The sequence below is a fragment of the Hyposmocoma kahamanoa genome, unplaced genomic scaffold (assembly GCF_003589595.1).
Source record: "Hyposmocoma kahamanoa isolate Upper Pololo Valley unplaced genomic scaffold, ASM358959v1 78, whole genome shotgun sequence".
Lineage (NCBI taxonomy): Eukaryota > Metazoa > Arthropoda > Insecta > Lepidoptera > Cosmopterigidae > Hyposmocoma > Hyposmocoma kahamanoa.
This window is the reverse complement of record NW_020653945.1, coordinates 14,233,346-14,305,434: the sequence shown is the minus strand read 5'-3', so window position 1 is coordinate 14,305,434 and position 72,089 is coordinate 14,233,346. Positions and strand designations below refer to the sequence as shown.

General features: G+C 35.7%; 6 protein-coding genes across 9 annotated transcripts in view; 5 read left to right on the top strand and 1 right to left on the bottom strand.

Moving 5' to 3' along the window:
- Positions 1 to 985, top strand: part of LOC113233378 — a 52,551-nt gene extending 51,566 nt beyond the window's left edge. The window contains exon 19 of the mRNA XM_026468501.1: positions 894 to 985. Within this exon, the coding sequence (XP_026324286.1) occupies positions 894 to 985 (92 nt within the window). The remainder of the gene's footprint in view (positions 1 to 893) is intronic.
- Positions 986 to 1,970: 985 nt separating this feature from the next.
- On the top strand, positions 1,971 to 9,102 carry LOC113232804 (methionine-R-sulfoxide reductase B1). Of its 2 annotated transcripts, none has more exons than XM_026467609.1 (4): positions 1,971 to 2,128; positions 2,284 to 2,388; positions 5,813 to 5,974; positions 8,863 to 9,102. In XM_026467609.1, the coding sequence occupies exons 1-4, from the start codon at positions 2,041 to 2,043 to the stop codon at positions 9,006 to 9,008; spliced, it is 501 nt and encodes a 166-aa protein (XP_026323394.1). In that variant the 5' UTR covers positions 1,971 to 2,040; the 3' UTR covers positions 9,009 to 9,102. The 2 variants fall into 2 exon arrangements, with proteins under 2 accessions (XP_026323394.1, XP_026323393.1); XM_026467608.1 differs by having other exon boundaries at positions 8,827 to 9,102.
- Positions 9,103 to 13,874: 4,772 nt separating this feature from the next.
- On the bottom strand, positions 13,875 to 25,349 carry LOC113233122 (serine/threonine-protein kinase PAK 3). 2 transcript variants are annotated; one of them, XM_026468117.1, is made up of 13 exons: positions 25,331 to 25,349; positions 24,844 to 24,976; positions 24,205 to 24,365; positions 22,079 to 22,250; positions 20,214 to 20,329; positions 18,937 to 19,035; positions 18,575 to 18,723; positions 16,926 to 17,054; positions 16,149 to 16,326; positions 15,717 to 15,918; positions 15,350 to 15,465; positions 14,858 to 15,076; positions 13,875 to 14,590 (listed from the first exon to the last, which is right to left on the bottom strand). In XM_026468117.1, the coding sequence occupies exons 2-13, from the start codon at positions 24,953 to 24,955 to the stop codon at positions 14,507 to 14,509; spliced, it is 1,737 nt and encodes a 578-aa protein (XP_026323902.1). In that variant the 5' UTR covers positions 24,956 to 24,976; positions 25,331 to 25,349; the 3' UTR covers positions 13,875 to 14,506. The 2 variants fall into 2 exon arrangements, with proteins under 2 accessions (XP_026323902.1, XP_026323903.1); XM_026468118.1 differs by lacking the exons at positions 24,205 to 24,365; positions 24,844 to 24,976; positions 25,331 to 25,349 and adding an exon at positions 23,096 to 23,100.
- Positions 25,350 to 28,348: 2,999 nt separating this feature from the next.
- Positions 28,349 to 40,869, top strand: LOC113232986 (GRIP and coiled-coil domain-containing protein 2-like). The gene is made up of 15 exons (XM_026467913.1): positions 28,349 to 28,577; positions 28,770 to 28,884; positions 28,957 to 29,400; positions 29,812 to 31,494; positions 31,588 to 31,678; positions 32,664 to 32,944; positions 33,099 to 33,289; positions 33,390 to 33,806; positions 33,885 to 34,012; positions 36,231 to 36,396; positions 37,030 to 37,272; positions 37,462 to 37,661; positions 37,791 to 37,944; positions 38,775 to 38,883; positions 40,281 to 40,869. Exons 1-15 carry the CDS (start codon positions 28,554 to 28,556, stop codon positions 40,340 to 40,342), a joined length of 4,308 nt encoding a protein of 1,435 aa, XP_026323698.1. The 5' UTR covers positions 28,349 to 28,553; the 3' UTR covers positions 40,343 to 40,869.
- Positions 40,870 to 42,540: 1,671 nt separating this feature from the next.
- LOC113233330 (elongation factor 1-alpha-like) lies at positions 42,541 to 54,430 on the top strand. 2 transcript variants are annotated; one of them, XM_026468425.1, is made up of 11 exons: positions 42,541 to 42,590; positions 44,316 to 44,535; positions 44,763 to 44,912; positions 45,423 to 45,642; positions 45,849 to 45,994; positions 46,745 to 46,877; positions 49,551 to 49,666; positions 50,416 to 50,505; positions 51,448 to 51,568; positions 52,472 to 52,638; positions 54,154 to 54,430. In XM_026468425.1, exons 2-11 carry the CDS (start codon positions 44,362 to 44,364, stop codon positions 54,223 to 54,225), a joined length of 1,389 nt encoding a protein of 462 aa, XP_026324210.1. In that variant the 5' UTR covers positions 42,541 to 42,590; positions 44,316 to 44,361; the 3' UTR covers positions 54,226 to 54,430. The 2 variants fall into 2 exon arrangements, with proteins under 2 accessions (XP_026324210.1, XP_026324211.1); XM_026468426.1 differs by lacking the exon at positions 42,541 to 42,590 and adding an exon at positions 43,254 to 43,427.
- A 1,323-nt stretch (positions 54,431 to 55,753) lies between these two features.
- On the top strand, positions 55,754 to 59,879 carry LOC113232891 (glutamine--fructose-6-phosphate aminotransferase [isomerizing] 1-like). Its single transcript, XM_026467776.1, has one exon. The coding sequence runs from the start codon at positions 55,946 to 55,948 to the stop codon at positions 57,968 to 57,970; it is 2,025 nt and encodes a 674-aa protein (XP_026323561.1). The 5' UTR covers positions 55,754 to 55,945; the 3' UTR covers positions 57,971 to 59,879.
- Positions 59,880 to 72,089: the final 12,210 nt, after the last annotated feature.

Sequence of the window (72,089 nt, the reverse complement as noted above, 5' to 3'; positions counted from 1 at the left end):
ACTAAAGCGGAGTGTCGCGCTCTGTATACGATTTTAGCGCCTTACAAGTGCGGACACTTTTTAGCGCGGACCCGACGTCCATATAATTGTAAGTCAATGTCATTAAACGTCAGATTCGCTCTGGACCTTTTGGAGGGAAAAGAGTCGTTTTTATTTTGACTTTCAATTATTTTCTGAAATCTAGTTTAAAGTGGAATAGGATAGTGCTATTGTGCCTTAATCGAAGATTAAATTATACGAATCTCGAACTAAAATACCCGTATCGGCCCGTTCTAAGGAATCCCGAGTCAATCCAAGCACGCCGCCTCAAATTACCTATCCTCTTTGTGGCGGCCATATTTACAAAAACATAATTAAACTTCATGTTTAGGCTTTGCCAAAGCCTTAATAAATTGAAAAAACTCATTAAACGTCATAATGACATTTTTAGATGTGTTGCCGCTACAAAAATCACTGGATTCAGCTTTCAGTGGCCAAACTTCTACACACACATACGTTTATTTCCATTCTGAATATTAAGGCGCTACGCAGTTGGAGCAACTTTGATCATCGAGTTCCGGCAACTGGCAATCCGCAACTAGCTGTTTGAGGGTCGTGTTCCAGAACTCTACTCAATACTCAAGGCAGGACTTGAGTATTGCAGTGAGCACTGAAAATCATACTCAAGTCCTTGCCATTAGGGTAGTATTTCCAGTGCTTGAAATCTTACTCAAGTCTGCTCAAATCCTGACTTGAGCATTGAGTAAGTTCTGGAATACGACCCTATGACGTTTTTCATACAATTTCAGGAAACTGCGCAGACGTAGCAACTTAAGTTGAGAGTTTCGGCAATCGACTACAGTTTTCGATTGCCCAAATCCGTGATTAAACATATTCTTAATTGCCGCAACTAGAAACTTGCAAGTGCCGGTTGTCTCCAGTTGCCAGTTTTCGCAACCGGCAACCGCAACTCGTGAAGCAACTTCACTCCCTCCTCACCCGGTAACTAGGCCTTCTGGTTGCTACAACCGGCAACCGCAAAAGGAAACTTGTAAAAAGTTGCCAGTTGCGTCAACTAAAGTTGCTCCATCTACGGAGCGCCTAAAACTCATCTGAGAGACGTGACGCATTGAGTCCAGAATATGTTCTCGCAGCGAAAATACGTACGGAATTTACGACTGCGTGTTGTGGCCCTACAAAATCTATGGAGGACTTGCATTCGTTACGGCTTCTTCCGTGCGAAATTCCAAATGCACAATCCACCATTCGGAATTTCGAATCGAAAAAAATTTCGAACGGAATAATCTCAGATTACAAAACAATAGGAATAATGATATCTTGATAACGTGAAGTGTGTGATAATGATAACTTAATAAGTTCTTAAGTCCGTGATTTATATGGTTTTGCTGCCTTCCAAATTCCGAAACGGAATTTTGAAATCGGATTCTGACCGTATGTGGCCAGTTTAAATGATTTCACCCGTTTAGGTTTTGTTGTAGGAAAAAACCTAAATGGTTCCATCCTCAGATTACAATTTGTAATTTGAGATTCCCACGGATTTATATATTTTCCGTGGAGACTCCATCGTCAACGTTCAGTAATTTAAATTTTTTACAGATGTTGTCAACGTCAAATGTGGAAAATTCTTATAGTGAGAAAATTAAATGAAAATTATTGAAAAATATCCGGGAAAATATTTTTCCATGGCCGAACACTACTATTGGGCAATTTTCTAAAGAAATCCCTAAAATTTGAAAAATATAATTTCGAATTATTTTTCAGAAAAACATGTCCATACATTTTTCCATGACCTACCACTACGGTCTGACTCACTGACTGAATTTTGAAACATTCGATGCATGCGTATATATCGTATTGACAATAGTTAAAAGTTCCCAGAGCCGTAAAAAAAAACGAATAAAAATATAATTGTCAAACAGCTGCGATTAGAATACGTCGCTTGTTTCGATTTCACTTCTCTTCGTACCTTATCGGCGTTATTATTAATAGAAAACCCTGGAGTTGCGTAACCTTGTGTTTACAAAACAGGAGATGTAAGTTATGCGTGTCCTACTCCGACCACTCGTCGCTCTTAGGACGGTACTGCATTCGAAGAAGACTGTTCAGTTGAGGCATCCCTTTACAACAGGTATGACGTTTTGACGCTTGTCTCATATCATTAATTTTTTTACGAACTTAACGTAAATAAGGAAGGACCTCGCTATAAGTTTATCTTGGGACGTTGCCAGGTTTACGTAGCTTTGTATGTGATATTAAATTAGTTTTTTTCTTTGGCCGTTGTAGCATTGATTTGGAGAGCAATGGAAGATAAGGAATCTTTGAAAAACCGCTTGACGCCTTTGCAGTACCATGTCACCCAGGAAGCTGGTACTGAGAGACCATTCACAGGTGATTATTCAAAATACTCAGCTCATTTTGTACCTATATCTACCTGGTCACACACTTACTTATTTTATTATTTACAATTTATGTAAAAGTAATTAACGTTACTGAAAGTAATCACACTAGTAATCAATAAAGATATGATATTGAGCTCCTATTATTTGTATAGATTTAATTATTTATTAATTATATAGATTCAGTGTTTTTTTTAATTGGGATAGTATGGGGAAATCAGAAACCATAGAAGATACAACGAAATTGATTTTGGAACTATTAAGTCTTTTATGTGAAAACAATTTTGGCAGATTTTGTGCAGAAAGATTTTGTGATCAAGTGTGAGTTGTCCATAAAAATGAATAAAATTGATCAAAATTTTTTAGTGTTGGTCGACTCAGTTTCACAAAAGAATCATTTCATTGTATGTGACAAAAAAATTGGGACAGTGAAAGTTGGTCAAATTTCATAAAATATTTTTTCACATAAAATGAAGAAATATTGACAATTCTTTTTTATGCTAATAAAAAATGTTTATTCAAAATACAGTCGACATAAACTAGAAACTGAGGTTGGGACCAACCTATCAATTAAGTCTTTAAATACTTGTGTCAGGTGGTCCCGCTTTTCTTTAATGCAGACATACCTATAATAGAGCTGAATTTAAACAGAGACAAAAAATAAAATTTTATTGTAACAAAAATAATTAGCATAGACTCAGTTTCTTATAAGGACGACTTATGCGATTAGAAACATATTTGTGTATTTTGTCCTTTATACAATAAATAAATTAAAAAAAAAAATGTGTTGGAAGAAAAAAATTGAGACAGCAGAAAAAAATTTTTACTAAATGAATAACATTTTCTTAAATTTGACCTACTGCTGTCCTGATTTTTTCTTCCAATAAAATAAAAACATTCTTATAATAATAATCTGAGCCTATCATATAAAAAAATTTTGTTAATTTTATTTATTTTGTATGAAAAATAATTTCATTAAATTTGACAATCTTCTGCTGTCCCGATTTTTTCGTCCCATACAAAGAAATGAAGTCGTGAAGGGTCACGAAACCGAGTCAATCATCACTAAAAATATAATTTTGGTCAATTTTATTCATATTTCTGGACAACTCACGCTTGCCCAAAAAATTGACTGCCAAAATTGTTTTCACAAGGCTTAATGGTTCCTAAGACAGTTTCCTTGTATCTTTTATGGTTTTGAATTTTCCCATATTCTCCCATTAAAAAAACAATGTATATTGATTCTTTTTTTCTTTTAATCTTTCCAAGATACATAATACCTCGCACATGAACCCAAATGGTGTTGTAACTCAAAATTGTGGAATTGAGAAGACACAATTTTGAAGTTTAAAAAATGACTAAATTCTCGTTCACAAATGAATAACTAAAAATATGTGTTTCTATATATAATTATGTATAAATAGAAATAATCATGTACTCAACGAAATTTTCAAATTGTGTTTTCTGATTTTTACAATTTTGAGTTATGACCAGGGATCGTAATAGGTAGAGTTTTTTTTACCTAAACTTCGAGGAACATAGACAGAAAATGGAGACTACCTTACTTACAATATTTTTTAGGTCCTGAATCTTTTCGGGATTCGGGAAATCACTTAAGAACATTAAAAACTGACGTAATTGGGGACACTATATTTATTTTAACTTTGCGACGCACAGTGGATCGGATCTGCGATATTGCGGACATTGCATTTTTCACCTTTAGTGCCCCATTGTTACAAAGTCTTAGGGTCGTATTCTAGAACTCTACTCAATGCTCAAGTCAGGATTGCACTGGAAACATAAGCACTGGAAATACGACCCTAATGGCAGGGACTTGAGTATGATTTCGAGTGCTTTAAATCATACTCCAATCCTGACTTGAGCATTGAGTAGAGTTCTAGAATACGACCCTTAGTCGATCCAGTCTTGGAATCACTACAGACGTCTTATTAGACCTATCTTCTATAGATTTGCGCACTAAACGCGCGCCTAAACCTGCCTATTCACTACTTATACGCGTCAAAAAATGTCTGTAGTGATTCCAAGACTGGATTGACTGAGAGTTTGTAACGATGGGGCAATAAAGGTAAGGTCCCATACAAAAAATACACATTTTATTTGTTTCCTACAAAACTATTCGATTTATGGCACTATGTGATATGACAATATTTCATTAGGAATAGGATCTCTCGATTGGCATTTTGATTAAGGAGGTATTGTGAAAAAAATCCAATGTCCGCAATATCGCTGATCCTGATATAGTGTACCTGGCTGTTTCATGTGCGATATACAGGGTTACAGGAAAAGTCGTGCTAGATCCGTTAAGGGCGTGGAGTACTCATCATTTCTGACTTATTTTACTATGAAACACCCTACCCTAAACTTAACCCTTTTAGAGATATTTGACTTTTATTTTTTTTATTCAAAATTGCCGATTTTTAGGCTACTAAATTTAATTTTGTTTATTTTGTGTGTCTTATTATTATAATTATTGCATTTTTACATGTGTGATAAGATGCTTTAGGACCTCAATCATTAAAATAGTGAATAAGTTAATTCAATACGCCCCAAAGTAGAAAAGAGAAAGTTAAGAAATTAAAAAAAAAATTACAAAGTTTATTTTTCTCTAAGGGATATCTAAAAAAATATTATGGCAGTTGATCGGCAGATAAATTAATTTTCTCCTCCACTATCGCCTATGAAACTAAGTTTTTTTAATGCATTTAAAGGTGTGTCCAAACACGGCGTGCAAGGTGCGCGGCAGCTACGCGCGGCATTCGCGGGACACAAGTTTGCCGGCAGGTAGCTCGCGGCTGCCGCGCGCGGCAGTCGTCCAATCATAGCGCGGCAAGACGCGCGCGGCAGCCGCGCTCGAATGCCGCTTTATGTTTGGACACACCTTTAATAAAACCCTAGATTGTTATACCTTGTTAGATAGCTGATGAAACGTAGATATTTTATAACTTATCTGCCGATCAACTGCCATAATATTTTTTTTAGATATCCCTTAGAGAAAAATAAACTTTGTAATTTTTTTTTTAATTTCTTAACTTTCTCTTTTCTACTACGGCGTATTGAATTAACTTATTCACTATTTTAATGATTGAGGTCCTAAAGCATCTTATCACACATGTAAAAATGCAATAATTATAATAATAAGACACACAAAATAAACAAAATTAAATTTAGTAGCCTAAAAATCGGCAATTTTGAATAAAAAAAATAAAAGTCAAATATCTCGAAAAGGGTTAAGTTTAGGGTAGGGTGTTTCATAGTAAAATAAGTCAGAAATGATGAGTACTCCACGCCCTTAACGGATCTAGCACGACTTTTCCTGTAACCCTGTATAATACAAATATATATCAAAGAACTGACTGTCAGGCTTGCAAAAAGATGAAGCAATTTTGTTTTTTCAGGTTGTTACAACAAATTTTATGATGAAGGCCTGTATGTATGTGTAGTATGTAGACAAGAACTATTCACCTCAAAAACAAAATATGATTCTGGGTGTGGTTGGCCCGCATTCAATGATGTCCTATCCAAGGAAAAAGTCACTTTACATCAGGACACTAGTGCCGGTATGTTTTCTTTTTAATAATTTATTTTCACTGCAATGATCAATGTGTTTATTGGCAATGATGCCATTTGATTTCGTTAAAAAGTGCAGGCAGCGTAAATAGTGTGATTTTATAATAACTTAATAATTTTATTATCAAAAATAATACAGTATCAAAATTTGAGATATGCATATCTATCTCCTTTCTTAATTAGTAGAAATCTCTTCTAAATCTGAAAGAATTATATAAATAATATTTACAACTTTTATTTGAATGATAATGATTCAATGCAATTAAACTAAAATAACTAATTAAAAAACATCCAGCATTATCTTATTAATAAATAAGCTATGAGAAAGCTTGAATTTTCATCATTCATGTGTATGTATGTTACTAATGTATGTTAAAAGCATGATATACATATAGATGGTGAAATCTATACTTAGTTATATGTACAGGTCCTTTCTGAATTTGTATAATTTTGTTACTGGTCAACAAAACTGATTTTAACTATGATATTGAATTAAATTTACGAGATAATATGATGTTAATTGTAATATTTAACTGAAATGAGTTGTTGCTAATTTAACAATTGCCCTTATTCAACTAACATAATATAATAAAATAGCTAGGTGCATTGTTTTTTACTAAAAACAGCAGTATAATTACTATCCTGTACCTGTACCTGTTATGACTCAATTTTAACTCCAAAAATAGTTCATTTAAAGCCAATTGCCTTACTGGTTAATTCGTCATCTTGGAGTGAATACTTTCACATGTCATTTATATGTCCTTTTTCAGGATAAAGATAAAACTCTGATGTGAAATGTAGTAACAGTAATGTTTGTAATTAGTATTTTAATTAGTTAAATTATTTCTCTTTCGGGTGCTATATTATTTTAATTACAATTTAGCAAGACTTAAGTTTTATTGCAACAAAAATTAGTAAAAACAAACAAAAATGCGTATGTGAGGTTTTCATTCGACGTATTTAAGCAGTATTATGATCTTATCATTATAAAGGAACTTTTTTGGAGTTAAAATATGAGTCATCATAACATACCACTACTGCCTAGTGTACCAAACCATGCAGAACAAATTTTCAATGCCGCTGAATAATAGGCTATTCATAGCCGGCATTAGTCTATACAAGGTCTGAATTATCTATCACCTGATTTCTTACATTGTTAACATCCTTTGGCCTCATTCTGAACACAATGGTTCACTTGTGACATATAAAGTAGACACTATTATATACCTCTACGTAATACGTCTTACAATGATAGATGTAAAATATAATGTATTGAAATTAGGCGTAATTTACCACCACATCTCTCTTACTTTGTACCTAGCAGTAGGACATGTAAGGAGTGTGTGCACCATTGCAAATGTTAGGACCACCTTACCTTGAACTGTTATTTTTGTGTGTTCATCGAAGTATGATAACCTTGAAATAAGGATATAATGGTCCCTCTTCCTATTTCGCGGAGCCGTCAAATAACGCTCCATTACTTTTTAGATTGCCTTACAATTACGCCTCATATTTATGAGATCAATACGTTCAGATTGATGACCTTTATCTACACATAATTCATAATACATTATTTGACCAAACCAAATGAGGTCCGATTATTGGTGTGTCGACATAAGTACATTCATACTTCAATTACCTGTTTTGTATGTATTTATGACCACATTACTTCAATGTCTATATCTCGTACTATATACAATCCTTCCATCTACCCTTGACATCTATATGGTCGCACCATACATAATCAGATGTATATACATTTATATCGTTGAAACCTTCTACTTAAACATATAAATGTTTATACCTTGTTGCTTTGTAACTCGACATCATGTTATTAAACTTAGCTATCTGTTTCACAGCTATTGTATATAATTGTAACAGTAATCAGTTGTTTTAGATAACTTTCTGCGGTCATATATTATCGTCAGCCTGATATAAAAAGCAAGAAATTGTTTTGAGAACCGGATTGTATCTTAATTCTTACGTCTTCTCAAAGTTGTGATACAGATATTTGGCTACGTTTGCGACTGTCTGCATGAGCTTGCTAATTATTTATTAAAACACATGAAAAACGTAGTTCAATATAAACGTATTAAGTAGGACCTTTGGCATACAGTTATTTTTGTGTTTTATATTTTTATGTATTTATTACAAGTACTTATAGGTATTATTATGATTTGTACATTTCTAATCTCTTGAAAATATTCGGAGCTTGGTGAGGGAAGTGGATTTTGGTGCTAATGTTTTTTTTTATCTTTTTCTGTCTGTCTTTCCCGCACCTTTGACCACCCTCCGATACAATCCTGACTCTCCACGATAAACGTAAGTCGGTCGTTGATTGGTGCAACATATTTCTGTATATATTTTCTGCTTCATCTTCGTATGTATGTAAACGACTACCGTTTCTTTTATATTGTATCAATCTGTGTGCCGAATCGCTATTCATGACAAAAACGCACCGCTCGCAATATTTTATGTATGCTATTCACTATTCTGGTTGGTCCATCACAAACAATAATTTAACAAATCGATGTTTATTTGGTTTATCGCAATGGCAACCATAACATTCGCAACTTTTTAACACGCCTTCATTGTGACGTCACCTTAACTGTTGGAATGCGCATGTCAATAATATGCATTTGTCCTTGCTCCCATCTTGTCCTGTCCTGATCCCTCTGGATGGCTGCGGGCTGGACGACGACGCCGCTCCGCTGCGACGACGCATCACCAACGTCTGCGCGTGCTGTCTATCATATTGGATAACGTGATCACGACATCATACATTGTTTATATGTAAATAAACGGCTTTTTTGGTGAATGGACTCTGTGTGTTGGAATAAAGTTGGAGCAAATATATTACTGGTTTTAACACGGCCAGGTTTGGTGCGAACTGAGGTGCGATGTTCCAAGTGCTCGGCTCACCTAGGACACGTGTTCGATGACGGTCCAGCGCCTACCAAGAAACGTTTTTGCATTAATTCCGCCTCTCTGGACTTCATACCCGCTGAAGAAAGGAAAGATTAACAGGCCCCAAAAAACTTATATAATTAGTGTAGAAAGCTATCTAACAAATTGTATTTCAATCAAAAATGTACAACTATAAGAGTGTGAGTACAGAACATAATGAGAGAACCTGAGCTAGAAGTGTGAAATAAATTTATGGACATGATTATCAGTCAAATATAATTGCAAAAACCCTATTTCATCATTTTTCTCTTTTGTAATGTGACGACATTTTAGATACCACTCTTCATTGCTTAATCAAAGTACGTGACCGCCATACATTAGGATCTACGTATCTACACATTCGTGATACTACAGTGAAGTAATATTAAATTTAGTTTTAAATGATACTCTATGAATAATTTTATTTTCTGTACTTTTATAGCGTAACGTAACTGCGGCCTTAATAGTAGCTGAAAATAATGTAGTCAGCTTGCATTTTATGTAGCTAATAATTTATAACGGCAACTTGTTTCTTGCTGAGTTACCAATTAGAGTCAATGTTGTTATTTTTTATAATTTATTTTACGGTTGTATCTAACAATTCATTTCACTATATTCGAAGCCGTCAGTACAAATGTGATAATTTTCTGAATATAGCATAATTTTTGTTATTCGATTATTGATGTACTGAATTGCTGAAATAAATTATTTTTGTGTAATCAAATTTTTCATTACATTATTGCTTCTAATGACACCAAGTGTAGGTCGTAGGTACTATAAAGATTAACTGCCTCCGTGGCCGTGGTTATCATGCCTGCCACGCAGAGGTCCCAGATTCGATTTCCGGGCCTGGAGAAATATTGTGAGTTTGGGTGTAATTTCTGGTTGTCTTTGCGTGTGTCCATGGCACCCGCGACACAGGGTTTCCCTAGTGCGGGGCTATGTTGAGTGTAAAAAAAATGATTTAGTTAAACTTGAAAATTAACCCGCAATTTGTTAACAATGGAATTTGAAGCAGTACAAGGACTTAAATAAAATAGTTACATTTTAAAGATATAATACAGATAACGGTTACAGATACAATAAAATTTGTGCAATAAAACCACAAAGAATTGATGGTGAGTCTTTTATTATAGTATGGTTGTATTTTATATGCACGTTGCTTATACATGGCACTGGTGTTCAAACTGTCAAAAATCATGAAAAACATTCTAACCGCTTTTAAATGTCTTGTTCAATAACCTATTACATTTATTAATACATTTCAACTTATACTACGTACATAATTACAGTTACTTTCTCAACATAACTCTAATGCGTACTCAAATTCATGTTCATGATCACATAGTTAATACACTTTTTATTATATATTTTAGTTTGTAGATACTGAATAACTTTGTTCAAGCTCTCTTGAAGTTTTGGCTACTTTTATTTAGAATTCTACATTATTGCACTTTTATTTTAGTAATGGTTGGTGCAAGCTTTGAATAATGACTTATGATTTAGGCCATATGATATTAATTCAATGGAAACAAAAACATTAGGCCGTTAAATGTGTTAGTTTTTTTTCACGAATACTTACCTATACTACGTATACTGATAACAAAATTATTTCCTCCCTTATCTTTTTATCTTGACGGTATAAGATATTCAAAGTGATTACGAACCATCAAAAAATATCTATCAGGAACCACAAAAGATACTTTATCGAGCCTGTCACTGCCATTTTGAAAAGTATTTAAATGCTACTGTTTTAGATGCTATGTTAGCAAGGTTTTAAAGTTATTGTTAGACCCAATTGATGATCGAGTAAGAAGTATACAAGGAATTTCAATAGGACCAAAGGATTTTATTCTCATATTTTTATTCTAAAACAACACATCCATTTTTTTGTGTATCTTTTATTCGATTGTAGTTAACATGAAAGTTTAGTGTAGAAAGTCTATACAAAACTTCTGTGTTACTTAAGGTTATTTATGAATATAGCGATATGGTAATAAAACGCCATTATGCAGTAAAACAAAGGCTAATGTTTCAAGCTCATTGTTTTGCGTCCTGGGAAGTTCATTCTATGAAGGCTTAATGGTATGGAAAGTATTAGGTATTGGATGGTCTCAAAAACCAGGGAAGAAAAAATTTAAACATGTATAAATATGGTTGACAGTTTCTATGTTACGTCAGCAAATAAATGTCTTAACATTCGCTCAAAATTTTAGTCACACTTATCTGAAAGTCAATAAATAGACTACGTCGCATTAAATTAAATAGGTACATTGAAATTACAATTTGTATTGCACCAACCTAGAACAACTGATCTGAGTAATATAGCGTTAATTGGTCACTTCATATTGTCAAAGAGTAAACTATTTGATCTAACTTGTGTCTGTACAATTTACAGCAGTCGAGCCTCTATAATATCTGGTCATCATCAGCACACCATCGCACATCCCTCCTCAAATTCACTCGACCATCCACACGATAAAATAGAGAATACACAATCAAAAATACAAATAAAACGAAATTTAACAGCGTCTGCCGGCACAACCTACACAATACAAGCAGAGAAAATGAACTTGCTTAAACATAAAATGTAAAATACTTGTGTATTTACAACATCAAAAATAATAAATGACATTTAGTACTGTCGCAACCTTTATGAAAGATGTTAATATACTGTTTTAATATGGACTAAACATTAATTTAACCTATTGTTTCATTTACGGTTAATTAATCCTTCACACCAAATCTTACTCTTATTGTTTGTGCCACAAGAATATAATCAATAATAATAATTTTTATTTCAAAATATAATTAATCCGATAGACTTTTCAAACTTAATACTAAGTAAATGCTCACGTCACATGACTAACAATAAAATAATTGTTATCGTCAAAAGAAAATGTTCAAATATTTTTTAGTTTTTCGCAGTTACCTCTGACAACCGAAATAACAAAATAGTAAGTGGTTCAAAATCATAAAAAAAAGAAAATACAAATTCGTAATAAAATGACTAAATTCAGAAATAATCCATTCATAATAATAATAATTAATAATCTCAAAATCAAATACATCATCAAAATCAAGAAATAATTGAAATTTTAATAAATTAACAGTTAATATAGATAATACTATCACTATCTATGTAGTAATTATTGAAAGCAAGTAAACTGGGACATTCGCTATTCTACATATTGATCTATAGAACGGTCCCGCAGTTTACACGAAGGAGCGAGAGTGTTTAAACGTAGAACCAATTACGCTTTGGTACCTGCAGGCCTAACATGTGCTGAAAGACAAATACCTGTTCCCCAAACTATAAATTAACACTCAAAAATAACAACATGCAGGCGCCTGAGTGACCTTTGCGCACACTAACGCTACAAGTAATGGTACAACATACCGCCATAGTCAGCGGACGGGATAAAGTTACTTTAAATACGAATGTTTCGTCCAAATGTTAAGCCTGCAAATTGCACAAACTTTACTAATTTTCGGTGACCAACATGCAGTATAGAGAATCTTCCACCTAAGCAGTACAAGTCAACACAACTGTCATAAATAATACGCATTATAAATTATAATACACTCAATATCCTTCGGTTATTTTATTATTAATTTAGAATAATAATTTTAGGAAACACATTTCAATTTAATGAAAAATTTAATTCTAAACATTCTTCAGTCATAAAGAATCGTAAGCAATCTTATTGGTCGACCGGTAATTGGAATAACTTGGATAAATTCGCTATAATATCCGACTTGGATTGAATTGTCCAATTTGAGAAAAAAAAAACAAAAATAATGAATAAATCCCTGATTAGCTAGACAATGATAATGGAAAGTAAAATTAGCTGTCTACAACCGCTCCTGCTGTCGATCACTACCTTACTTTCATAGAGTAATACAAATATACTAAATTAGACAAAAGTATGTAGAATTAAGAAAATAACGCATCGGTCGACCTTATAGCTGTCCCAATCATCACCCTTCTGTATTGATGTGTTTCCACCTACCTGCCGCCGTCCGGTCGGCTACCGACTACCATCACAGTCAGTGTATAAGCTTGAACTGATACTAACGTAACAGAACTACGATATTCTACTATTTATACTTTACAAGGTCTCCTAAACATTAACTGCCAGTCTTCGTTTGCAGCTACATTATTTCGTTACTTCAATATTCGTACCTAAAGTCTACTACTATCTACATTCTAACCTCTTCCTTATGGTACTACTGTAGAACGAAACACGTCAATAAGTGATAACGTCACTAATTAGAATACATATCTCTATTACAACACTACAGTATTTATAATTACTGGACTGCGCTTATTATCTTCTGTAAAAATATCATCACTTACATTTTTCTCTAAAGTTCATCAGCAGCCATTTTATATAAATAAAATATTGTTCATGAATTTTCATAAAGTAACAAGAAACTTTTATCGTTTCGTATGTTCCGAGTTACACATTACCAAGGTTCGAAGTGATAATTACCACGATAATTATCTAGATATTCATACATTAATTATAAAATGGATAATAGTCATAAATACGACATTTTTCGAAGACTTCTATAAGTTACTCATTTAAACTAAATGTTTAATGTGAATTTTTTTGTAAATTTAAAACAATAACTTCAAATGTCTTTTTAAACCATAGATTTAGTATATACCAAAATATACTTATACTCTGTCTTTTTTGAAGATGGAGTAAAACGATAGTTCATTGCGCAAGTGTTGCCCGTTTGCAAGCTAGTTAGTGATTGCAATCGATAAATATTCTATCGCCTATCGATTGAGCGTTGGTTACGCTTATGAAATAAATAGCCGAATTTATTTCATTCTATTCATCGTCGGCCCATTATACGTGCAACTGCTGGGCACAGGTTCATTTGAAATATTAATTTTTGAAAATTCATTCATACATACACTAAATTTAGAAGTATGTCTATTAAAAATACAAATAGCACAGGAAAGTTTTTCATTTTAATATAAGTAATCAAATCCGCATGTCGTTATTAAAATGTGGACGACTAAAAATTTATTTTGATATTAATAGAATTGTCAAAATAAGTATAAAAAATACAATAATGAAATTAGTAACCATTGGAGCGTTTGTAACATTCAAAATTCAGATATTTGTGGCAAAATTTCACCTACTTTCACAATCTATCGACAAAGTTGTCGACAACAACTACGGGACTATTTAAAATTTTACGAAAACTGTCAACCTTGCAAATGTCATTTTAGTTCATCTTCAAAAAAGACAGTTTAAATCTATGTTTTAAACAAAATATTCACTTTTAGTCAAAAATCAAATGAGAGAAAATTAAGAATCAGCCAGAATAATTATCAGATAATTATATAATTTCGAACTCTCATACTACATAAACATGTGCATGTTTATTATTACAACATTGGATATTTTAAGTTTCGAGTGGTATCGATTTTAACACAATTCGACGACAGTAGTGTATAAGTAATATGGAGTGTAGTAATGTACGTACTGAGTACGCTATGGTAGGCACTGAGCGCGCTAAGAATGCGCGGGCGCTGCGGGCGCCGGAGGCCTGCGCTAATGACCTTTAGCCGCTTCCTTCGCCGCCATGATCAAGGGGGTCAGCGATGCCAACGGCCGTGCCATCTTCAAGAAAGGATGCTGTAAAAAAAATGTTAGTATTATTGGCAAATTAAAGGAAAGCAAGATATTTGCGATTTGCGCAGGTTTTTGAATGAAATAATTGTTTTGTTAGAGATATGTATCTTGGGATAATCATAGTTATTTCACCAATATGAAGCAAAGAAAGTTTACAGTAGTCGTTAATGAGGTTGTTCTTATACAAAGTTAGGTGTATAAGAACACACTGACATTTTAAAAAGTGAAACCATTAAATATTTAACAAAAGGGTGCATAAACAGCTGTTACCTTTAACAGTTCGAGCGCATTAGCGCGTCGCTCAACGTCAACTTCAAGGCACTGATCGAGGAAGTCCTGAAAGACGGTGCTTAACTTCTCCTTGTCCTTGATATCTGGCTTGCCGTTGGTAGCGATCAGGTAAAGCGCACGCAGAGGATTCTCATTCAAATACGGCGGTTCGCCTTCGATCATTTCTATTGCCATTATTCCCAGTGACCATACATCTACCTGTAGCATAAAGAAATTGGATAGAGAAACAGTTGCTAGAAAAGCATACACACAGGTTGTATGCGGTTGTACTTGTACAAAGTACACTACCGGGCGCTCTATATCTAGAAGCGAATCAAATCATGCACGCCGAGCTCGTAGAACAATGTCAATACGAACACACAAAACATTATTTCCTTAGTAGCAGTAGTTACCTAATTTAGATGCATTAAAACTAATCGAAGAGAGCGCCAATTTTAGGTAGTGTTAGCCTCTTCTTTCTCTTTTACAAACCTTAGGACCGTATTGCTTTCTTGTAACTACTTCAGGCGCCATCCAATAAGGCGTTCCCACCATCGTAGTTCGTTTGTTTTGTTCTGGGGATATTTGTGCGCAGAACCCAAAGTCAGCTGGAAATATAGAAAACAATGTTAGCACCTGAAATTTCTCTTTTTCTTGGAAGGCTTTACGTTTTGTCAATTTGAAGTTCGTGAAAGAAACGATGATAAATATTTAATATCGATTGTACACACGCTCCAACACATAAGCAATACGACAAAATTGACAATGTATTTGTTGTTGGGCAGCGCTTAGCAAGATTTAGTGTGAATGTATGTAATTTAGAAATTGAATGTTCTCTACGACGATGGTTGATACTCACTAAGCTTAACCTGTCCATCCAACCCAAGCAGTATATTATCGGACTTGATGTCGCGATGTATGACATGATTTGTATGCAGAAAGTGCAGTGCCTGTAGCACTTCGCGACAGACCGCTGCGATCTGTCCTTCGTCCATACATGTCTCGGTTACTACGTCCGTTAGAGAACCTCCGGCCAGATATTCCATTACTACCCACAATTCCTGTGTACAGAATTATATTATATATATAATATTGAACTATAAAATAATTAGTAATAATATTAAGAAGTAGGTCAGGTTTCCATCATATCAGTTTTTTATTAGTGTTAAGAAAGAATTGCGCTATTAGAAAATGAGCGCTCAATCGATTTAACATTCAAAGGATCAACTCGTTCACAATAATAACCTTCTCTCCGCCTTAGTTACATAATTTATCTATTCCTTGTACCAACCTCGTTGACAAGATAGCTGTCGAGATAATTAACGACGTTATTGTGCTTATTCTCCCGCATGACGAGGATTTCATTGATGATCAGCTCTTTCTTCGGCTGCTGACCGAGGTTCATCTGCTTTATCGCCACTTCCATGCCTGTTGACGTCTCGATTGCCGTGTATACCGTTCCTGATGCACTGTTGACGAAATTAAAGTATGTTATTAGATTAAATTTTTATTGAATTGATATTCAATTATTTTTTGTGAAATTACTCCACTAGTTTGTTATAATTATTAATACAAAGATCGAACACTCAAAAAAAACACTCAGAAAAAATTCCTTCGGATTCCGACCGGATCGAAGTAATTTTTCTGAGTGTTCGATCTTTGTATTAATAATTATGTTATTAGAATTCTAGTGATCTACTCGTAAAATATATATCTATGTTGTTCAAATAGACGCGAAATTTGCGCGATATGAATACCTCAAAAACCCGCTCAACGGAACTCCGAGTGAGAGTTCGTCCAAGGTAGTACTGCTACCTTACCTATTTCTGCTGCCAAACAGTAATGTCAGCATTACTGTGTTCCGGTTTTGAAGGGTAAAGGTGCTGGTGAAATTAGGCACATGGGACTTGTCATGTCTCAGGGTGACGAGTGCAGTGGTAGTGCCCCTCAGATGTTTGCAATTTAAAGCTTTGAGTGGCATTATAACTGTTATGGACAGTCGTGTAGCTTACCATCAGGCGCACGACTTGTTGGTCCCGTCACTTGATGTTATAAAAAAAAAACTCACCCTTGTCCAATTTTTTCCATTTTTGTATATTTCCTATTGGGGTCACCGACACTAACGATTGTTCTTAATTTTTCTAGAATTTCTTCATCTGTCATCTTCTTCTTTCTTTGCTGTTGCCCAGTTGCTCTTCTAAAAAAAATCAGCAACTTTTACAACGGCGGAAGATGGGTTTGAAAATTTGTATTGTAAGCGCAAAATAAAAAAAAATAGAAAGTTTTTGATCTTTTAGATATATATAATATAAGGGTAATAGTAAATGTTCCGAAAAACGCATCATTAATAGTTTAGGTACAAAAATTCACTATTTTAACTCTCAATTTTAAAGGAAATAGCCACCATCGTTTCGTGCGAGCTTGAAACGCGACTTTGGCTACAAGGGTATTTTGGTATTTCTTAGGAGTTCTTATGTTGTCACTCCGAATAGTATTCCAATTTGATGGAATAGTTTAACATATAACAAAGTGTATGACAATTTATGCATTTCATAAAGGTCGCTTTTATATTTATAATATAATTTATGATAATAATGGCTAACAATAGTTTTCGGTAAAACATAAATTACGTTGGCAGAGTGGTTAGCAATATTTTACGGAATTTTTAGGATTCCATTGGGTTGTTTCCGTATTTCTTTTAGCACAAAATATTTTCTAGGTAGCTCAGTCAACCAAGTCCAACCATTCATTTAACTTGTGACATATACTCCGAAGTTCCGTAATTATGGACATACAACCATAGACAAAAAAATGCAATACTTCCTGGACTGGAATTTTGAAGCGATATGCCTTTTAGTTCCGATATTTATCGAGCCAAAAGATTTATTCAAGTTGATAAATTTTGGTACCGGTCTATTATAATAAAATTAAATAAATTACAATAAATTCTTATCGTTTATTATAATGAATCATAGGATTCTTCTCCATATGAACGGGAATAATCACTTGAATCCTCATTAGCATTAATTAGTTATTAATTCTTGAGTACACAAATTGTCAAATGCAACATCACCATTACAATCAAACAATACCTTCTTTTTTGAACCAGCTCACATTCTAAATAAAAATATTAATAATTAATTTATTTGCCATAATAATAATACAACATGCATAGTGTACGGTAAGTAATTATAAAAAAATCAGTAGATATGACTGCTGGTACTTAAAAAAGGAAAACCTGTGCTATGAGTACCAGCAAACCTTCCAATGGCGTAGTAAAATTTACAATTTATTACATTATTTTATTTATACATTATGCAAAAATAGTAATAACAGCTAGTAGTAATTTGTGCAGACAGCAAATGAGTAAAATTAAATTAATCTAAATTATATAATCCTTATAAATAATTAATTCTCTCACTGAAAGTGTATGTGTGTGTTAAAACTTCTTTACAAATAAAATCGATTGTTATAAAAAATCTAATTGGAAATCACTAATTGATTAGAATTTGCTTGAAAAACTGTCAAAAGATAAATAAATGGTTGGACGGAGTATAATACTTATTTTTAATTTACTTTTCGGAGCTTTGTATAGTATAATAATCGCTTTGTAAATGTCTAAATTGCTTTCATGCTTTTTCCGCTACATACACGAAGAGCGAGCAATTGATGTCACAAAAAAAAAATAAGGCAAACCAAATTTAGATAATATCGTACCCGGTATCCGTATTAGTCTGGGCGCCATTTGCAGGCGGCGGGTGTGGCGCGATTGGCGCGTGCGGTGGCGGCGTCTGAGGCGCGGCCGCGGGGTTCTTGTTGCGGTCTAGAGGCGTCGGCACAAGACCCACTTCTGCCCTACTGCATATCTATGAAAAACAAGCAAAATGCATACATGAGAATGCTATTTTGTGCAATAAAGGGTATATATACTGCTTTGAATAATGTTTTACTTTATGCACAGAGTTTTAAATCATAAAGACATATTTTATGTACAAATTGCATTTAACAACACAATTGATTAAAAACTCAATTATTGAAAAAGAAAGAGCAACCTGTCGTGAATAGACTACATTGCTTACAGAATGTGTAGTGAGGGCTGGATGCGGCACATGAGGTGGTGACGCTGGAGCGGGTGGTGGTCGCGGCGGAGGTTCTTCTTCTTCTATTGGCTTAGTGTACTGAAATACAAAGCAAACATTACGAAACTCGACATATTATATGTTAAGTAAAGTACGGAGACATGAACTGTTTGTTAGTACTAGCTAATGTTGTTTCATTAGTTTGACATCTTACTCTGCAGTAAAGGAAATAATTTCTAAGGTGTATTTTTCTTAATTTTTTAACTGTATGTCAAATAAAGAAGGATGGCGACTACCCGTGATTTTGTGACCCATTGTTTTTGACGACGTGCATTAAGGAGACCTATCAATACTTCTGATTCATTATCAAAAAAGATAATTGAGTACAACCTGTAGAAGCTGGGGTTATAAAGTTCATATAGGTTATGTTTATAACATTGTCCTGTATTTCGCTTCAGAGTACTTCCATAGTAGCAGAAAACAACAAGTTTTCAGTTTATTCCCAAAAATAGTAAAGAACTTCTCGAATATTCCCCAACCTGCCAAACTCTGCTACATTTAATATAACTTATCATGTTCTGCAGCAATGAAAATGAATAAAAATAAAATCTGCCCAAATGCCAGAAATCTGCCACAAATGGTCACACTGTTCTCAATAACAATGTGACATGATTTGCTCTGGACCTTGAATCCCGAGTCAATCCAAGCACGCCGCCTCAAATTGCTTATCCTCTTTGTGTGCCATATTTACAGAAACATATTTAAACTTCATGTTTAGGCTGATGGCTTTGCCAAAGCCTTAATAAATAAAAAAAACAATGTGACATTGACATTGGCAAGAGGTCTCTTGTCATAACGTTCCTTTGCAACTTTCATTATCTCTCATTCAAATATTGTCTAAATATTTTTGTCACATTGTGTTTTATTTTTTGCTTTAAGTAATGATTATTTCACTACGTATTTCATAGCTTTAATGTTTTTTGTGTACTATAAAATAACCAATACTTCAGGTAGGTAAACAATCAATCAAACTTAAAATGAAACGTACGTACAAGAACGTTACCTAATCTATGGTCGAACTGAATCAATTGCGTTGTGTGGTTGCATCTATTCTAAAATTAATGTTTTACATTTTTTTATTTCCGACTTCTAAAAATTTACAAAAATATATTGATAAGTAGGCAAAATTATTACTAGCAAAGTCCATGAACGGCTCTTCGTCGTTATTGGGGCAGCTTTCGCCACCCTTCTTTGACACTATATCAATATCTACTTACAATACTCTTAGTGCGATCTGGCCGCGACGGAGGCGGCGGTGGTGGTTCAGGATGCTCCGTATCTGTAGGCGTCGAGGACGAAGGACTGCTAGATGACACTCGGGACACAGATGATCCTGAATTAATACAGTATTGACATCAAAATTGGTACTTTAAGCGGACACTGTATTAAAGAAGATACAAACAGTAATAAAAGTAAACAGAACAATATTAAGAAAGATGTAAGATTGTTCTTGTCCATCTGGTAGCTTGGACTATCGTCTGATAACGTTTTATTAGCAGTGATCGGAATTGAGGGAGTTAGGCGCTCCGCAGATGGAACAACTTTAGTTGACTGCAACTGGCAACTTTTTACAAGTTTCCATTAACGGTAAACAGAACAATATTAAAAAAGATGTAAGAGTGTTCTTGTCTATCTGGTAGCTTGGACTATCGTCTGATAACGTTTTATTAGCAGTGATCGGATTGAGGGAGTTAAATAACCTAAAATTCGAGTAACGTAAATAAAAATGTGGACATTCCCTTCTACAAATCCTGGAACTTCTCGGAACTGATTATGTTGGAATATGCGTATTATTTCATTAAATTTGCTACAAATTATTGTCTCAAAAAATAATACTCAAGTTGTGTTTTTATATTGTTCCTGCTCAGCAAAACATTTTTCAAGTGCGTTTTACAGGCATATTTCTCTGTAGAAAGAAGTAACTGCTTTCTCTTTCACACAGCATAGAAAGTCCCTTTTATCTCTTTCACACAATACAAAAACAGGATAAGACAAACAATAGAAACCATTGCTGTTATCACATATCGGGGGTTTCTATTTGACATAATTATGGATTTCTTCTTTTGAGAGAACAATTGCTTTATTAAGTTCGTGTGTATAAATATTGTAATTATTATAATGAAAACATCATATAAATACAACTGAATAATATGCTTTGTTGCGCGAGTGTGACAAGAACTGCGGAGTCAACCGAGGGTCCACTTATCTCGAATAAAAACACATCCGTGTCGCGCGGGGAAATGCGTTGAGCGCGGCGACCAATAGAGCTTCAAATCTTTTACCATTTCATTTCTAATTGCGCCAATGGCAGTGTTTTTTCTTTATAATGTTGGCATGATAGATAGACATTTCATCTCCAAAAAAAATAATCGTGCAACCCACAAAGAATCGAACTCACTAGAGCAAGGTGCCTCAAGTGGCAAGACACCACGTGAAAGCTATATTAGTATATTCGTCGCTTAATTTTATATTATGGTAATATGAATTCCCGGACTTTTTTGTCTTATCTCGAAATGGGAATGTCCATAGAAAACGCTCAAACTTTAAGTGACCTAAGGCGCTGCGCAGATGGTGCAACTTTTGATCATCTAGTTTCGGCAACTGGCAACCCGCAACTAGCTGTTTATGACGTTTTTCACATAATTTCAAGAAACCGCGCAGACGTAGCAACTTCAGTTGAGAGTTTCGGCAATCGACTACAGTTTTCGATTATCGAAATCAGTGATTAAATTCTTAATTGCCGCAACTAGAAACTTGCAAATTTGTACTGGTTGTCTCCAGTTGCCAGTTTCCGCAACCTGCAACCGCAACTTGTGAAGCAATTTCACTCCCTTCCCGTCCCCCACAGCGTCAGTCTCGACTGTGGATTTCAAAGTTTATTTAAAATTGCGAAATCGGCAACTAGGCCCCTTAGTTGCTACAACCGGCAACCGTTAATGGAAACTTGTAAAAAGTTGCCAGTTGCAGTCAACTAAAGTTGCTCCATCTGCGGAGCACCTAACTCCCTCCATTCCGATCACTGCTTATCAGTCATGCTATTGTCATTTAACGTCAGTTACGTTAATCGTTGTATAGTATTTACCTGAATGGGTAGTATGCATTTGCGCGGAGGTCATGTATTTGGAAGGCGGCGGCTGCGTGGCAGACGCATCGTACCACTTCAGTACATCTAGAACTGCTTGCGGGTTGCTCTTCTGTTCTTGCTTGCTGATGTTTGATGCCATCAACAAACGAGCCCATGCTTCTGGCATTCCCTGAGAAGCAAACGTTTTTCTCAGTGCTGAATAGTCACTTAGACAGAAAGTATAAACGCGCGATTGTTGCGGTTATGGTGACTATTTTTACGCGTTATGATTTTGTATGTTGCTATTACATGTTTTCTATTACTTGTCGTCGAGTTGCGGACACCAGCCCGTTACACCAAGTACCAAGTACCAAGTACATGTTTTCTAACCAAACGACTTTAAACTAATAGGTATGTAAAAGTGAGTCTAATGAATTTATTAGACACACTTTTATATATATAAATGATGAACCTTTGTGAGTTATATTGACTCCTAAACTAATCGCGCGTTCATACTAAAATTGTACTGAAAAGTCACTCGTTTTCTTAGGTTAAGTTTATAAAATTCATGCAATAAGCTTGGGAAACATTTCGTTCATGATGTTGGTTGCCAACATACATATACTATATCTTGATAGAAATAAAATCTAGATTCAATCAGTAGAGCGTCAATTTTTTATACCTATTAGTTTGTAAATAGAAAGATCTACAATGTGAAATAACACTGACATTAACTCTCTCATCATACTTTTCAAGCAATATTCTGGAAAAAAAACATAAATTCCGCAAAACTACTTAGATATTCAGTCATACCAAAGTTACCTGTTTAAAATTGATAATTTTGAATGCTATGCATGCCACATTTATTGCAATAGTGACTATAATCTTGTACTTCCAAATATGTACTTAAAATATAATAAACAAAGCTATAACATAAACAATATTTTAAGAAATGTATCTTAACATTATGCCTAATTCAAAATAATAATTTCAAGATGCGAAGACATTTAATACACAATATAAGCTATTACTTACTGTCATAGGCAGCTTGAAACAAAAGCGGTAATATATGGAACTCAATCATTTGGTTCAACTATACTCATAACTGTAATCTCTACTCATTTTCATATATTTTGAACAAGTACGTACTAAAATACATGTCAACATAGAGTTTTACAGTTTTGATTATTCCTAGAAAGTATGTGGTTCTATTTCCATGAACAATCCACAAATGCTTTCACTAATAAAGTTAGTAAAAGCAAAGTTATTGACATTTCTAAATTTACATACTCTAAGAGTCAACATGCTTCCATTATGCTCATCTTCTGGCTAAATATAGGGATGACTAAAGGCAAGTCAAAATATCAACAAGTTTACACTATGTTATGTTTCTTAAAATAGGATTTACATTGAAAGTACTCTTCAACCTGATTTTAACTTTATTTCCTGGTTATACCATGCTTTTTCACTAAAGGTATTCATTGTTATACAGTAATCTTTATGTATGTACTACAGAGCTCCTAAAATACTATGTATAAACTAAAACTGAAAATCAGCAATGACAAAAATTAAATAAGGTGTTACGCTTGTGGTTTGCCACTTAGTAAATAAGCAAGCATAAGCTGTAGGCGTGAAGCTTGTGTTTGTAGCTTGACACTGCTTTTGGGGCAAAAAATTATAGACTACAACTTAACTGAGCATAATAGTATCACTGGTTACTAGTTTGCTGAAGTTTAGAAGTTTAGGTAATACTTACTACAATGGATCTATTTTTTTATTACTTATTTAATACTAAACAGCAGAAAAAATAACGGTGAAACCATTTTCATTTCCATTTCTTTCACACAGTTCAAAATTTAAATTATAATTCATGATAATTTCCAAATATTTTTGCAACAATTCATTTTCAGAAAATAACAACATTTATTGCATTTTTAATAATATTACTTAAACCAGTCAGAAATGAAAACAAGATGGGCAAGGGTTAGCTTTCAATAAGTATTCAAGATCCTTTTCAAACATACACAAAAGGGTGAAACTTAAAGCATGTGTCATGGGTTTTCCCAGTTAATTGAGAACTTAAATACATGAGATTTTTAATGAAAGTAGGTTATTTCTATAATGTTACAAAAAATTACACTTACAGTGAATTCTCCTGTGACAGCATCAAATCCTACATGCACTGTGTGTTCAAAATTAGTTGGATAGCTAATATTAGGCTTGTTGTCATTATGTGCTGTACTTTTAGACCCTTTTATTTTAGCTTTCAATGTTTTCTTTTTCCTATCACTTCCATCGTCAGGTTCTGTAACATAAAATTAGTCTATAACAACCTCTTAGTGTTAACAAAAAATGTACTGTTACACAATCAGTTGTTAATATGTAATGAAGTATAAGTATTGAAAACATCAATATATTACAAACTATCATTGTTTTGTATACATTAAAGATTCTGTTCTGTTTTAAATATGGACTTATGGTTCATTATTGTTACTGATTAGGTTGGGTTGGTTCAGGCAACCAATACAGAAAACAAAGCTAGGATTTATAGTTAATAAATTCAAAGTAAAAGATGATATGGCAAATTGGCCACTTATTTTACTAAAAGAAACCTATATAAGATCACAGAACATAAGAGTGAATTAGGGATTGTTTTTTGTACATGGGTCTCAAATGCGACAGATGCAGATTTTGAGACCTTTGTCTCAAATCTACTCATTCAATAGTTTGCAATGTGTTCTTTAATAAGAATGATATTAGTTATCAATAGCAATGTGTAGTACCTTTAGGCAGTGGCCTCATATCGACAGAGGCCACAGAATCGCCGCGGTCAGTGCCGCGGTTACTAGTGAGGCGCACCGGCGGCGCGGGAGGCTTATCCTCGTCGCTCGACATCCTCGCACCTTACTGTCCGTTCTACAAATACACCAATAAAAATTTCGACGTCTTACTACAGTCACACGCACATGTCTACCTTTATTGAGTATATAGACATGAATATTAAAAAACTAAGATTTGTTTCACTAATGTCTCTTATAAAAGACAGATTTATTATACCAACAAGATTCCGACACGAGAATTTAAGCTATACTCCGAGCTTACATATCACGATATTTTGAAAATAGCAGCAGCGGGCAGCTACATTATACGCCCCATAACAATGTTTGACAAAACGTAAAAAGCAAACCACAATATTACTCATGGACGCGCCCCGCAAAGGTTTTCTATGGAAAGAAAATTATATCTCTCATACGACATTTTTCCACTTACCTGGATTGTTACGGACCCAATTGTAACAAATAAATAACAATTTATGATGCTATATCACATTTCAATTAATAATAACACTTAAAAACAAAGGTATTTTAGAGAAATTAATAATTTAATCCTTCACACTTATGAAAAAGAAAGCAGCGATGACTAGAGCCGCCATTACACTATGATTTAGTGATGTACCAGAAGTTGTTTTCGATATAATAATGATGAACAAAAACAAAACATCGATTTGTATTTGCAACAACATTGCATCTGGAATTCTGGCAATAACAACATACGCATGACGCCAGCTTATTCATACTCTTGCACGGCGGACTGCTAACGGATGGTGGAGCTAGTTGGAGTCTCGCAGGACACAGGAGGTATCCTGCTTGGCATTGCGGGACGACTTGCACACTAAAACTACATTCATAATCCTGCATTACGCGGCGGACGACTAGGTGGACTGCAATGCTACATCTTCTTCCAGTACGTTCCGGCTACTCATACATGCAGCAAAGCACCATTCACTTAATTTCCTGCGTTCGCTCTCAAATAAATATTGGACATATTTACAAAAAAAAACCGATTTCTAACAATGTTATGTCAAATAACATTTATTTAATTATTTAACATAACCTCTACGCCCAAAGATGGCACGAATTTAGATTTTACTACGTTTTCATCGATATCCACTGTTATCTGTGTTTACGCAGGACTACACTAGTCACTAGAGTTATAGACATAATTTTATCTCAAAGCTGTCAAAATCAACTGTCAATCGAAATCTCGGTCATTTTATGCCTAGTGGCCGCCATTGGAAAATAAAATATGGAATATAATATGGAAATAGAATAGAAAAGAACAATAATAATTCAAACTATCCGAAAGAAAAAAAACATCGTTCAATTGAACATAGATTATTAATTAATTAGTTAACTGATTTGTTCGAGTCAAGGCTTCGCGGTTCGAGTCAAAGTAGATAGTGGCCTGTTCCTTTTCAGGCCTTAACCATAGATAAAATAAATAAATAAATTACACTATCGACTGTGAACTGCCAAATCAGACTTGTGTCTGATCCGTCCTTAGAGGGAGCGATCCTAGTTAGTTCAATCGGTCAGCTGAACTAGGTCGGTCTTCTAATTCATTTAGTTCATCTAGTTCCTTGGTTAGTTAGTTCGTCTTACCCTTGCTCGGACATTGAACGTACGCTCCAAACTAGTAATTTTATTCACATGAACTACTACGGACTTTTAGCATTATGAGGTCAATACTACACTGTATTAAATATTTAAAAATACAGTTTGGATGGAATCGGTACTATTTGATATTCCTTCATATTTTACAGGTTTAAAGACTGTCATTCTAACTATGTACTTGTAACTTGTGTAACTTGTAAATATCCTTTTTTTTTACACAATAAGAATTTTAGTTAGAATGGTGTGTTTAAATCAATATATAAGTACAACTATTTCATATACTCATACACGTAGGTTGATATTATTTATACATACAGATACCTACCACACCTACCAAAAATGTTACTTATTATTTTTGCAAGCTTGTATACCATAATGTAGATACGTATTAGAGACTTAGAACGAGCTAGCAACGTTCAATCATGCATCCCACTGGAATTTGTACCAAAAGTAGTTAAAGATCGCTATTTGTCCCGCTCGCACCGTTACTACTGAATAAAAGACAAGTTTAGTGCACTAACAAACGCAGACAGTTCCTAGTTCTGTGGGACGCAACATGCGTAAGTACTTTTGCTGCGTCCCACATAAGACAAACTTCCCATATGGCGGGTTCCGCGGCGGAAAGTGCCGCGAAACTAAAACACGCGAAATATTCTGCTTTGGAGCCTGTGTACGACTTTGTACCGGTCGCGGTCGAGACGGCGGGGCCTTGGGGTTCGGAAGCTCGGGACCTATTTAAAGAGTTGGGTCGCCGACTCAGAGACAGGGGCTGCGATCACCGCTCTGGGTCGTGGTTGGTTCAGCAGGTGTCCATTGCTGTCCAGCGAGGCAATCAATGCTGCCAGTATAATGGGAACTTTTGCCCCGGGCACGATACAGGGCGGGATTTCTTTTTAAATTAAGTATATTTCACGTGAATCTCACTTTTTTTGTATTAGATTACCTATTGACGAAGCCTTGTGCTGATCTTTAGGGTATACATTTTATTATTGTTCATAAATGCATTTTGTAAATTTTGGAATAAATGAATTTGAGCGTTCCTAGTTAGTACTGACCTAAAAAGAACGATAAACTATTAAAACCGTCCAAAACGAACTAGTTCACTGCCAATCAGTACTATTGCAATTTTGACTTTACAGGTGAAGAAAAAAAATTGTTTGCGTTATTTATATGGCATCTGGTTTATTTAATACGTAGTTCTTAAATATTTTTATTGCACATTTATGTGTGCACACTACGTATTTTTATTAAACCAGATGCTTTGATGATGATTTTTTCTTAATCCTGTAAAGTTGGCAAAATTGAGATACCACTGGTTGCCAGTTCACAGTCGATATGCCATAGTCGCGTTGTGATAGATCGATGTTAATTTGCATTTTGCTTCTTGTGTCTCTTTCACAAAATAATGTGAATTCTGAACATAAAGCAATTTTATTAGTCGGCTGTCAGTTATGTAGTTTTAAGCTGATGTCCTTGTAGCCAAACTCAAATAAAAAAAATCGGCTGTCAGGGTGAAGTATTCTTTGGGGGATTCGCTCTGGAATGGCTCTGGACCTTTTGGAGGGAAAAGTGTCGTTTTGTGAAATCTAGTTTAAAGTGGAATAGGATAGTGTTATTGTGCCTTAATCGAAGATTAAAACGCGAAATTATACGAATCTCGAACTAAAATACCCGTATCGGCCCGTTCTAAGGAATCCCGAGTCAATCCAAGCACGCCGCCTCAAATTATCTATCCTCTTTGTGGCGGCCATATTTACAGAAACATAATTAAACGAAGACATGGCTCAAAAGACTTAATAATGTACCAAGACTTGGCTGTATGGTGTAAAACCTTTGCCTTTCCTTTATGGAAAGAAGAAAAAAAAAGAATTCTTTGGTCATTCATTTATCATTTTAACAAAACGTCAAACGAACTGGTGATGTGATGTGATCATTGTTACAAGTGGATTTTATTTAAATAAATAAATATTGTGTGTATTGCGTTATTACCCATGTGTCTTACGTACCAGAAATAAGGGAACAGTTGGCCCTACATTAATATGGACCCCAACTCCGAAACTACAGTATGTTTATCGTCTTTTCATTGCCACGAATTTAATGATTTTCTTCAGTAAACTAATAGATTACATCTGAATTTCGCCATTTGATAGCGTATGTACTGCATAGTAGATTCACTAAAAAATATTCTGTCACTTATGGCTCAACATTGCTATCGAAATGTACTGTTATTACACATGTAAGTTAATTATTTTTAGAACCAGGAGAGTGGATCCAAGAAGAATGTGTTTGATGAATTGAGCAGAGAAGACTTAATTGTAAAATGTAAAGGATTACTTGTTATTGCTCAAAAGGCTAAACAAGCCAAAAATGGTAATCAAGGCTCTTATCTATGAGGAAGTGTTCTATTGGAACATTATATTTAACTCATGTTTTGAATTACAGAATTGCAGAATGAACTTGAAAGTTATAAATTACAGCTTGACAAATGTGAAACAGAGAAAAAGGTGAGTCTGGATAATGTTAGAACTTTACAGGAGTTAGTTGATTCATTGACAGAGCAAAAATTAAATTATATCACAGAAATAGACTATGCACAGAATAAAATAAGGAGTTTCAATTCCAAATGTATCGGTTATGAAGAAGAAATAAAGAAATGTGAAGCTGATTTAATTGTCAAAGATAAACATATCAGTGATATAATGCAGAAGTTATCGAATTTGGATAGCGAAGTCACTTCTCTGAAGAGACAGAATAATCGGCTGTCTGATGAGAATGAACAACTGATCAACCAGCTGACTGAGCTTGAGGCAAAGATCACTGAATTTAATGAAATTGGCTTGCAGCAGAGAGAACAGTTACATACACTGGAAGAGAAAGTGCAACAAGGTAAGATTTATAATTTGAAATACTTACTTGAATTATTTTTATTTATTCATATCTAAATCTGATTCTGCATTTGTAGTGTCTCTTTCAATTTTATTTTAATTTTCTACAAATTGTTGCTTTGCAATTTTACAAATTTTAAACCCTTTGTGAATTACTGAGGACCTCCTTTTGAGGTTTGAAAACATAAACAAGAATGATACTGCTAAAATACATTCTTCTCCAAATAACATTACAATAATAAATTAGATAGGAAGTAACTATATAACATTTTTGTTAAAATTATTAATTTCTGAGATGGGGCTAGGGCTGAAGTTATTGTGCCTCTAGGAGGTAATGACCTAAACACTTACTTATTTGATGTAAAGATTAATTCAGCATTGGTTAATATGTATTCTTTCTTTTTAATTATAGATACTGACTACAAAACAAGGATTGAAGAACTAAATAACAAAATCAAAGAACTACAATCCCAACTGGGATCATCTAATACTCAAGCTGACAACAAACAGCACCTGGAATTTGAAAATAAAATTAAGGAACTCACTGAAACATACGAGTTACAAAAATCCAAAAATGAAAAAGCTAACATTAAATTAAGAAGTTACAAAGACAAAATTCTAAAATGTGCAGCTTGTATTAATCAACTTAAGAATTCCAGATTTATATTAACAAAAACTGTAAAAGAATATTCAGCTAACATTCCTAAATGGCAAGATGATATTCTTAAAGCTTCTAAAGTTCTTGAAGAACAGATTAATAACTTGACCAGCGAAAATGACCTTCTAAAGAATAAATTACAAATTGTTGTAACATCAGAAGATAGTGTATGTCCTAACAAAGTAGATGCTTTGAATACTGAGAATAGTTCTCTGAGAAATGTGGTAGCAAATTATCAGAAACAACTAGAAGTTTATGCAGCACAAAATATGGCCCTCACTGATGAACACACAGACATTAAATCTAAATACCAAGAGTTGAATGAAACAAAATTACCTTCTCAAATGGCTGAAAATGAATTATTAAGGAACCAGGTTCAAGAAATAACACTTAAACTAAATGATCTGACTGGCAAGAACAATGAATTGAAAGAACTGGTAAAAGATCTTAAGATTAAGAACCAAAATCTGACTGATTCCTTGCAAAATCAATCACAATATTTGAAAGCAATTGAACACTTGAACTTGCAAATTAAAGCTTTAGAAAGCGAAAAAGCAATATTGGTTAAAGAGAAACTTAATGCAAGAGATCATATGGTAGAAATGGATCATGAAAACAAAACAATGACAGAGCAACTCAAGAAACTACAATCAGAAGTTCTGTCTTTGAAAACAGCATTAGAAACTTTGTCTCAGGAAAAGTCAACCATGGAAGTACAATCCAAGACTGAAAAAGAAGGTGAAATTAAGAATTTGATGTTTAAGATAATGACTTTACAGGAACAGTACAATTCGCTTAAAAAAGAACATGAAAATTTGCAAGATTTGAATAACCTACTTAAGGAAGAAGTAGATACTTTAAAGCTTTCTTTAGAGCAGCCTAAAGATGACGCAGATAATTTATCAGATTTAAATGTCTCGTTGCAAGCTGATATTGTAAAGTTAGAAACAAAGTTGTCAGCTTATAAACAAGAGAATGCCTCTCTCTTAACCGAAATGAAGGAATGTCGGGCAAAAGCTAAAGAATTTGATACCCTGTTAACAGACTATGAAGACACGAAGTCCAAATTGGTGGGTTATAAGACTGAAAATACAGAACTTTTAAATGAAATGAAGGAAATCAACCAAGTACTTAAGGAGCGAGGTGAAGCAATATCCAAATTGCAAAAAGCAGTTGCTGAAATGGAAACGCTAATAGAAACTTTGGAGAAAGACCGGCACAGTATGAATCAGGAAAAAGATGTATTAAACAAAAAGATTAGCAATTTGGAGAATGATTTGAAGAATGCTAGGCAAAGGGTAAATAAAAATAGTGAAGAATTTGAACATATTGTAATGGAAAGAGACAATGCGGTTAAGGCATTAAGTGAGAAAGAGACCGTGATTGCATTACTTAAAGACGAGATCGAAAAAATAAAACAACAGCAAACTTCTACTGGTAAGAATTTACACTTTATTGTAATTGGATTAAACAGTATTTAGATAGTTGTATGATGTTACAAATATTAATTGTATTATTTTTTCACTACAGATCTACCTAATGAAGATATGTCTACGTCTACCATTTCTAAAGCTGAAGATCATTCTCGAATGAAGGATTTAGATGAGACATTTGAGGAAAAGTATGTATTACTTATTATACAATATGTTGATTTGCATTCCTCCATATTTAAGAAATTAATAATATAAACAATAGTAAATCGTCTAAAAATATTTAAAAAATATTCTGTTCATTATTCTGATCAATTAAATCTAGTAAAGTTTTGCAAAATTGTCTTTAAGTCGTATGCACTGCGCGCGGGCAGTGACCCCGAGCACTCGGGCACTCGGCATTTCACCAAATGATACGTAATCTTTCGCGATCGCTTAATTACCAATTTTTTTATTATTAAGATTATGTATTTTTATAATTTATTAATTATTTAGAATAATTAGGAAAGTAGTTGAAATTTTTTTTTTGTAATTTACATTTGGTACTTACCCTTTTTTAGTTTACCTACATGAAGGAATTGCTAGAAATGTCCATCACCTCTGGCTATGCAAAAATTCGCACGTTGTCGAGAGTTTCGTTTGAACTTTCTGTGCATTTACTTTGACTTCACAAATTTGAAAGCTGAGACGGTTTGTGCGCGGCATTGTTCGACACTCGTAATCTCCTTTGTTTAAAGTAAACGTTTCACATCGCTCCATAAGTACTAGTCACGCAACTGTCTACCATAATGAGAAGGAGCACTACCTTGATGGTAATACAGTTCTGGTGAACAACAAAAATCTCTTATCTACATAACAAACCACGCGGCATTTCGCGATGGACTAGAATTGCGGCGAGCTATTCCAGTGCGCGTGCGAGCACACTGATTGATGAGGCGCGGGCACTTGCGTTGGCGCTGGCGGCTCCTCTGTTTTGTAGCACGTGCCGTGCAAAAATTCATGACCTTTCGATTAGGTGATTGTGAATCGATAAAAAATAAGAATTTAGTAATTTTTTTTTTTTAGTGATTTGTGTTCAGTTTCGGATATAGAATAACCTCTGTAAACATGGCGAGAATGCAAATCAACACAATTGTCTTCTTTTAGTATCTAATGTTACCAATTACAACTTTACAGATACACAAAACTAAGGATGTTTGCATTAAAACTTAAAAAGAAATTGAATGAAACAGTAATACAGCTACAAAATGCAGAACAGGATAAAGCGAAATTACAGAAAATGCTTAACGAAATTGGATCAGGTGACAGTAAACCTGTGGCTGTGGCTGTTGATCAGGTTGATAACAAAGTCGCAGAAGAACAGGACAAAATTGCTAGTCTTGAGATGAAAATAAAGGTCTTAACTGAAACTGTCAAAGCTTCGGAAAATATTGCTGTTGAGTTGGAAAAAATCAAAGGTGCAGGTCTTTTTATTTGTTATTATATCTCCTGATTATTGTTGTTTTAAATGCTCATAATCTTTAAGTGCATATTCTGTGAATTCAAACAATATAAACAAATTTATATTTTGATTTAAATCATATCATGTTGTATTATTAATATTCCTCCTAGGTGAATTAGAGAAGAAAAATCAGGAATTGGCGACCGAAATGGAAGCCCATAAAGTGACTAGAGATCAGATGGAGAAAGCACGACGTGATGTTAAGAAAAAGAGTGTCCTTAGCCTCGAAATGGAAGATTACGAGAGGTCCATGAAGGAGCTCACCAGTAAAATGGATGAGAATAAAAAGAAAATGGTGCAGGTTCGTACATAAAATAAAATTAATGTACTCATGTGTCATGCAGTTGGGGAAAATGATTTCATAAAAAATAAATCATATTTTGGTAAATATGTTGTTTTAGATGGAATCAACAATTGATACACAAGAAGGAACAATAACGGCAATGAAGACCCAAATAAAGCTATTGGAGGAACAGATAAAAACAGAGGAGACACAAACCAGATTAATTAAAGAAGAGCTACAACATGCCTTAGAGGAAGGGAGGGAAAAGGACAACATTATTCAAGTAAAAAATGGCATTATATCGAAACTAGAGCAAGATCTTGAAGATGAAAAGAGAAAGAATGAGGAAACTGATTTAGAAATGACATCTGTACTAAGTGAGAAAGAGAAGGTCATAATGTGTCTGGGCGAAGAAAAGGCTGAACTTAATAACAAAGTGAAAAGACTGGAATTCAAATGTGCAGAACTTAATGAATCCCTGAGGATTATAAATATTGAATTAGCCGATTTGAAGACTGAATATACTAGCTACAAGGTAGATTGCTTAAATAAAAGTAATATATCAGAGATGTATCTAACTGCTTAGTTATTATTAATTTAAAAAAATGTTCAGGTAAGGGCTCAAGCTGTGCTACGACAGAACCAAACCGTGGATCACAGCCAAGAAGAGCAGCTGAAGGAAGAAGCGGCAGCTCTTAAAGCACAGATTGAAACTCTTACTGCCAAACTTGTTACTGTTCAGTAAGTACAAACTCCTTGCCACTGATTTTTTACTAGATAAAATTTAAGGTTTTGTGATATGTCTGATCGAATCTAATCGGCACTTTGCTTTGTTTGTAACATAACTGTGATAGTCAAAAATTATTTTTGCTTATACGACTGACTGTCATCTGTGGTTATATTTCATAAATATGTAACTGTATGAATGGTATAAATCAAATATAAAAAATAAAGCACACGCTCAACATAGCCCCGCCACACCCCGGACACTCCATACAACGGTTGAAAACTATTTACGTACTACTACTACTACATACAGCAAGGCGCTATCTGCACATGCGCAAATGTGTGCGTGAAGTGGCAGGGTTACCCATCACTTTCTTGCTCTATTACGTTACGTGATCAGAGCGGCAACATAGTGAAAATGCTAACGCGAATCTATATCTATGATTCTATTAATAGAATCCAGATTCCTAATAATTTCACATGTATAATATCTATTTATTTCGATATAATATCATATTTTTCATTAAGTCGCTAACTAGAGTAATATTGAAGATTTATTTAAAAAATATATTAAAAGTGCTTAAAATGTTTTATTTTGGACATGTACGTGGGGCGCACTATAAATTTCTAGAATGAATAAGAAAAAAAATGGTCAGAAATGAATTTATTGTTTCTCAAAATATTCTCCGTTAGCGTTAATGCACTTTTTCATATGGATTAACCAATTTTGAAAACATTTATGCCACTCCTCCGTGACAATCTCTGAAACATATTTTTCATACTCTTCGACAGCCTCTTTAGGTGGTTGACCGCGTAACTGGTTCTTAATTTTTGTAAATAATTAATAATCACAAAGTGCCAGGTCGGGACTGTACGATGGATGGCTCGTAAGGTCAACGTTGTTCACCTTCAAAAATACATTTATCTGTCTGGCCGTGTGAGAACTGGCATTATCGTGGTGCAAGATGATACGGCGTTGACGGTTATTTTTACGGGGTTTGTCTACACTTCCGGCAAACAAATGGTCATGTACCAATCACTATACACGGTACAACGATTCTCCAAAGCAACAGTAGCCACATATCCAGTTTTATTAAAAAAAAAAGAAGCAATCATCCGCTTAGAGGCATTTTGCACGCGCGCCACTTAGGTTGGTTTCGGTTCATCTTGAAAGACCCATACGCTCGATTGCTGTTTTGAGATCGTAACTATAAATCCATGTTTCGTCACCTGTTACTATGTCCCACACCAAATTTGACGCCCTTTCGTTGAATCTGGTAAGCATGGCATTGCACCAAGTGACGCGATCCATTTTTTGAGCCTTCAAATTGCGTGGGATCCACCGAGAGTCCAGCTTTTTCACACCCAAATGTTTGTGTAGTATTGATTGTATTTGACTCATGCCTATGCCTAAAGATGCCCGAATCTCATGGTATGTCATATGCCTATCTGTTTTGATCATACGGTGTACAGCATCGATGTTTTTGTCGTTCACAACAGTGGACGGGCGACCATCACGAAATTCGTCACTGAGATTCACTCGACCGCGTTTCAAATCTGCAAACCAGCTGTAAATAGTCGCCTTGTATGGTGTTTCATCGCCAAAAGCAGTTTCAAGCCAGGCGAAGCTCCACTAAGCTGTTAAATTACACTTAAAGTCGTAGAAAATTATACTACGAAAATTTTCACGTGTTAAATCCATGGCGATGTAGACAACCAATATCCAAAATGACGCCACAATGTAAAAACAAGTGATAGTCAGATAAAACAAACTGTATTGTACTGCCAAAGAGTTCCATTTTCCATGTTTATGTAAACGGCCAGTACCGGAAACTTATAGTGTGCCCTATGTCCTTTTAAATAAGGTAACCAAGGTATTTGCAATTGCGTGTCCAAGTTGATCATCATTATTTAGTTAATAATTAGATATATTCGCTACTTACGTAATATTTATCGGCAATATGAATTCAAAATTCCAGAACTAGGGAGGGGCGGAGAGTGTCCGTTCTCTTTACTTTTTGTTCTCTGGCCCCGCTAGGGAAACCCTGTGTCGCGGGTGCCATGGACAGACACATAGACAATCACAAATTACATCCAAACTCACGAGAGAAATAAATGTAGGCCATGCAAATATGGCCGGCATGGTAGCCGTTCGGCTACGGAGGCAGTTTAATTAGTTTTAATATGTGAATAGAGTATAAATACCAATAGACGATTATGAAAATTCCTATAGGGAACAGTTATCAGAGCAAACAGCAGAAGCTGAAGCAAGCAGACGAAGGCTGGCCGAAACAATGACCGAAGCGGGGCGGGCTCAGCAACGTACTGCAAGACTTCAGGCTGACCTAACTAGACTTGGGCAACAACTTGAGTCAGAGCGCACCCAGCATAAATTACAAGTATGTCAATCATCGTAATATGAATATTTATAGTTTGATCGCCTTAAATACTTCTATTGTCTGCGGTACGCGGAACAAATATGCTATAATATGATAATACCAAGTGTGGCAAAAAAGTAAGGAGACTGATTTTTTATTTACCAAAGTTTTTATTTTTTGTAAACATCAATGTTTATCCCCTTCAAAGTAGTTTCCTTGGGCAGCTACACACCGATGTAGACTTTGTTCCCATTGTTGGTAGCAGCGCTGGAAGTCTTCAACCGGTATGGTCTTCAGCGTGTCCGTCACACTCTTTTGGATGTCACAAAAATCATCTAGTTAACGGAAGGAGATGAAACTCGCACTGAGCTATGGGAGGGTAGTGATACACGCGCTCTATCAAGAACAACAGCGCAGCGTTACCAGATCGCTTGCAGTGTTGCCAGTCTCTTACTTTTCTGCCACACCTCGTATATATACAAACATAATAATATGTATGTTATGCCAGATCACAGACTTTTCCTTGCCGCGCGACGCAAACCACAGTTAAGTGATTGAATGACATAATATACATTTTGTTTTAGTAGAAATACTTAAAAATTTACTTTAAAAAAATATTCTGAATGTTACTAAAATGTGTACATTTGCCTATAGGTGTCTACATTAACACAATGTTACAAAACTCAAATCCATGACCTAGAAATGAAACTCCAGAAGGAAACAGAAGCTTTAAAGAAGCAGCTGATCATTGCGCAAGATAACGTGAAATCTGTGAAAATTGGCGCAGGGGATGAAGTCAATCATAATCAATACATGCTTCCGATTATACCAAAAGAAGAGGGAAGTGATGGAGAAATGGATATCAATGTTTCTATGATACCTCGGGAGGAAGGAGAAGTAAGTGATTGTAAATTGTTTTCAAAATAATATTTCTCGTATAAAGACTGTTGCATGATGGAAATTTTATAATCTTTTTATTCGTATGACATCCGGACGGAATAATGAAATCCTGTACTAATCGTAAGCCTTACAATAATAACGTTAATAATATGTTCAATCTCAAAATAAAAATTTATTTTGTTACAGGGCTCCGAATCAGCGCCATCGCCACCTCTATCTAAATCATACTTATCGAGCGGAGGCGGGAATAGGTCACCGGTTCCCCTAGAAAGACTTTTAGAAGAAGGAGTTCCGGATGACGAATCTCTTGATACTACATCGTTAGGACTCACTCCAGAGCAGGAAATATCCGATTTAAAGAGGAAGCTGCAAGCTCAGCAGCAAAGGTAAAGATATGGTGTCTGCCAGGGTTCGACGGTTCTCGAAATTAGTTGCAATGAAATTTCGTATCAATTTAAATGTAACGTAGAGTATCGATGTACTTAAGAATATATCGGTTTAAAAATATTTTTTAGGGTGAAACATGTAACAGTATTACTGTCTGAGTCGGAACGCGAGTGCGCTCGCATGGCGCAATTGAGCGAACTTCTCAAAGCAGAGCTGCGACGCGTGCGCGGCACTACACAGAACGCGCATAATACAGAGTATATGAAAAATGTTACGCTAAAGGTAAGTGTCAGACGACCTTAGGGATTCTGAGTATTCGAGTGGTTGTCGAAAGGGTAAATGCAGGAGGTGGGCTGCAATATTACACTGTGTACATGTTTTGCTTTTGTATTACTGGCTTACCGAGATTGCAAAATAGGCTGCATTCTAAAGAGCCTTATATCCAGCGGTGGATACAGTATGACATATCGGTGACTTGGTAAATCCTTGGTAGCCCTGGTAGCGAAGAATAAAACAACAACAAATTCAATTCAATGTATTATTATTGCATATATATCAATAAATACGCCTGTCGCAAACTCGGGTAAACAGAGATCGTAGACCTAAACCCATATTTAGTATTCGTATTCTCGGGATAGACATCTTACGCTTTCTCCACCCGCATCAGCTAAAGGCACACGCCTATTTATTCTCGGTATTTTTAACGTAATCTTTTTAAGATCACCTTCCATCCGGGTGTGATCTCCAGTTTGACAAATGTGTGGCTAAAACAGGTCGACATTTCCCCGTAGGTAGTTTTATTACTTTATTTATAGCAGTTTTGTTAAATATATCTCTTACAGTAGGAAAACTAAAGCCTCTACGAATGTCATATTAAATGTATGCGAGCGTTTAATGTTAAAATTTTGGATATTTCTAAAAAGTTATTCATGTCGATTTACTCATTAGGTAACGTACTTTCGATATCAGTTTAAAGCTTTTTGATATCTCTTATATTTATGGAATAATCGCTTGGGCACACTTAACTATTGCACCCTATATATAAAAATGTATTATAAAGAAGGTGCTATAAAAAAATATTAAATTGATACGAGCACATAATGTGTCATTAGTTCCTGACACTGGCGCCAGGCGACGAGCGCAGTCGGCTGGTCCCAGTGCTGCAGAAAATCCTCACCCTCACTCCCGATGAAACGCAGAAGATTCAGGCCATAGCTAAAGGTATGTGAATCGAATAGTTTTTCTCAACATTTTATCTTTTCTTAAGTGAACTCGAAAGTCTGATGGGTGATTTTTTGTTGTATTTTTCTTATTATAACATTTAGGTTCCTGCTAGATGATACGTATAATATTATAGTATACACAACACGCACATCAGACATGAGGGAAGATGTGATTTAGAAGTTTATGTGAAAGAAAGGAGACGAGATGTGATAAGAGTGCGTAACATTCTTTTTCATCCCCACCATTAAATCACAGCCTTTCCATGGTCAATAAATAAATGACTCCTCCTAATTCTTCGTTGTCAATATACAGCAACTTATTGATTAGTTAGATTCTGACCGTGGTGGAGTGATGATTGGTCGCAACCAAGTATTTCCCTTCCGTCTTGGCCATATATTAAATATCTTATGTTTGTTATATTATACAGTACGTCTTACGCCCATGCTACACGGACGGCAAGTACAGACAGCAGCACATCAAACTACACATAGACAGATCATGTTTCGTTGTACCTGTAGACGATATTCGAACAAAATTGATGTGCTGTTGACTGTACGCCTTCGGACCAGTTATAACATTGACTTATACCATTAATGGTATAAGTGGTACTAACCTGTAATGGTATAGGTGGCACTAGTTTATCCAAGTTATACCATTGGATAATAAATAATGCTATATAAGATACTTACCTGTCCCATTTATACCTGTAATGGTATATAGGTAGATGGCACTAGTTTATACTAGTTACAACGTTGGATAAGAAATAATGGTATAATTTGTACTTACCTGTCCCCTTTATACCTATAAATATTGTGACACTTAATTAATGGTACAATTCAATGGTATTAATTAATGTATAATTCAGTGGTATAACAGATTCGAAGGCGGCTAAACTTTGAATATTGAAGATAGCAAATATCACTTAATTATTAAAAGTAAATGATTTTAAAGGTATAAATAAATACTACATTTAAAGATTTTTAATAAATCGCTTGTCTAAACAGACTCGAAGCAGCCAAATGAGAAAAAACCAGCCTGCATTTTTATGATACCAATCGAAAGGAGCAATCAACGATCAATTCCTTTTAAATAAGATAGTACATCAAATTAAAGAAATATCAAAAATCTTTAAATTCACATTTCAATATAATAAAGGTTCCAAAATTAATACATTCAAATTTACTACTTTCAATATTTAGTGTGTGCCATCCATGTGGCATCCGTGCGACGCCTACATAGGCTGGTATTATTTATGCGATCGCCTTAGTGCTGGTTATGAAATTTCTCCGGTAAGTTTAGTTTCATAGAGAATTACCGCCAGCAAATTCATTCATGTTTCAATTTGGCCGTTATAGCTTCGTATTTAGTAATAATATTAATTTTGATGTTTACAGGATTAGATCCAAACCCAAGTAAAGGTTGGGGAAGTTACTTAGCTTGGCCCGGAGGAAAATAACGCATTAAAGTGACTTCATTGTAATAATATATATTTGAAATATCTGTGATTAGAAATTAATGTATGTAATAATAAGTTTTGATCAGCATTTCGTACTGTTTAAAAAAAAGTAAATTTTGATATTTCTTCTGTGTAATGTTTTACTGATTTTTATTTATCAATCTAATATACCCTTATATAGGGTGTGATCGTTAAATGTGCCCAGGCGATTATTCCGTAAATATAAGAGTTATCAAAAACCTGCAAAACGACATCAATACGACAGGACACACTTAACGATTACTTCCTCTATAATCTTCCACAATTGCATATTACGACACATTCCGTCATTTCTATATCAAGCATATAATTAATAAAATTTATCATAATATTGAAATTATTCTTAAACTTTTATTATATTCTAAACTATTATTCAAAATTAGTTCTTTCAATCAGATTTTTTTACGTTTTGGCTTTGTTGGTAGGTAGTTTTGGAAATAATTATGTTTTTACATTGTCCAATAGGATTTGTCAAGGTTTTCGACTTTATCTCTTAGATCTTGTATACTATTATGGTACTGTAAAAGTTACAGAAACCACTATGTATCGTCGATATTATTAAAATTGTATAACTATGTTAATACTGTTCATTGATTTTAGCAATTATTATCAGATGTCTAATTCAGTCTATTTAGAACTATTTATCTGGGATTTACTAGCTGTAAATTATTTATGTTAAATAGATTATAAGTGCCGAATTTATTACAGATGATGATAAATGGTATTGTAACAAAAAACTACAATAAACAAATTTAATTAAAAATTTTAACGTTCTATTTATTCAGTCGATTGACTTCAACGAACTGTAGGACGTAAAGATTATGTGTCGCCAACATTGGTCTATAGATCTGTGGCGTTTTCGTCGAGTTGCGGATACCAGCCCGTTGCACCAAGTACCAAGTACCAAGTTGTTCAAAAATTCGACAATACATTTAATTTTAGCAAAATATATGATATCTCGAATATGTGGAAAAAATTTAATAAATTAAAATATTAACAACCGCTCAAGACTATATTGTTAACATCACAAACAACACTTTTGTTCTATGACTATCTATACTTCATCACATTTTACTTACACACAAAAATAGAAATACATCGGTAATTCTCGGACTAGTGTTCACTACTTAATTTACGTGGCAATTTTTATTATTTAAATATCCCAGTATATTATCGTACAATTATTAAATAACATTTCACGACACCATTCTTGAATACTGGACGATAAAAAAAATCGAATACTTTAATAATAAAAATTGCCACGGAAATTAGGTAGTGAACACTAATCCGACAATATCCGACATATGTAAATAGATCGCTATAAGCGGTGTTGACTCTTTGTAAAACGAAGGAGTGCGGGATGGGGTCGTCGGGGAGGAAACTTGCACGTTTGATCTTACTAACCGCTGCCTTACTGCCAGATACAGATCTAAAAACGTCTCAGATAGTGCAAAAAACTGAAAAATTTAGTTTTGGTCAATTTATTATTTTTTTTAAAGTTATGAAACATAAGTTATTGTTGATGATGATACTAATATAGTCCTGCAAGGTTGTTAGTATTTTACAAATAACCATGAATAAGATCATTGACTCCAATCCAATTAAGATGCACCCTTTTTACGTTAAACCTGTGCGGTTTACACATAGTGGTGAGGTTTTTTGCTAATCTTAAATAGGTAATAATTGTATTATTTCAAATCAGTGGATTAACTGTATGTACATATATATTATACAATAGTTTGCCCTTTATTTTTCCCGTTCGTTCACGTCTATTGACCTAAATAAAATGTTTATAAATATAAAATTCATTGCAAAACGTTTTTTATTAAAGTCTCTAATCTAAATGTTTTAAATCAAAAAGATTTCAATCAGTATTTATTTTCATGAGTAAAACGAAAAAAACCTATTTGCCGTCTCCCTGCGCAGAGTTCAAAAAGATAATCTAGTGTTTCCGCTTTTCCGTGCATCTTTTCGCAACGTTTAATAATCGTAGCGGATTTTTAAAGCAAAACTGCTATCGAATTGTACAAAGTAAATCACAATAAAATAAGATTTTGCTGTTTTATTATCATTGTCTAGATTAAGAAATGTTACGCTAGCATTCTAAAGGTACATCTATTGGATTTTATTGATTGTGTTTCCCGGGCTGAGTGTCTACGGCGCATGCTCGAGAAAATCGCTCGGAAAATTCGTGCCTGCAGCAGCAAAGGTGAGTTTTTCTCTAAATTTCATTGAATTTACCTGTGTTTTATTGTTATTGTGCATAAAAATAATAACGGTAATGTTTATTGCTACTTTATTAAGTGTAAAATCACGGTTCATGTTGGTTTTAAAGATTTTATTCGCTATCACATGTGCTCGAATTTTGCCGGTAACATGTTAAAATTACGCAATTTTTTTTCAAGTCTGGACTAATTCTAGAGTTTGAGTGCAAATATTATCTACATAAGTTAAAAAAATGTGTGTTATTAATTTAGAACATCATAATCGGCTTATGAAATTCAGTGGACGGTGTAAAGTCTATTTCGTCGTAAAATCATCGCAAATATTTAGTCAGTTGCCATTTTATAATACGTAAATATATCAGAAAAAATAAACAGCATTTCGAAATATAAATTTCACAATAATTGACCTTTGACGTATTTATTGTCTCGTCACTTTGATGTAAAATAATTTTTGTTACCAAACATAGTGGTCATACTCTCTTTGTTGATAGTGCCAATGATTATTATTTCACAGTAAATATTTTATGTGTATTGAATTAATAAAGGAATATTAAGGCTATATTAATTGATCAATTGGAATGCAATATGCACAAAATGGACGCGGCCATGAGTTCTCCATGTGCGTCGTCGTCACCGGCACATGCCACGGCCTTATGCGACATGCCATTATTCTAATTTAGAAACGTACTATTGCAAATACATCTGCTTACAAGTATATATCACGACTCCTAATTATAGATCGAGTGCACTCTCGATAATAGTCATCGGAAGCATGATATGCACTTTCTATTCTATCTTGTCTGGCCACGATTAAAGACGAGGTAAAGTTTCAAATTCGAATTATATCGGAAGACTCGGCTAGTGTAGATGTGGATAATCAATCGTAAAAATTATGAAAATGTGCTCCAAGTTGTGACATGCGATGTGCATCTGCGAAAACATCTTAGATATCTGTAGTTGTGTAGATATAATTACGCGTCTACTTGGAAATTTCAGAGTTGTCTCTGCTATTACCTAAGTATACGAGAGCGGTTAACCGGTACAATAAGCTGAAAGATTATTCACTGAGGCATGTAACAGGGGTTGCGAAGGCAAGCGTAAAGATATGTCTATATTTGGAAACACGGCTGGCTGTATCGATGCATGGGCGGAGGTGTTGCGCACGCCCGGCAGCGGCGGTGGCCGGGTCCCGGTGATGTAGCGATTTATGTCTCACATCTCCCCTATCCAGTTCGTCGAACTGCATTCAATGCAATTTACTTACCTATGTTGGTCGTATTGATTTAGTGGCAATGAACGCGTAATAGCGGTTGAGTAACTTCCAAATGATTAAACATGTTCTCGACAGAACTGTAGTTAATATTACCTATTATGTTGCAATAGAATTTGTTAGCCGGGATAATTAGCTTGTCAGGAATTGGTCGTAGTTTAAACTTGGCAAATTAATGATGAGTAGGTATGATTAGACGTACTTATTACGTCTTTCGGGTAAATTTTTATGAAAATAAACGAGCTTGAGTCTTCAATTTTTTGACGGGCTTTTTTAATTTTATACAATGTAAGAGCTTCGACAATATATATATGCTTATAGCATAAGCATATATGCTTTAGACAGGCGTCCAGACACGAAATTCTCGTTTACCTTATGAAATAAATTCATGTTTACCTTTTACACATGGAGTAATAAAGTAAAATATATGGTCTATCAGGTTTGCGCGGTTGACTTGGCGAGATTTGTAATTCCAAAGCACTAAAATGGGCAAGGAAAAGACTCACATCAACATTGTGGTCATCGGCCACGTGGACTCCGGAAAGTCCACCACCACTGGCCACTTGATCTACAAGTGTGGCGGTATCGACAAACGCACCATTGAAAAGTTTGAGAAGGAGGCCCAGGAAATGGGCAAGGGCTCATTCAAGTACGCCTGGGTGAGTTGTTATTGTTTATGGGATGAAATAGAAAAGATACAGCTATAGTAGGTGGACGGTGGTTACCCTAAACAACTCCACCGAAATATGAATAGATAACAAAGAATTCCATTCATATACAATCAATAATCATATAACCTACCTTTGCAATTTGCACATCAATGTGGACTACCTACATTACGATTTTTCCCAATATTATTGGATTTACAACCCTCCCCTTTCTGTAGGTACTGGACAAACTAAAGGCTGAACGTGAGCGTGGTATCACGATCGACATTGCTCTGTGGAAGTTTGAGACAGCCAAGTATTATGTGACCATCATTGACGCTCCCGGCCATAGAGACTTCATCAAGAACATGATTACTGGTACCTCCCAGGTAAACAATTGGACCCATGCGTACCTTTAGGTACAACGTAAAAAGCTCAGGTATATTGTTACGTGAGGATCTTTGTACCCACATTATTTATTAGCCAACACGGTGGTTGAAATGTACAGTTTACAAAGCTTGCTCCGGTTTGCTTTACAAATTGTTACCTACCTAAACACACTAATTTTTTCACGTATTATATAATCTATCATAGTCTGGCAATCTGATAGATTTAAGTAGCTCTAAGGATCGTATTCCAGAACTCTACTCAATGCTCAAGTCAGGACTGAAGTATGATTTCAAGCACTGGAAATCATACTGAAGTCCTTGTCATTGGGGTCGTATTTCCAGTGCTTGAAATCATACTCAAGTCCTGACTTGAGAATTGAGTAGAGTTCTGGAATACGATCCTCAGATGGTTACCTTACTACCGATCACAATTACAATTTTACTATGTAAAATTAGTAATGTACCTACCTTACCTACCATAAAATAAGGACATTTTCTACGATTTACCAGGCCGACTGTGCCGTGTTGATCGTGGCTGCGGGTACTGGCGAATTCGAAGCCGGCATCAGCAAGAACGGTCAAACCCGCGAACATGCACTCCTCGCATTCACTTTGGGTGTAAAACAACTAATCGTGGGTGTTAACAAAATGGACTCCACTGAGCCACCATACCACGAGGCTCGCTATGAGGAGATCAAGAAGGAGGTCTCCTCGTACATCAAGAAGATCGGTAAGTGACAGATTTTAAAATTTCAGATTTTCACCTAGTAAATGAATGGAGATAATTTGTGCGAGAGGTGATTATCGTTTGATACAGCAGGGATTATTCTCTCGTAAGATAACGTTACGCGTGTGAAGGTTGTAGCAGGAATACTTATAATGAAAGGCTCTTTCCAATTTTTTTACGCATTTGACTGAATGGTAATATTGTGGTAGGTTACAACCCTGTTACGGTCGCATTCGTGCCGATCTCGGGCTGGCACGGCGACAATATGCTGGAGCCATCTGACAAAATGCCATGGTTCAAGGGGTGGACCATCGACCGCAAGGAGGGACAGGTCGAGGGCAAAACCCTCATTGAGGTAAAACATATCTTTAAATTGAGGCTATCAGCACAAAAGTGGTGTAATCCACATAAATTTCCTTTGTACAATATTACTTTAAATGATACTAAAGTACATAGGTAATTATTTTATATTTCGATGCTATTTTCGTCAATGAAAAATATATTTAATTATTAAACTTTTATTTTATATGGAAATAGCATCGAAATATAAAATAATAATCTACTTTTTATAGTACCCATTATTTAAAGTAATATTGCAGAAAAATAAATATGGGTCAGCATCATCATCATATATCAGCAAATAAACATGGGATAGCCTCAATTATTTCTACTGGTTTTTTTTCTTACAAATATTTATAAAATGGCACCAAGTGTGTCTTTAAATGTGAAATAACTTTTTGTTTTTAAATATATCAATAGATTGAATAGATGATTACTTTGCAGATATAATCCTCAAGAAAGATTACGCTGTCGTATGTTTCATAAAAAAGCTATTATAATTATTACTAAAAAACCCAAATAACAATTTCTCTCAATCTCCAGTAATGAATAGCAAAAATCCACAAAATAACTAACCATTAATCGACTCACCAATAATGTGAGTCACCAACTCACACAGTAATTAACCTTTACAATAAAAAGCGTGTTACTATTAGAAAATTTTGTCCTGAATCTTATTACAAATGAATTTAAAAAAGGCGTTGAACTCGTGTTTATCGATCACTGGCGCCACCACATCAGTTAAGTTTTAATATATTTTCAATAGGCTCTGGACGCCATCCAGCCGCCTTCTCGGCCCACAGAGAAGCCGCTGCGTCTGCCTCTACAGGACGTGTACAAGATAGGAGGCATCGGAACTGTGCCCGTCGGACGAGTCGAGACCGGCATCCTTAAGCCTGGTGAGTACGATCATCCAGTGCCTCCTTTCGTTGAATCATGTCACAAATATAGTGACTAGACAGTTCCATATCTTTCTACATAAGTTTTGTTTATAGTGCCCCTCCCTATCAACCTCTTGTTACGCGGGAAGGGCGCTATGACCTGTGCGAGCAAGCTTGCACGTGGACCATCTAACTCGGGTCCTAACCCCAGATTCGCTGTTTGCACGGACTCCATTTGTACCGGTTTTTTTGTTATAATATCAAGGGACGGGACGAACACGCCGTGCGCTTGACGGTTAGCTACACGCCTGTCCGTAGTACTTGCAGTACCATTCAGAGCTTCAAATCGCAAAGATTTGAGGAACACTGCCACTGCGCCCGTCACCCTGAGACATAAGTTGACAAGTCCCATGTGCTTGTAATTTCACCAGCACCCTTAACCCTTCAAAACCGGAACACAGTAATGGTGACATTACTGCTTGGCGCCAGAAATAGGTAAGATGGCAGTACTTCCTTGGACGAACTCTTTCACAAGGAGCTTCACTGCTACTAGCTTATTAAACTAGGTTTTTGGTAAGGCTAGTGCCTTAGGTGAGCAGCCGCGGGTGCACGTACAGCACCCTCCCTATTTTCCAGATAGGGACCGGAGCTGTAGGCACACTTACTTCCCGTCGCGCCCTGCGCAACTAACGATTAATACTGCGCAATTAGCGGATAATAGTAACAGACATTTTTTTATTATACCAACGGGACGAACAATTCGTGCGCCTGGTGTTAAGCAACATGTCTATCCATAGCACTTGCAGTACCATTCAGAGCTTCAAATCCCAAAGATCTGAGGAACACTACGTCTGTCACCCCGAGACAAGTTGACAAGTCCTATGTGCCTTTAATTTCACCAGCACCCTTACCCTTCAAAACCGAAATACAATAATGTTTACATTACCTATTGCTTGGCGGTAGACATAGGTAACTTAGTACTTCTCTGGACGAACTCTTTCATAAGAAGGTCCATTGCTACTAAATGAATATTGTTACTAAATGAATTTGAACGCAAATACCAAGTGAAGTAGGTACGTCGATACGATCTAGAACCAATTTCGAGATCGTACCGATTGATTTTGTGTGTCGTTATATTAACGAGGACTCACTCGATCATGGAAATTATTCCTATGGAAATAAAACCGGCTAATTTCAAAATACACGATCATTTTGTAAACATCGTGTGTAAGAACACTAATATAATTGAAAACTACAATGTTCCTTGAACATTTGCCGTATTATTTACGTAGTAACTATTAAGTAATCTGTAGTATTACATAGAAAGCACTAGTGCTTGAAAGCGAAGCGTAATCTCAAAAAGATTTAATCTTTATGCCGTGTATTGATCGCGGGAGTTGCGAGACGCGTAGGCGAGTTCTACAAATTGAACCTGTAAAAGACCCATTCACTTGCTCCTTAAAAAAAAACTTATTTTTCGTTAGTTAGTACTTACATAGTGAGTGGTAGTAAGTGGCAGTGGGCGGGGCACATAGCTAGGAAAACCGATGGCCGTTGGGGCGGAAAGGTTCTTCAATGGCAACCGCGCACCGGACGACGCTCCGTGGGTAGGTGGAGATCGTTGAGGAAGGCCTGTACCCAGCAGTGGGCGTCGTATGGCTGAGTGATGATGATGAGTACTTACAAAAGCTATTTGGTACGACGAAAAAAATAATAATATATTACTCAAAGTTTTAGCGGCCTAACGGTTTGCGCTATGGGCGCTGTACAAGGAGGTCCTGTGTTCGATTCCCGGTACGCCTAATTTGGGAAACGAACTTTTCTAAATTGGTCAGTGCCCAGTGCCCCCGGTGTGAATTCCGTTCCTCTGATACTTAATAAGTTTGAAACCAGGTGATTTGTGTGGTTGTGGATAATTTTCAGGTAAGTTTTTTGTACTCAATTTTGGTGACAATTTCTTGTTATTTAAATATTTATAGAATATCATCATGAAGTATTATTTAATATTCGATTGTGGTAACCTGAAATATTCTGTAATATTTCACGATGATATATTTGAGTAATTAAATAATAAAAATTGTCACCAAAATTGAGTACAACAAACTTACCTGAAAATTACTGTTGTCTGGCACTTTATTTTGTTGTTATGTAACATTTATTTTGATTGATTGATTGATGATTACATTTAGTGTAGGAATAGTTATGGCATTGATTAGGTGTTTCGCAAATATAGATTCCTTCATTGTTCATTAATATATTGTCATAATAACTTTTACTCATGCCCTTGGATTACCATTGGGGTGGGCAGAAATTATCGATCCGCACTTAGCACGATGCTGGCAAACCCCTCTTGGTTATAGTAGCAAGCAAGAGGGTTTTGCCAGGAGTAGTAAGTAGCTCTACTTTTTTGCGAAACAGTTCATTCATTCAGGGAAGTATTGCCACCTTACCTATTTCTCCCGCCAAGCAGTAATGTAAGCATTATTGCGTTTCAGTTTTAAGGGATAAGGTTGCTGGTGAAATTACAGGCCCATAGGGCTTGTATGCTTGGCAGTGCCTCTCAGATGTTTGTGATTTGACGCGACAATCTACGACATCTATTTTGAATTTCATACAATCTTCCGTATCTTTATCCAAGATTTATAATTTTTTAATTGTTCAGTAGTCACAATGTGCTTTGGCATTCTACAGGTATGGTTGTGGTGTTCGCACCGGCCGCTATCACCACTGAGGTGAAGTCGGTGGAAATGCACCACGAGGCACTGCAGGAGGCCATGCCTGGCGACAACGTTGGATTTAACGTTAAGGTACGTGACTTTGTATGTACGGAACTTGTTTGTTATATCCATTAAAATGTTAGAACAAAAAATCAATAATCCAACCTAAATAAGTTTTGGTACATACTTAATATAAATTCGCATTATATATCTGCGTTGACTGAAAAAAGAGACGAACGGTTAATAACAAAGTTTATTGTGTATGTTTTAATTTATATTTTTTTAGTTCGTAATTATTCAGCTCTACTTTTTAAGGCAAAATGGTATCTTGATTGAGTAGGCTTTGAAGCGCGTGAGGTAGACGTGTAGGAATTCATTGCACGATATTTAAACGTTTGTTTTTTAGAAACAAAATATACTCTCTGTTACTGTAAAATACTCTCATAGTCCCTGACGTATTTATTACAGAACACGTGAAAGAAAATGTCATTGAAATATCTCTAATGTAACAATAGAATGAAACTAATTTTTCTGTGGTTAATGTATGTATATACTTAGTAAAAAATTAAAATTTTGCGGAACTTGGTGATTTTTTTACTGAGCCAAGTTTTGTCAATCGTGTTTCGGGTCCCACTCTCACTTCACCTTAAGTTATTATACCATAACCTCACGGAGTATGCCGTAATCACGAAGGAAAGGATTGAGAAAACCTTCATACTAAACACTAAAACGTGTAGGTAAATAAATTTGCCATTCTCCGAATTCAGTGAAAGTTAAATCGTGCAATATTATTACTTATTTAAAGACTATAAAAATTATTTTCGTGTAAAATATTTCAGAACGTGTCCGTGAAGGAACTGCGCCGCGGGTACGTCGCTGGGGACTCCAAGAACGCTCCACCGAAAGGAGCTTCTGATTTCACCGCTCAGGTGAGATTTTTTGCCCAAAATTATAAATTAGATGTATAGAAATAATATGGAGGATAAAAACAGTGGAATTTTTATGTAAATCTACAAATTGCACATTGTTAAAGTCATATTATTTAAGTTATACATTGATGTGATTAACTAATGAAACTAATTAATTTCTAATATTATAAAGTGTATGCGGTTTAAGTATTTGGCATTGTGACCGCAAGCAAAAATAATTTCGAAATCATATCATGTTTGTAATAGCAATGTGCAAGATCGTTTACGTTAATGGCCTGGCAACTGTTATTGCACTGGTTTAAAAGTTAATTGTTTTCTAATGACTCCGTGGACCAGATGCTCGTTGCAAAATATTTTGCTTACTCAATGACCAATTTTAATACACTGAAAATGATCTTTGAGAAATGGAACCGGATCTTGTGGAAGAGTTTGTCCAGAAAAGTACTAAGTTACCTATTTCTGCCGCCAAGCAGTAGGTGATGTGAGCATTATTGTGTTTCGGTTTTGAAGGATAAGGGCGCTGGTGAAATTACAGACACATAGGACTTGTCAACTTATGTCTCAGGGTGACGGGCGTAGTGACAGTGTTCCTCAAATCTTTGCGATGTGAAGCTCTGAATGGTACTGCAAGTGCTATGGACAAACGTGTCGCTTACCACCAGTGACGGGACTAGGTATCATAAAAAAATCGGTGAAAGCTGTATAAACTCTTCTACATAAAAACTTTTACACATAAATTTTGCATGTATGTATGCTGTGTATTATAAAATTGTGTACCGTACTAAGCAGGGCCGTTATCCTTGTGGCCCTCTATTTATATTTTACATAATATTTTTTTTCTATTACATACACTTTAAATAGCCCGACTGAATAACTGGGCTTGTGCACAAAGGTGCACTGGTTTTAACTACTGATACCAAGGATGTGTGAAAATGATCTTAGGTGATCGTGTTAAACCATCCTGGGCAAATCAGCAAAGGCTACACTCCGGTGTTGGACTGCCACACTGCCCACATCGCCTGCAAATTTGCTGAGATCAAGGAGAAGTGCGACCGTCGTACTGGTATGAATAAGATTTTAGACTTATTTTTCAACAGGGAAGCTACATTTCAATAATAGAATATTTTGTTTTGAATACGTAACACTACATTGTAATATTTTAAATATATTGTAACTCAAGAGACAAACCAAATACAGATAAAAAACATAAGACGAACAATAGGCGGTGTATAAAGAGTATTTTTTTTAATGGGACAGTGTGGGGAAATCTGAAACCATAGAACAGGAAACTGTCTTTGGAACCATTAAGTCTTTTTTTGGGAAAACAATTTTGATATAGTATGAATAACATTATTCAAAATTTTTTTTAGTGTTGATCGACACAGTTTCATGAAGGTATAATTTCATTGTATGAGACGAAAAACATTTTTGAAATTTGTCCAACAACAAAAAACCGGGACAGCTGAACTGTCCCGATTTTTTTCGTCCCATACAATGAAATGATCCTTACATAAAAGTAAGTCGATCAGCATTAAACAAAATTTGATCAATTTTATTTATTTATATGGATAACGCAAGCCTGACCAAAAAATTGACTATGCCAAAATTGTTTTCCCAAAAAAAGACTTAATGGTTCCTGAGACAGTTTCCTTGTATCTTCTATGGTTTCGGATTTCCCCATACTGTCCCATTAAAAAAAACACTATATCTCTCTTCTATTTCTTTCAATTGATCTGAATTCGACGGTAACCGCACGATTTTGTACATTAGCGCAATAAAATCGAACTACCTATTCACACCTGTTCTGCGAGACTGACACGAGGGTAAAAATAATCATCCGTTCCAATTAGCTCATGACGTTATGGCTGGAATCTCATACAAAAATGTACACAATACTATTGCCATGCCCGTGGCGTTTGATCTGAATACTTTATCGATGTAAATCAGCTATACATATTTTAAACAGGCAAGACCACGGAGGTAGACCCGAAGTCGATAAAGTCCGGTGATGCGGCTATCGTGACGCTGGTGCCGACCAAGCCGCTCTGCGTGGAGTCCTTCCAAGAATTCCCGCCGCTCGGTCGCTTCGCCGTCCGCGATATGCGTCAGACTGTTGCAGTCGGCGTCATCAAGGTACCAATTACTTATTACAACCTAATTTTAACCGACTTCAAAGAAAGGAGGAGGTTATCAATTGTTTATCTATGTTTTTTTTTGTATGCGACGTGATAACTCCAGAAATTTGTGAACCGATTTTGATGATTCTTTTTTTGTTGCAAAGAGGATACCTTAGAAGTCGTCCCATTTAAATTTGAAGAAAATATTCCACACTAAGGGTGGCAAACCAAGGGATGAGTGACTTTTGAGGTCGGTTTTTTTAGTACTCTGTACTAATCTTGTCATGGCCTCTCCACTAAATAATAATGTGCCATAAGTCACATTTGATAAATTGGCGAACACGGTAAAACTCAATCGTATACGAGCTTATCAGCGCAAAAGTGGTGTTTTTACCCCACATATTTTTTTTTTGTGCAATATTATTTTAAATGATACTAAAGTACATAATTAATATTTTGATGCTATTTTCATAATATATACACGCTTCAAAGTGTCTATGGATCAAACATGTTTTTGCCAATTAGTGAAAATCAGATTTTTTTTAAGAATTTTTTTAACACCAGAGGTTTTTTGTTAATTTAATAATTGAAAAAAAAAATTTAATAAATTTATATTATTATTTTTATTTCTGAATCTGTTACCCAGTTTGTCTCTCTTTTGTGCTTTACATGTGCCTTTCTGGTCAGAGGCAGTCAAGATTCAGAAACTTGTTAAAGCTTCTGGGTAGGCAGTCCGTCCTGTCAGTAACAAGTTCATGGTTTACTGTGCCATATTGAAGCCGATATGGCTTTATGGCATTCAGTTATGGGCCACCGCCTCCAAATTAATCATCTAATGCTTTCGAAGAGTCCAAAACAACATCCTTCGAAGTACCGCACTAAAAAAAATTTGATCATATTTGTTCATTTTTGTGGACAACTCACGCTTGAACAAGAAATTGACTATACCAGTCAACCGTGACCATGGGACCTGTAAAGGGCCCGAAACGTCGGTTTGTTTGAAAAAACAAATATACGCGATTTAAATCCGGAAAAATAGTTTCATTCCTATGTGTAACAATCGCGAAAACCTAAGAACTCGATATATACCAAAATTGTTTTCACAAAAAACAACTTAATGGTTCCTAAGACAATTTCCTTGTACTTCTATGATTGAGAAATTCCGCATACTGTCTCATTTAAAAAAACCTCTGTATACTGGTCAAATATGATTAATATATATGTAAAATTTGTCTAATTTTAAGTCCCTCATCTGTAAGCATTTCATGGGGTTACACCGCTTTTGCGCCGACACCTGTTAACGCGGGCGGTTCAAATGTAATTCACTCGCAGCCAGTAAGCCTTTGCGCCCATTGACAAATTTATGTAGTAGCATGGCGCCGTGAACGCGCGATAATGAAACGCGCGTCGTCTGCGTCTTACCTAAACAAGTCTAGAAAATACCTTTATACTTTTCGTGATTTTTTCGTAGGCTTATTATCCACTGATGCGAAAAGAGGCATGTGTTTATGCAATGAATGTTTTGTTGCAGAACGTTACTTTCAAGGAAGTAACTACGGGTAAAATCACCAAGGCCGCCGAGAAGGCCCAGAAGAAGAAATAACTATGGTGCACCCCGAACAAAGTACTGCAGCCTGTAACCATCGTCTGCATTGTGGCGCTCCTCAGTTCCTCACCATCCAGTGTATATCTATCGTCTAAAAATGTCTCTTCGGCATGCGTCTTCTCACAAGTATCTCCTTTTGGATCCGACAATACTGTTCTTTCGAACTTGGCAGCTATCGGTTTTGATGTTTTCCACGAGCGCCCACCAGACGGTGGTTATAATGCACCGAGCACCACAAAGTATCCAAAATCGCTGTTGTGTCCCGGCCGCATTCGAGCCTCCCTAGCGTCCCCCCCTGATCGGAGCTTCTTCACTGGTGACATCACTCTCGTCCCTGACAAATGCATTTATCATAGCTCGATATTCTTAAAGTTAGTTCGTTTTAGTTACGCTTACGTATTAAGTTTATGTCTTTGTGATTATTTTAGTCGTAAGTTACTTGCCAAGTTTGAGTTTCCGTACTTGAAAGCTCGTTACGTTTTATTTTTTCATCGCAAGGAGTTCAGAAGGAAAAGCAATGGAGTGGTGGTTGAATTTTTAAACCATTTCACTGCCCTGACTTTTATGTTTAAGTACAAACTTTCTTGCAGTTTAAGTTATTTCTTAACTTCGATAATCATCGCAATGAAAACTCTTACTTTGTGGCGTAAGAGGTTTCAATCTCTTGATAACATGTTCTCAAATTAGATGCGTTAATTTTTACAAGAATGTTATTTCATATGTGTATCTTAACTAGGTATTATATAACTTTGATCATTTTCTAACACTGATGTTCTCCATTTAAAAATTTAATCATGTATAATGTGAAGCATTTTAGTTGTAAACGTCACGATCTTTTTGAAATCTATTTCCCGAGTTTAAAAAGTGCGTAAACATCAGAGTGTAGAAAATGTGGGCGGTTGGTTGAGAACCGACGTCCCGTAGTTGATTAGCAGTATGTGAAAAAGCGTTATAAACGTTTTGATAGAAATTCGAAAACTTTGTAAGACGTAGGTGTTCTGTTCCTAGTTAAAAATTAACACTAAAGTTGATGATGAATAATGTGTTAGGGTTTAAATATTCGATTTCTATCCGTACGTGTTTTCTCATGTTGATAACGGTTTTATAAATTCTTAATTACGGCATAACAAACTCAAGACTCATTTTAAGCTAAATGTAACTTTGTAATTTTTTCAATAATTTTGTAAAGACCTTTGATCCTGATAAACCAATAAAGAAGCTACTGGTATGTATGTAAATTGTTTTTTATTTCTTGTCGAATATTTTTCTTCCTCCCACATTGTGCTGAACTAAAAAATATCCTTGAAACGGCTAGGCGGCTGAACGAAATGATTTTTTCAAAATTTTGCCGACCCAACACTAGGTATAAGGCTATAGGTAAAAAATCCTATTTTTATTTGAACGCAGCCATTACAATTGGACACGTAAAATGTCAATGTCAGAACGACAGCTCTATCTCTGATTGGATTGCATACTGCAGTGTTGTTCAAACAAACTGGTTTGCCACTATTGTGAATTTACGTTACGAGACTAACAAGCCGTATCTGCGATAACGAAACACGATGACGTGTGCTTCGCCGTAAGTGAAAGTAACTTATTTAGTGGTAGGAGCAATACAGGCAGGCCTTCAATATCGGCTGTATGTTGTTTCGGCCGCAGTCTCTCGCGAGTTGTAGTTCGATTTAGTTGGCTCCACGTACGTTCTAACCCGCTAAAGATGTGCGGAATTTTTGCATATATTAACCATCTTACGCCTAAGACCCGGCGAGAGATATTAGAACTTCTCGTCAATGGAATGAAACGGTTGGAATATCGCGGTTACGATTCTGCTGGTGTGGCCATCGATGCCGCTGATCAGAAGGATATAGCTGTGGTGAAGCGCAGTGGAAAAGTAGCTGCACTCGAAGAGCTGCTGCAGGAGCGCAGTCTTGAACTTTCTGTGGAAGATTCTATGGAATCGCACTGCGGCATCGCACATACTCGCTGGGCTACTCATGGTGAACCTAGCGCTCTCAACTCTCATCCCCAGCGCTCTGGAGAAGACAATGCTTTCGTCGTAATCCACAATGGTATCATAACAAACTTCAAAGAAGTTAAAACTTTCCTTTTAAATAAGGGATATGTCTTTGAGTCTCAGACTGACACCGAGGCTATTGCCAAGCTTATTCACCACATCTACAATCAACACAAGGATTACAGTTTCCAGGAACTAGTGGAACAGGTAATTCAACAACTGGAAGGAGCTTTTGCTTTGTGCTTCAAATCGCGCCATTTCCCCCATGAGTGTGTGGCCACCAGGCGTGGAAGCCCTCTACTGGTGGGCATCAAGACGCGTCGCCGGCTTTCTAGTGACCATGTCCCTATCATGTATACCAACAATAAGGCTACCCGTGGTGTTGTACCCTCTGTACCCCGGGTCAACAGCCACTCCCACTTCCAGCCTGAGGAGGAACGGGATGTCGAGTATTTCTTTGCCTCTGATGCTTCTGCTGTCATCGAACACACAAATAGAGTGTTGTATTTTGAAGATGATGATGTTGCCCACATCAAGGGCGGTGTTCTTAGCATTCACCGTATGTCAGGCAGTAGTAATGATCCCCATCAACGAGAGATTTTGACATTGAAATTAGAGCTGCAACAGATTATGAAGGGTAACTATGATTACTTTATGCAGAAGGAAATCTTTGAACAGCCTGAATCTATTGTGAACACTATGCGAGGTCGCCTTAACTTTATTGATGGTGCAGTGACTCTGGGAGGCATTAAAGATTATATACCAGAAATCAAACGCTGTAGAAGGCTTATGTTGATTGGATGTGGTACGAGTTACCATAGTGCTGTGGCCACTCGCCAGCTGCTTGAGGAGTTGACAGAGCTTCCTGTGATGGTAGAGTTGGCTTCCGATTTCTTGGACAGGAATACACCTGTCTTTCGTGACGACGTTTGCTTCTTTATTTCACAATCAGGAGAGACAGCAGATACCCTGATGGCACTACGTTATTGCAAGCGTCATGGCGCCTTAATTGTAGGGATCACTAATACTGTAGGAAGTTCGATCTGTCGGGAATCGCACTGCGGTGTACACATCAACGCGGGTCCCGAAATTGGTGTCGCTTCTACAAAGGCATACACGTCGCAATTTGTTTCCTTGGTTATGTTCGCATTAGTAATAAGCGAAGACCGTATTTCGTTACAAAAGAGACGCGCCGACATCATTGAAGGTCTTCACCAGTTGGATACTAAAATCCGACAAGTACTGGCTCTCGATAGTGAAGTTAAGGCACTTGCTGAAGATCTTTACCGCCAGCGATCCTTGCTCATTATGGGTCGAGGTTACAACTTCGCAACTTGTCTCGAAGGAGCTTTAAAAGTTAAGGAATTGACTTATATGCACAGCGAGGGTATAATGGCAGGAGAGTTGAAACACGGTCCCTTAGCTCTCGTTGATGACTCTATGCCGGTGATGATGATTGTAATGCGCGACCCTGTTTACGTTAAGTGTATGAACGCGCTGCAGCAAGTGAACGCACGGCAATGTCGCCCCATCGTCATTTGCGAAGAAGGAGACAAGGACACTATGGCATTCGCCTCTCGCTGTATCCAGTTGCCAAAAACAGTTGATTGCTTGCAAGGAGTCCTTACTGTTATACCGATGCAATTGTTGGCGTATCACATTGCTGTCCTGCGCGGTTGTAACGTCGATTGCCCACGAAACCTGGCTAAATCTGTTACTGTAGAATAAATACTCGTTGAAAATATGGGCTGACTTACACCCGATCTCAAATTTGTGTATTGTATTAACACAATGTACGTGCATGCTGGATACAACACTCGCGATTAATTAATTAATTGCTGATAGATCGAACTAATTGAAGTCTTACAGCTTGCAATTCAAGATAGTTTCAACGACAGTTAATTATGTACTAACTGTGTACGAAGGAAGCGATGCGTTGACTCTACGACAATACGATATTTTTATGTAATCATTTTGTGTTGCTTTCCCTTTCGTCTCGCCGTACATAACTCCATGTACGCTATATACTCTTGCAACTTACATAGTCTACAAGTTTCTAGAATACCAATTGCCTACATTCCGACATCTTTATTTATTTGGTAAACTATCCACTTAATAACATTCCACTACCTTGTCTTGAGTTGCATTATGTACTTATTATAATAATTTTTTAAATTGTAAATCAAGGTCGGGCCGTTTGCTTGAATTCCTTTACTAATGCCATGCATTTTGTATTCAACACTTCACTCTCTGTCCTTGTTTATGTTGGGGACTTAAAATGAACTATTGTTCAATGTTATATTAAAGGTGAAGCATTGTGAGGAAAAGGTTACAATATCATATGTATTAATATTATGTTTAGGATATTGCGCTGTTCTATACCCATAATGATATGGAACATTCCTAAAATATTGAACTCCGGACCTATTACGTAACAAGGCGTGTTGTATTTTATTGCTATTATTAAATTAATGTTTTAATCCAAACGTATACTCAATGATCGCACAATACTTAATGAATTTTTAATCGGAATTTAGTAATTTTAAAATATTTTGAACTATTATTATAAATAGATATATAAATTTGATTTTTATCAGATAGGCTTTCAAGGAATCATAAGTGACTTAAGAGGTGTGTCTGAATGACACATAATACCGAATGAAATTTAAGAAATTATTTTTGTAGTATATTGTAGATTGTATTGTCTTGTACAATTTAAGGGATGTTGCTTTAAATTCTATTAAGTAGGGCCATGCCCTAAGGTTATTTGTTATGAAAATTATTTTTAACAAATCTCAATAAATTCAAAATTATTGGAATAAATTTGAACGACATCGCAAGCATCAGTAATAGAGCTAGCTAACTTTCAATATTTTAACACTAAGTTTTAATTTTAAGAATCGTGTTAAAAACAGCATAACCTGATATAATTTATGGAGAATGGCACATCAGACTACACATTTTTGTTCGAAAATCGCCTCCAGTGCAACGGAACAAGATACGTCAATGTGTAGCTTGATGTGCTGGTGTGTGTACATTAATTTCGAACCGCGTTATCTATGTACGTAAATCACATCAAATCTGTACTTATCATCGGTAGTATTTAAAAACAAGGAACTTAGCGATAAGTGTCGCTTACATGAACGATGTAATCAATTAATCTCCGCCGTTAATGTACGTTTCAGTTTGTCTACAATTGAATTATTTTAAGCCTTATCAAATTGAAGTACTTTATCTATCTCTTACCCTTCAAGTGCAATAGTTTTAATAATTTAATTAAAGTAATTTCCTTAAACATAATTATCTGGGCAATTTTTAATGGAATTTTCCCTAAGCTGATCCCTAGTCAAAACAAAATGTTGGCTTAGGTTTTAATATTCATTTATTTCGAAGTAATAGAAGAAACTTAATGTATTACAAAGTAACATCACATTTACTTGTACTGTTTAAATGTGTTTTTTTTTGTTTTCGAAATATACGAATTTAATTTTGTACATACATATACAATGTAAGAAAAATAAAAAGTTGCAACTATATATACATCTGTACAACAGATTACAAGGAACTTAATGTAAAGCTTTTCATTATAAATTATGTGTATTATGTTGAAGAGTTGTTAATTATGAATATATCCACACAATTTTACAAAATGACGCTTTTTATTTATTAACAGGTTTAAGATTAATTAATATTTTATTTATATTACTATTCCACGTGCAAGGTTTTTTTTACAACGATAAGTAAACAATCACGTGCAATTTTATTAAAAATTACATTGATAACCGAAAACGCAATTTATTGCCACAGTTGTAAAAACTAAATCATAATTCATCGAGTTCCTGGGTTTTCGCGATTGTTGCACATAAGAAATGAAACTATTTTTTCAAACGAACCGACGTCTCGGGCCCTTTACAGGTTATGGTCAAGGGTGACTGTCAGCCGTGACCAGTAAAGGGCCCGAAACGTTATTTTGTGTGAAAAATCAAATGTACGCGATCTAGATCCGAAAAAGAGAAAGAAAAAATAGTTTCATTTCCTATTGAATTGGTTTCCTATAAATGTCAATACTATTGTAGGATGTAAAGGACAGTGATTCACTGATCTCAATTTATTCGATTTAGATCCGTAATAATTGTTTTATTTCCTATAAATCATAACTCCTTTCGGATAAAACGGAATGACGGATGAAAATACCTTGCTCTCTTAAACTGCCCATTCACTATCTGCATGGGATTCCGCCGCGCAGGCAGGAAACTGCTCACACATTATCCTGCGAATGGCCCACGTATGGGGTCTCGCAGGACGCACTGCAGGATTGCAGTTACATTACATACAATTACATTCATAATCCTGCATTACGCGGCAGATGGCAAGATGGACTGCAAAGCAGGATAGTCAATTTTATTCTTCATAGGTCTAGTGACAAATATATGCTCAACTAAGTGGTGCCCGCGTCTGCGTAGAACAAGCACTTCGAATGACCTACCGTACTATATTAATTTTCATAGTTTTGTTGGTTCTCCGTACAAACTTTCTTCTCATCACCTATTTCATCTCGTTTAAGGTTTATTTTTATGACAAAAAGTAGCCATGTCCTCCTAGGTTACATCTATCTCTACCTCTATACCAAAATTCATCAATATTGGTTCAGCGGTTTAGGTGTGAAAACGTGACAAACAGAGTTAGTTACTTTCGCATTTATATTTTCAATAATTAGTTTGGATTTCCCGAGATATACGCGTTATAACTTTGACATTTTTTGCAAAGGCGTGGTCGCTAAGGCGTAGTGTCGGGTCATGGAGTACATCCATTTGAAGATCAGTAAACATCCAATTTTTGTCTCTATTATCTTGTTTCTGAAAAATTTGCACAGTTACCTAATACTACCTGGAACCTCACTGATTTTGTCATTGTTGGTCTGCAACTAATGCGATCTTTAAACGATACATTGCGGAAGATACATTAGACGAACACAAAACACAAACTCGTAGTACAAACATCCAATACAGAAACGTGTCTAGTAATTATTAGATAATATAAAGATAGAACAACGAAAATTTCCTTCCACCCGAAAGGACTCAGTGTCTGTGTCAAACCAGGGCAACCGTTCTACCAACTGAGCTACAGATAGAGTCGATTTGTATTCGATCTTTGTATTATTTATTATAATTATAACATACTACAATAATTTCACAGAAAAATATCATTCAATAAAAATGTACACTATCTACATGTCCAATAGTTTATTAATGTTTTTCCATAATATGATCATTATGGTACTAATGTGTATTCTTTACTAGACATAAGTACCATAATATTAGTCTAGCAAATAAATAATTAAATGCCTACTGGAATTATGAAACCTTATCAACTTTAATTAACCTTAAGCGTTATATATCATTAAGGTATCACGCAGAGAATTCTATTTCCGTTTACACATAATTTATTTGTGTTTTAATGGACAACCCGTAGCATCTAAGACTGAAACAAATCTAAATAATTATGTACAAACATAAAAAAGTAGAGTTTGCTGGGTATGATTCTTTTCTCTATTCAGAGCTTAAATTGGATTTTTTGTGTGCACCTTGTTTCGAGAAGGAATTAATTTGCAAAAAAATGTGAAAGTATCTTCTGGTTCTTTTATTTACTTGCTTTAATATTAACCAATTAATGGTATATTGGGCTGTTCCCGTTTTGAAAAGGCGTGTAAAATAAGTGCTAACTGACACGTTTTTACATCATAGGACTATAGTAGTGCGTAGTTTACTGAATTGCACACAGGCCGCATCGCAACTCCAAAATTGCATTTGGAACGCAGTCATAAACGTTTTAAATGCAGTCCGTACGACTCTACGCCAACTGCAACACTACAGCATTACATCTACCCACTGTAATACAACTGGCGTGCAGTGGCGATGGAGTCGAATGTACTCCAACGGTGTTTTGCGGTTACGATGCAGTTCGTATGAATACACCTTTAAATTTCTATTTCAGCACAAGTATTATCTGCATGATTATTTAAAAAATATATTTCATTCTTTTTTACATTGCGCATTGTGTTAACGTGTCTATTAAATTAATAAGCTCGTAAATTGCGCCGAGAAGACATCTGGTCTAAAATTAGGGATTCCCTTCACCATAAGTTTATTTTAAGAGCACTACACCCAAAATACAAACTCTGGAAGTTTAACTACACAGATCTTTTACTTTTTTGGAAACGTGGACAGCGAGCTAAGGACACCAACATAAAATTGTGTAAATATGCATAGTAAGCTATACTGGAGCTGGCTTAGATATCAATTTAGTACAATGACACTGTGAGCTCGATGGGCACATTAAAATAGCATGATTAATGGACTGGGACCGCTCTAAAATCCAAAAAATACAGTTATCCTATAAAACATTAACTGTATATGAAATATGAGGCCAATATATTTAAACCACGTTTTAATACTTTTAAGAGTGCAACACGCACAGAGCGGGTGCGGATCGGACGCGTGTCGGGTCGGGACCGCAGCGGGTCTATATCCGTGTATTTATATGGACGATAACACACCAGAGCACGGGCGCACGCGCTCTTATATTACACCCGCCGTGGTTCCGATCCGACACGCGCCCGACCCACACCCGTTCTGTGTGTTACACGCTTTACACATTGTTTGTGCTGTACGTAGATATAGGAAACTATATCTATGGTGCTGTACCAGGCTTGTCGTTACCAGTTGCTTCCGTAACACATGCTAATAGTTTAACAATCACTGTACTTACTTAGTTACTAGCAGAGTTGTTGCGAATATCAGCATCCGCTTCCGAATCCGCGAATAGTTAGTATAAATAAAATATCCACAGAGATCAATGCTGATTGATATTCATTGCGGATATTAGCTTCGTGACATTACCTAAAGGGATGGGGATTACGACACACTGAAATAATTTACAAATTATGTAGAAACAAACTGCATACCCAAAAAGTAGCTCAGCTGTCGTTCTTTTCTTAGCTTTGATAAAATTTTATCCATTATGATTAAGATACAAACGATTAAGACAGATCTATTGATTTTAGATGCATCTTGATTTTTTGGTAATAAACGTCACAAAATCATGAAAAAAAAAAACAAAATCATTAATAAAGCTTTTCATGTTGATTCAGTGAGGAATTTACACATTTTTTTTGAAGAAATAAAATCAGCATTTGCTGACGTTGAGGTAAAAAATTGGCATTCGCATCTGGTTACTCGAACCACCGTAATTATATTGAGTAATAAGTACATAAAAAACGGCCAATGTAACCAATTTTTATAAAACGCCAACTTCGAATGTAAATTACGCCCAAACGTTATTTGCAATTATATACCTACTAATTTCCAATGTTTTTCTCGGAAGCTTTATTTCCTATAATTTATTTAAAAATTATGTAGTGAAAGATAACATAAATCTAAACGAATTTTTACATGTTCAATCAATCTAAAAACCCATTACCGTATACAATAGGTAGCAGCGATTGGTCTGAAGATAATTTTTTAATTACGTCTCTATGTTATTATTAATTTCATTTTATAGATTCAGTGATCAATTTTAGATTTAATAATAAATGATGTTTTAATGAGTGGATTTACTAAAAGTATTTAGGTACCTACATAGATCTAGATAGATTGCGTTGTAATTAGGTTTCTTTCTATGCTCAGTTTTTAAACGACTTCGAAAAAGGAGGAGGGAGGTTCTATATTCGACTGTATTTTCTTTTTTATGTGTATGTTACGCGATTACTCCGACATTTGTGAACTGACTTTGATGATTCTTTTTTGTTGGAAAGAAGGTACCCCATTTAAATTTGAAGAAAATATTCCACTTCTAAGGGTGGCCAACTAGGGGATGAATCCGGTTTCGCGCTTTTCCGTTAACCGATATCAATAAAACTTGGCAAACGGTTGCAATTTCAATAAAAAATCGCCAATAAGCAAACTTTTGAGGTCGATTTTTTTAACAAAAAATAAAATTAATTTGTTGTTTTATGTTTAAAACTGGTTCCAACCAAACAAAAGCAGTTCCTTTTAACTTGATCATCTACATTTGTATTAAATAAACTATCGTAGAATTTGCGCACCGAGGTTTCTGTAGATACAGTCGAGGTCGAATACGCCATTAAAAAAAAGGTTTTTATGGTTTATGTGTTTACCACTGCCTGTACACAGATATTTGCGTTGTTAAGGAAGAATTAGTGAGGATTGCATCCGAAACACGTCAGCGCTGTTATGAGATGGAAATAGTGACAAGACCTAGCTGGGTACATCTCCATGCAGAGCCATACTCCCAGTAAACATCTCAATGGTACCATAGATTATAGGAGCAACACGCGACCTTGGTGCAATAATATCACATCAGCAAAATGACCTTTAGTAGCAGAGCTCATTGTGAAAGTATTCGTCCAGAGACGTACTGCCACCTTACCTATTTCCACCGCCAGGCAGTAATGTGAGCATTATTGACAAGGTTCAGGTTCAGGTTTTGAAGGGTAAGGTTGCTGGTGAAATTGGAGAAAAGAGGCACATGGGTAACTTGTTCAGGGTGATCTTTTAAAGATCTGAGTGGCACTGTAACTGTTATGGATTGGCGTGTCGCTTACATCCAGTCGCGCTACTGTTCGTCCCGTCACTCGATATCATAAAAAAAAGATTCTACAAACGAAATTACTTTATTCGATTACTTTTTCATGCTTGAATAGGAAAATTATAAACTCTCCCATCTGAACCGGGAATCAAACCTGCCAAAAGTGAAAAAAAAAATACCTGTCATTTACTGATCGAAAGCCTCACGAAAGCCTCAATCATAAGTATTGTTTTCTTTTAAATAACATAGCATCTTAAATAAAAGGAAGACCAAGAAATTGAACACTAAATTTCAAATTTTGTTCAGAAAAATGAACCTGTAAGATATAGTTTACAGGAACCGGTATGAGAGTGCAGGAGTTGCAAACTGAATCTATATGTATTATTTTAAATATTCACCACGAAAAGACTAAATAAATGAACAGGAAGCGAAATCATCAAAAGAGTGAGAATTTGTGTAAGTACAACCAATTAATGGGACACATTTTGATCACTTATTTGATAACTTGAATTGATTAAATGTACGTAATTATTTTAATTAAATGTTAAATTTCGTGGTCTTCCATTTATGTGCGATGCTTTTTATTTAAATGCTGCTTGTTATTTAAAAGAGGATAGGCCATTTGAGGCGGCGCGCTTGGATTGACTCGGGATTCCTTAAAACGGGCAGATACGGGTATTTTAGTTCGAGATTCGTATAATTTCGCATAAGTATTTCGTATAAGTTTTAATCTTCGATTAAGGCACAATAGCACTATCCTATTCCACTTTAAACTAGATTTCACAAAATAATAGAAAGTCAAAATAAAAACGACAGTTTTCCCTCCAAAAGGCCCAGAGTGAATCCCCACTAACATAAATAATATTTAAAAAGTAGTTACAACATTTGAAAATAGAACTCTTTGGTAGTAGAACACAGTTTGTTTCATCTGACTGTCCCTTGTTTTTACATTGTGACGTCATTTTAGAAATTGGTTGTCTACATCACCATGGATTTAACACGTGAAAATTTTCTTAATATGATTTTCTACCATGTTAAGTGTAATCGAACAGCTCAGTGGAGCTTCGCTCGGCTTCAAACTGCTTTTGGCGATGAAGCACCATGCAAGACGACTATTTATAGCTGGTTTGCAGAATTCAAACGCGGTCGTGTGAATCTCAGTGACGAATTTCGTGAGGGTCGCCCGTCCACTGCTGTGAACAACAAAAACATCGATGCTGTGCGCCGTATGATCAAAACAGACAGGCATGTGACATACCAGGAGATTCGGGCATCTTTAAGCATAGGCATGAGTCAAATACAATCAATACTACACAAACACTTGGGTATGAAAAATCTGTGCTCTCCGTGGATCCCGCACAATTTGACTGATGCTCAAAAAACGGATCACGTCACTTGGTGCAATGTCATGCTTACCAGATTCAACGAAGGGACGTCAAATATAGTTACAATCCCAAAACAAAGCAGTAATCGAGCGTATGGGTCTTTCGAGATGAGCCGAAACCAACCAAAGTGGCGCGCGTGCAAAATGCCTCTAAGCGGATGATTGCTTCTTTTTTTAATAAAACTGGACACGTGGCTACTGTTGCTTTGGAGAATCGTTGTACCGTGAATAGTTATTGATACGCGACCATTTGTTTGCCGGAGTTATTGACAAACTCCGTAAAAATAACCGTAAACGCCATATCATCTTGCACCACGATAATACCAGTTCTCACACGGCCAGACAGACAAATGAATTTTTGAAGGTGAACAACGTCGATCTTATGAGCTATAGCGGCGTACAGTCCTGACCTGGCACCTTGTGACTTTTATTTATTTCCAAAAATTAAGAACCAGTTATGCGGTCAACGATTTTCATCACCTGAAGAGGCTGTCGAAGAGTATGAAAAATATGTTTCAGAGATTGTCACTGAGGAGTGGCATAAATGTTTAATTCGTATGAAAAAGCGCATTAACGCTAGCGGACAATATTTTGAGAAACAATAAATTCATTTCTGACCATTTATAGTATTTTTTCTTATTCATTCCGGAAACTTATAGTGCGCCCTAAGTATAAAATGACAAAAAAATTGAGAACCACTCAAAATTTTTGCAATTTTTTTCACAGAATTTGTGAAAAAAAATTGCGAAATCTGTGTCAAAAAGTATGTTGATATTGTACTATACAGGTACTGCCTAACCACATAATTTGATTTTAGATGGTATGTACCTATCGGAATACTCGTACGAATACATGGAACTAAATCTTGCACATACCTGCTGTATTTTTTGCGTCAATAGATGCATCATTACAGGTGTCTGTGTTCATTTCACACGAGAAAGCTATTGCTACATTAATATCTTAGTTAACCCCAATCTATACGTGGTCTTGTACAAGTTCTCACGACTAAATTGTAGATATTAGGAATAAACGTTATAAAACCTTCAGTGAGCTAATCCCGTAATAGTTTCCATTTTAAATTTGTTTTCTATTGCTCTATAGTATAATTAGGTGCTAGCGTAGCTAGCTATGAAATGTTAAAAGTTGCTTACTATTATATATGCCCAGGATCAATTTAATATATACATACGTATTTATTGGAATTTTATTATGAAATTCCGTAAAAGTAACTAGATATGTAGTTCAAATCGTATCCCGCCAAGAAGAGTTGTAAAGCATATTGCAATGGATATAACTAACACACGTCTTCCTTAAATTTGTTTTTATTCTTTATTTTTTTATAACATTAAGTGATGAGAAGAACAAGTTGTGCGCCTGATGGTAAGCTGCACGCCTACCCATAACAGTTGCAGTGCTACTCAGAGCTTTAAATCGCAAAGATCTGAGGGGCACTGCCATTGTACCCGTCACTCTGAGACATAAGTTGACGGTCCTATGTGCCTGCAATTTCACCAGCACCCTTCAAAACCGGAACACAGTAATGCTGACATTGCTGCTAGGCGGCAGGAACAAGTAAGGCAAGTACTACCCTGGATGAACTCTTTCACGAGGAGCTCTACTGCTACTAAATTGTGTAACTGTATTGACAACACTCACTGACTTGCTGCCAACAAACAAAGCACTGAAATCATAATTCTTGTTTAAAATTTTATGGCAGTTGCCAGTGGTAAGTTACCTGCAAATGTTATTACGCAACATAACTATCACAATTTTATTGTCCTGTTGAATAACCAGTAACTTTGAAACCGAAACATAAGCAAAATTTCCTACATCGAATTATTTTTACAGCAAATAAACCGTAACAGAAAACAAATCTCATACACCCAAAAGCACTATCTACACTTTGGACTTTAGACTGTTCTTATCTCCGGCGGTACAGAGTTGAATTTTAATCTTGCATATTTATAAATCTAATTATTTCTTACAGCAAGAATAGTGTAAGTGAAATTGCTCCAGAAATGTTTAGTTAATGCTCGTGGAAGTAAAAAGCATTTACTTGACTAAGATAAAAAACGAACGTAAAACGAAGACGAAGTACCTAAGCAACATTAAATCCCATAATATATATTAATATATAATAATATACAATAATAATAAAGACATATTCATAAGCACATTTAAAATAAAAAAAAGACTTTAATGGAAAGGATGCAGCCTCAACACTACATACTGTTTTTCATATTCCACCCTGATATATAGACATTCGCTGCCGCCAATTACCACAACAATATACATTTGAAATCTGTGGGACGTGCTTAAATTAATTTATTATTTTAATGACCATAGGAGCATATACTTGGTAAGTAAAAGAACAGTAACAGGTACGAACGTTACTGGAATAGGTTTCAAATTCTTAGATCAATTTAAATTTACCAAATGTACATTTATAATCTTAGTACAGAGCACTAAAAAAACCGACCTCAAAAGTCATTAATCCCCTAGTTTGCCACCCTTAGTTTAAAGGTGGAGTATTTTCTTTGAATTTAAATGGGACTACATCTGAGGTACCCTCTTTCCAATAAAAAATGAATCATCAAAATCGGTTCGGAGTTATCGCGTAACACACATACAAAAAAATATACATTCGAATTGAGAACCTCCTCCTTTTTTGAAGTCGGTTCAAAATGGTCGCAGTGATGAAGGACTGCATAGGCCCTGAATAAAGCCACCCTAATAATAAGCAACATTTACAACGTAGACAAAATTCTAAAACTCGGAGAAAGAAAGGTATTTCTTAACTCAAACCTAGTGTTTTTTAGTTATTGTTTTCAATTTTTATTAATTTATATTATACCTATTTTTGGGCGTACGAAAGCTACATAGTATCAACATCACTAATTGCATTATTTATTTATTTTATTAATAATTTTAGCTTGGATACAAGTTCTTTGAGACATGTCTTCGTTTAATTATGTTTCTGTAAATATGGCCGCCACAAAGAGGATAGACAATTTGAGGCGGCGTGTTTGGATTGACTCGGGATTTCTTAGAACGGGCTGATACGAGTATTTTAGTTCGAGATTCGTATAATTTCGCGTTTTAATCTTCGATTAAGGCACAATAGCACTATCCTATTTCACTTTAAACTAGATTTCAAAATAATTGAAAGTCAAAATAAAAACGACACTTTCCCCTCCAAAACGCCCAGAGCGAATTTCCCTTGTAAGGTACATGCCGACAATACGCTCCATCAGCACTTTACGCCATATTGTTGTAATTTAAATCACGATCAGCCATCGCGCAGTGTACTCATTTCAATCATCAATCTATCAAAATGTATCATTATCAGTAATCAAGCAAATAAATCTACTTATCAATTATCAAACTATCATTTTATAAGATTACGGATACACCGTACCTCTTTTTGGTCCTTCGAGCGAACTTTGAACAGTTTTTGGTTCATTCGAAGTCGTGTTGTCAAGTTAAAGTGTCGCGTGTTTTAGTGTGCAGTGCGATCGGTCTGTCCGGCCTCTCACAAGCGGGTCTCACCGAGCAGATTGAGACGGCGCAATAGCTTTGGCCACGTGGCGCTAAGCAGAAAAGAAACCAGCATACTTATCATCGTTATTATCATATATCAACTAGCGAATCAATTATCATTCTTCGGTCGTCGAGTGTCTGGCTCCTGTCAGTATACACGTGTCGAAATTTAAATTGGTACTTTCCGACTGAAATTGGTTGCCTTTTTTGTATACTTTGTGGTGCTGTTGTTGTGTTTGTGAAGGTAAATTTAGATACTAACTGATGATGGACGACGATAATCTCCCTGATGGGGGAGGCGGCGTCTCTACTGGCGGTTTCTTGAACCCGGATTCTCAAATGGATTTCGACCATTATCCCACCCAAAATGTTAATTCCAGGCCTAAAAAACGTGCCGGTGATGAAGCATCTTCCTCCCAAACTACATCGGAGCAACCTCCGAAACGTTCTTCAAACGCTCCTCCAAATGCATCTGCCCAACCAACCTACAGCTTACCCGAATTTGCTGACGGTATGAAATTAAAATATAGTGAATCTGATAAGGGTCCATTTATAGTTCACGTATCGAGAGAAGAGTCCAACCCCTCATCTGGTCTTACATTACAATCAAATTATTGACGTTTGCCCAGTTCCTAAGTAAGAATGGTATACATGGGACTGCAAAAGACGGTATCAAAGCTACAGGGCGCAATCGGGTTGTAGTTACTTTTGTTAGTGCAATATCCGCAAACAAATTTATTGAAAATTCTCTCCTCACCACGAATTCTTACAAAGCAATTATCCCCACATTTCACTTGATAAGAAATGGTATTGTTAGAAACATTCCGATAGAGTGGACTATGGAAGAACTGGTCAAGTCAATTGATTGCACTAATGGCTCCCAAGCCATTAAGGCCAGACGTCTAAACAGGAAAGAATATATTGATAACAAACCACATTGGATCCCCTCCCAAACAGTAATGGTCTCTTTCCTTGGCAAAGAGCTACCTGAAAGAGTCCTGTGTTATCATACATCCCTTCCGGTAGAGATATATACTCTAACAACGATACAGTGCAACAATTGCTGCCGCTTTGGTCATGTGAAAGCCCAATGCCGTTCAAAGCCCAGGTGTTTCAGATGTAGCCAACCACATGCTGGAGATTCTTGAGGTACCTCCCAACCAACGTGCTTATATTGTTGTGGCCCCCATATGGCCATGGATCCCTCTTGCCCTGAACAAGCCAGACAGAAATCTATTAAAATTGTTATGTCAACAGAAAACATCCCATACTCGGAGGCTTCCCTTAGATTCTGGACTGTACGTAAATCTTTTGCTGACAGCGCTCGCCCTATGACAGCTCAACCTCCTGCAGCAACCCAATGTTCTCCTACAACCTCTCAACCTCATAATTTCCCCCCTCTTTCCCCAAGCTCATCCCAAAGAAAAACTGTTTATTTTGAACGCCGACCCTGGGTTTCCCCAAAATCTGGTTTCGATAAAGTAAGCCACAATGACCTTATTATGACTCCGCAGTCCACACAACCTAATGGCTGTGCTATTAATTCAGACTTATCAAACAATACCTCCAGAAACGAAAATCTTATTAAATTACTTATCAACACACTTATCAATATTATTTCTAAATTTGATGATTTCCTACCGAACAATGTCATTCAATCACTGAATAAATTAAACTCTTTAATCCATATTAATAATGACCCCATCCTACAATGGAACTGTAAGTCAATACGTCATAAAAAACATGAAATAATTGATTTAATAAATAACTATAAGCCCACCATCCTGGCTATCTCGGAAACATGGCTAAAGCCATCTTCGCGTTTTAGGATTCCTGGTTTCTCATGCCTCAGGGATGATAACAACAATGGATATGATGGCTGTGCTCTAATTATTAAAAGACCCACTATTTATTCTTTATTACACCTTCCTTCTCACTCCCCGAATTTTAATGTCGTAGCAGCTAGAGCTTTAAACATAACATTTGTTTCAGTATACATACCCCATCCTGATCAATCTATCTTCGCTGAACTAGACTCCATCCTTGCTTCTCTCCCATCCCTTCTTGTTGTGCTTGGTGATTTTAATTGCCATCACACAATGTGGGGCTCTAACCATTGTTCTTCTCCTGCCACCTTTCTTATTGACATGCTTGATAATAACAATCTCTGTGTTATAAACGATTGTTCCCCTACGAGAAGAACTTCTCCCGCCCAAAATCCCAGTTGTGTTGATCTTTCCCTAATTTCTTCTGAATTAATTTCCAAATTCTCTTGGAGAGTACTTTTCAATTCTTATGGCAGTGACCATCTTCCTA

Excerpts from the sequence above, each read along its gene's own strand:
- LOC113232804 (XM_026467608.1), top strand. The coding sequence starts at position 2,041 with ATGCGTGTCCTACTCCGACCACTCGTCGCTCTTAGGACGGTACTGCAT. Across the intron at positions 2,389-5,812 it reads TACTGAGAGACCATTCACAG|GTTGTTACAACAAATTTTAT; the intron begins GTGATTATTCAA and ends TTGTTTTTTCAG. Across the intron at positions 5,975-8,826 it reads ACATCAGGACACTAGTGCCG|TTGGAGCAAATATATTACTG; the intron begins GTATGTTTTCTT and ends GTTGGAATAAAG.
- LOC113233122 (XM_026468117.1), bottom strand. The coding sequence starts at position 24,955 with ATGTCGAGCGACGAGGATAAGCCTCCCGCGCCGCCGGTGCGCCTCACT. Across the intron at positions 20,330-22,078 it reads AATGCATACTACCCATTCAG|GATCATCTGTGTCCCGAGTG; the intron begins GTAAATACTATA and ends GTATTAATTCAG. Across the intron at positions 18,724-18,936 it reads CAGCCCTCACTACACATTCT|ATATGCAGTAGGGCAGAAGT; the intron begins GTAAGCAATGTA and ends TGTTTTTCATAG.
- LOC113232986 (XM_026467913.1), top strand. The coding sequence starts at position 28,554 with ATGGACCCCAACTCCGAAACTACA. Across the intron at positions 28,578-28,769 it reads ACCCCAACTCCGAAACTACA|AACCAGGAGAGTGGATCCAA; the intron begins GTATGTTTATCG and ends AATTATTTTTAG. Across the intron at positions 37,273-37,461 it reads TACCTCGGGAGGAAGGAGAA|GGCTCCGAATCAGCGCCATC; the intron begins GTAAGTGATTGT and ends ATTTTGTTACAG.
- LOC113233330 (XM_026468425.1), top strand. The coding sequence starts at position 44,362 with ATGGGCAAGGAAAAGACTCACATCAACATTGTGGTCATCGGCCACGTG. Across the intron at positions 45,643-45,848 it reads CTCGTACATCAAGAAGATCG|GTTACAACCCTGTTACGGTC; the intron begins GTAAGTGACAGA and ends ATATTGTGGTAG. Across the intron at positions 45,995-46,744 it reads AGGGCAAAACCCTCATTGAG|GCTCTGGACGCCATCCAGCC; the intron begins GTAAAACATATC and ends TATTTTCAATAG.
- LOC113232891 (XM_026467776.1), top strand. The coding sequence starts at position 55,946 with ATGTGCGGAATTTTTGCATATATTAACCATCTTACGCCTAAGACCCGG.